The following is a 72,089-nucleotide window of genomic DNA, read 5'->3' as shown; positions in this document are numbered from 1 at the left end:
AAAAATGTTCTATGGTGTTTGTACCAAACCTGCAGTGGAATCGAACATTTTAGACATCAATATTTCCAATGCGCCCCAAAAAAACTTATCCAGTGTTGTGTCCCTATAAGGGGCGAGCATTTGCACTAATTATCAATAAATGGGTAGCAAGTACACTAATTTCCTAGGACTAATTGATCACTAATTGGTACCCACTGAATAATTAGCACCAAAATTGTACCGTAGCAATAGAACGACATGTCTGACGGGAGTTGTGCGCGAGATCTATCATAATCGGTGAGATTCTTTGAGATGTGAATGAAAAACGTTATTGAGTAGAGGTACAGTGCCTGCTCCTTGAAAAGAGAGCCATGGCTAGCCTTGACCGCCTAGTAAAGAGCAGAGACATCAGAATGCCAACCAAGATCCGTATAACTCGTGCTATGGTTTTTCCAGTTGTGATCTATGGATGCGAGAGTTGAACTGTTAAGAAAGCTGACCACTGAAGAATAGACGCGTTTGAATCGTGGTGCTGGCGGAGACTTTTGAGAGTTCCTTGGGTTGCCAGAGGATCACATCAGTCGATATTGTCGACAATAAACCCTGACTGCTCATTCATACTTTGGTCATCTGATGAGAAAAGAGGAGTCGCTGGAGAAAGCTTTGATGCTTGGAAAGGTTGAGGGTTACCGTAGAAGGGGTAGGCAGTAAGCGCGATGGTTAGATGGCATCCTCGAGGTGCTGCAGATGAAGTTGTGTGATGTTAGACAGATAGTGAGAGACCGGAAAGCGTGGCGTGATATGGTCCATAGGGTCACGAAGGGTCGGACACGACAGAACGGCTGAACTGAACTGAAGAGTGGCTAGAGCTCTCTAATAGAGATAAGGGAGGGGGATGTGTAGGTGGGGTCCCTAGCCCGGGACTCCAGCGGTTGCCCCTGCTATCCGCGCGTGTCACCAGGGTTCGTTGGGCCCCTAGTTCAGAGCTGGATAGGGCAGTCTCCTTCTTCAAACATTGGCACTGCATTTGGGTAATTTATTTATTTATTTATTTAACAATACTGCCGCTCTCAATCGAGAGCCTAGCAGACGGGCAAAACACATGTTATGTTACAAGCATACAATATAAAAGAAATGAAAGAATTCTAAACAGTTCCAATAAATGCGGACAACAAAGTATACAATTTTTGGGAAAAACAACCGAACAATACTCGCAACAGTATGGCAGCATTTCATAAAAAACAAACAAACAAAATAAAAAGATAACAATAGTCGGTGTACCCCATATTATACCTATGAATTGTTAGTAACGTGTAAAGGCAACCGGGAATAAAAGTAAGAAGCATTAATGGTCTCTTGTGATTAACTCTAGTTGGGTTACGAACTGCGACAATGAATTTGTGTTTTTTAGAGATGAGCTTAGCTGATTCCATTCTCTTATCGCGCGAGGAAAGAAAGAGTACCTGAATGCGTCGTTAGAAAAAGAGTATTCCATTACCGCATGCTCGTGGTGGTGCCGTGTTATTCTAGACAGTGAATGCGATATGTACGTAGTTGTATCAATTTTGTACTGGCCGTGTAGTAGTTGATAAAGAAATTTTAGTCGGGCTTGTTTTGCTCTAGTCGATAATGTGTTTAAATCTGAACGAGCTAAGAGAAGGGAGGGGGAGTCTGTACGCCTGTATTTGCTGTGAATAAACCTTGCTGCTTTTCTTTGCACGCGTTCGAGTTTAGCTACGTTAGTTGCTGTATAAGGAAACCAAATTGTGTTAGCGTATTCTAAAATTGGTCTGACAAAGGTTTTATAGGCAAGAAGCTTAATATTCATTGGTGTGGTCTTAAGGCGTCTTATTAAATAAAATAATTTTTGTAGTGCTGTAGTCGTAATATTATTTATGTGTGCCTCCCAATTCATATTTGATGTCAGTGTTATTCCCAAGTATTTATATTCATCAACCTTTAAAAGTGGTGTACCATTAACGCTGTAGGTGAAGAGAGAGGCTTGCTTTTTTCTTGTAATTGTCATGGCTACTGATTTTTTAACATTAATAGACATTTGCCAGAGGGAGCACCACTCGGATACCCTGCTGAGGGATTCGGAAAGGATGAGATGGTCATTGTGGCTTTTAATTTCTTTGTATATAACGCAATCATCCGCGAAGAGTTTAATTTTGCACCCTATATTATTCGTTATGTCATTGATATAGATCAAAAATAGAAGTGGGCCGAGAACTGAGCCTTGTGGAACCCCAGATGTGACAGAGACGGTGTCAGATGGCGTATGATCGACTATAACGAACTGTGAACGATTTGTTAAAAAATTTGTTATCCAAGCAGAAACTTCTCCCTTTCCAATAATGTTCTCTAATTTTGCAGTTAACTTGTTATGACTCACGCAGTCAAAAGCTTTAGATAAATCAAGTAGAATCATGTGAACTTGTGAACGGTTGTTAATGCAAAGGGTAAGGTCATGAACTACTTCTGTTAGTTGTGTGATGGTTGATAACCCAGCCCGAAAACCATGTTGGTGAGGAGATAGTATGTTTTCACGTTCTAGAAATGTGGTTATATGTTTGAAAATGATACGCTCTAGTATTTTACATGAAGTGCTTGTCAATGATATTGGTCTGAAGTTAGCAACATTCATTTTGTCTCCTGTCTTTTGAATCGGTATTATTTTAGCACAATCTGGAGGATTGTGCGGGCATTTCCACATCATGTGGTGCAGACCTGCCTTTTTCCTGCAATATATAAAATTGAGGTCGCAGAACCCGGGTTATTGTGTTTTACCGGATGTGTTCTTATCTAGCGTTCCTGTCATCTAAAATCCCACACTTAAATTCGCAACAGGGAACACCAGGTGAAAGGAGCGATAGTGTACCATCCTAAATTACACTTGCCGGGGAAAGTGTGAAAGATACGACGTCCTTCCTTTCCTGTACACTAATTATAACTAGATGTAGCACTAAAACAAACGCCGATAAGCGGCTATGAGAGGCAAATGATAGGAGAGGAAGGTTAGGGTTTCGCAATTCTCCGCTTACGAGACATCTGAGAGACCCGTGGTGGTGCAGAGGTAAGACGTCCGATAACCGTGCCGGAGTGCTCGAGTTGGATCCCGACCGCAGCGGCTTCGTTTCGATGTTGGCGAAAAGAAGATGCGTCCTATTTTGTGCGATATCAGTGCACGTTATTGATCCACAGATGATGACTATTTAAAGCATCTATTTTCTTTATGTTTACAGGGAGGGTAAAGGTATGGTCCTTAATGGGCTGCACCTTATAATTACTAGGTGGCCTCCCTCTTACGAGAGCCCGTTGGCGTCAGGCACAACCCGAGCCCGCTCAACCGAAGCTCGTTGCGTCGTAAGGTCAGAGCAGCCGAGCCGGCCCGTCTCCCAGTCCTCCCGGAAATTGTTGAGTAGCGGGGAGGGGGTGGATTGGGTTTTTTGTTGCGAAAGCAATACAATAGTCAAAGTAGCTAGCCGAGGTATTCTATACAAATCTCTACAGTAGCCAAAGTAGACAGGACCGTAACGAGATTAGCGGCAGGGAAAAACAGTCAGACGTTCGACCAGTCATGAAGGACGAGGTCAAGAAAACATTAGAAACTATGAAAAGGGGGTAATCGGCTGAAGAGGATCAGATAACTACACATTTGCTAAATGACGGGGGGGGGGGGATATCGTACTAGAAAAACTGGCCACCTTGTATACGCAGCGCCTGGTGTCATCCACGGTGCCGGAACCATAGAAGAATGCAAACATTATCCTCATTCATAAGAAAGGGGAATCTAAGGACCTTAAAAATTACAGAACAATCAGCCTACTGTCTGTTACGCGTAAGGCATTTACTAAGGTAATCGCTAATAGAATCAGGGCAACCTTAGACTGCAATCTAGCAAAGGACAAAGCAGGTTTTCGGAAACGGTACTCTACTATCGATCATATCCATACCATCAATCAGGTGATCGAAAAATGCTCGGAATATAACCAGCCCTTATACACAGCATTCATTGATTACGAAAAAGCATTTGACTCGGTTGAAACATCGGCGGTGATGCAGGCATTGCGAAATCAGGGGGTAGACGAGCCGTACGTGAAAGCGCTGGAAGATATATATAGTAGCTGCACAGCAACCGTAGTTCTGCATAAAGAAAGTAACAAAATTCCCATAACGAAAGGTGTTAGGCAAGGCGACACAATCTCCCCAGTACTATTCACAGCTTGCTTAGAGGAAGTATTGAGACTTGGAATGGGAGCAGTTAGTAGCAGAGGTAGATGGAGAATACCTCAGTAATGTGAGATTCGCTAATGACATTGCCTTGCTAATCAACTCGGGGGATGAACTGCAAATAATGATTGATGACCTAGAGAGAAGATATGTAGGCTTGAAAATCAATATGCAGAAGACTAAGGTAATGTTCAACAGCCTCGGGAAGGAACAGCAGTTTATATTAGGTAGCGAAGTGCTGGAAGTAGTAGGCGAATAAGTCTACTTAGGACAGGTAGTAACCGAAGATCCGGACCATGAAAAGGAAACAGCAAGAAGAATAAGATTAGGATGGAGCGCATTTGGCAAGCCCTCGCAGATTACTACTAGCAGCTTACCGATATCGCTCAAGAGGAAAGTATACAACAGTTGCATCTTACCTGTACTCATCTATGGGGCTGAAATGTGGAGGCTAACCAAGAGAGTTCTACTTAAAGGCCCACTGTCCGCCCTCCGGTCGAAAATATTTTGTTCCCCGGTGACTGGGAGACTTCGCCCCTAGAACGCAAGGCCGCAAAATGTTTTTGAAAAGAGTAACTAATAACGCAGTACAGCCACCGCAATCACCCGATTCTGTCGTGCGTCTCTCCTTCCGTTCCCTCGCAAAGGTTTTTCACTCTCCTGCCCGAAGTCGTCTAGCCTCCGCAAGGCAAATTCCCCTTCCTCCTCCGTGTTTGGCGGGAGGTGGGGCGTGCCACTCCGCGAGCGCGAAAAGAAAAAAACGAACGGCCGAGGGAGCGCGCGCCGCTGGATTCAGTCTGGCCGTGGCGAGGGAAAAGCGCGCAGCGAGCGGTAGACACCCATCCTTCTCTCGTCAGTCAGCGAGACGGACCAATGGACGTCGTTCGTGGTACGTACGTCATTATTGTGGCCCATCGGGCCAGAGCAGGAAACGGGGAAGCTGGCTTCCCAAAGGAGAGCCTGAAAGAGCTTTGAATTGTATTTTCGATGCTCTGCGGCGCGCGTGTCTCTAGCATTTTGCACAGACTATCTCCGGTACCTGATCGAAACACTAGGCTCCTTTGCTTAAAAGGGCCTTCCCTGGACAGTGGCCCTTTAAGTTGAGGACAACGCAGAGGGCTATGGAACGAAAAATGGTAGCGATAACATTAAGAGAAAGGAAGCGTGCAGTGTGGGTCAGAGAAATAACTCAAGTTACCGACATTCTAGTGGAAATTAATAAGAAGAAATGGGCATGCGCAGGACATGTAGGGCGAAAAGAGGATAATCGATGGTCTCTTAGGGTAACAAACTGGATTCCAAGGGAAGGAAAGCGTAGCAGGGGGTGGCAGAAAGTTAGGTGGGCAGATGAGGTTAAGAAGTTCGCAGGGGTTAAGTGGATGCAGCTAGCACAGAACCGGGTTAAGTGGAGAATTATGGGAGAGGCCTTCGTCCTGCAGTGGGTATAATCAGGCTGATGGTGATGATGATGATGAATGATATAGGTTTTTAGCCTTTAGCGTGGCGCGGCCGCACCCACGCGACGCTATAATGTCACACCCCACGCGACACAAGGGTGATAGAGGGGCAACCAACTCAAGCGGTCGGCGAAGCGCGGTCGCTACCACGAGGCTGCACCTGGCGTCACGTCCCTCGTGACAAAAAAGTGAGATGGGCTGGCAGGAGCTACCAACTTGGGTCTCTCGTTTTACATGGGACGGTTATGTCAGAACCAGCCTGCTAGGACACCGGAATTAACGTTACCCCTATAGGCAACTAAGGCACGTTCATATGGCTTGGTTAAATCGGGGCTTTATATGTGAGCTGAGGAAAAAGAAAAAGAGAAGAACGCTAAGTCACCGGCAGCTAATGCTTTCGCTCAATATTTGGTTCCCTTTCTTATGAATAAGGATAATGTTTGCATTCTTCTATGGTTCCGGCACCGTGGATGACACCAGGCGCTGCGTATACAAGGTGGCCAGTTTTTCTAGTACGATATCCCCCCCCCCCCCCCCCCCCCCCCGTCATTTAGCAAATGTGTAGATATCTGATCCTATTTAGCCGATTTCCCCCTTTTCATAGTTTCTAATGTTTTCTTGACCTCGTCCTTCATGACTGATGGAACGTCTGACTGTTTTTCCCTGCCGCTAATCTCGTTACGGTCCTGTCTACTTTGGCTACTGTAGAGATTTGTATAGAATACCTCGGCTAGCTACTTTGACTATTGTATTGCGTTCGCAACAAAAAACCCAATCCACCCCCTCCCCGCTACTCAACAATTTCCGGGAGGACTGGGAGGCGGGCCGGCTCGGCTGCTCTGACCTTACGACGCAACGAGCTTCGGTTGAGCGGGCTCGGGTTGTGCCTGACGCCAACGGGCTCTCGTGAGAGGGAGGCCACCTAGTAAGGAGCTTCAAGGTTAGGAGCTTCCACATGAGGGACTTGTCAGGCGCAGTTTTTTATGTGGAGGTAACTTCTTCGGACTAGAGGGGAGTGCTAAGTATGCTTGACACTCCACTTCACTTTTCTCGACGCAAATGGAAAAATCTGCGCCGGCTCGGTTTCCATTACGGTAAATTATTTCACATTGCTTTCCTAAACATGCGGTTAAAAAAGACGATTTCGAGTTATTGGATGCATGAAGAAGTTTATTTCGTAGACAAAATTGACAACAAACAAAATGATTAGAGTGGAATCATTCGTTCGATATTACTTTCCAACGAAAGTCACAATCTATTTTCTTGATCATTTCTTGTGGTATATCAGAACGATATTTCCTGCTGACTTAGGTGGTCGCGGGTGGCAATTTATGTAAACGTTCTTGAAGCATTTTTGGTTAAATTTCTTGTCATGCACTATTTGCAGCCATGATTTTAAATATAGTAAAGAGTACCCTGTCATGGTAGCATTGTTTTCAGATACGCTGGAAAAAGTAGCAGAGGAAGATTCTGTTTTTCAAAAAGAAAAAAAAAAAGAGACTACGAAAACCTGGAGCCTGATTTTTATTTGGGACTTATGGCATGATTACATACACTTTATGCCATTTTCAAGAAAGCCACCCTGCTTAATACATAAAACTTGTTGAAAAATCATACCTAACATACTAATCAGTGTACAAAATGCGCCACTTTGACTATAATGTATGTTTATGCATTTACTGACCTTTGCGGTTCCACGGGAAAGGCGATGATTTAGCTTAGTACTTGAAACAGTATATTGGCAGATTTTGGTCGGGCTTGTTTTCCTCTTTCAGTCCGATGTTCGCAGTCAGCGTAAGTAGTCATATATTTTAAGCCTAATGGCACATTTTCGGCAAACACTGTCATTTCTGTTTCGCTAAATCTGCAAAGGTGTTTTCGTACTGTCGAGTAGTAGCCCCGTGCTAGGTAATACACTCTGATGAATTACCCTTGATTCTGCAAGTTAATTCTAGGGATTATTCCATCAGGCGCATGTCCATGCCTACGTATTCAATATTGGTAACGAGAACTGCTCTGTTTAGGTCTTATTCCATTATTTCCCACAGTTTTCATGCAAATAAGCAACAAACAGGAAATGTGGTACTCTATTTGTTCATATTTGTTGGCATGATATTGATATTTCCAGAAGTAACCACAGCTGCGAGGTGGACGAATTGAGGGAGTACACTTTAATCGGCTGTAGAGTGTAATAGGTCAATGTTTGAGATGATACCTGGATTACAGTGTATATTATCTGATTACCAAGTAAAGGCTAATTGATTGCTCATTTTGCTTTCAACCATATTTGCAACCGCTGCTTTCAAGAGTTTCAGCAACTTCCACATCCTATGCACAGAGCACAGACACAAGTTATTAACGTTGTATGCAGCAGACAGGCAAAAGGGAAGTTGAACAAAATTGCAGATCACGTATAAAAAACCAACTCTGTAGTAAACATTGGTCTTAACTGGGCTCCAACAGCTCTAATATTGAGAACGAAAGGATCTAGAATATAGGCTCTAAAAAGCTAGTTGTATTGTAGCTTTTACAAAAACGCGTACTCTAGTGGTGGAAGCATTCAGTAGGCAAACTATATTTAGGCCAAATTACTTATTAGGCCTATCTGAATGGCATAAAAAAGAGGGTGAGGAAGCAAGGTGATCAAATAGGCCTAATTAAAGGACCCGCTGAAAAGCAGAATCGTCAGTCTATTGCGAATAATAACTGGTCATAAACAAAATACCTTTACGAATTCAAGTGGAAGGCATAACAGTCTGGACTGAAAACTACTTCTATTCTTTTCCTTCTAGATGGAAGGCACCATTGCCTTCACACCGGTATCCACATACATTCCTAAGGCCTAAATGAATGACCATCCTTCCTTCGCCATAAGCAGCAACTACCGTTTTTTACTGCAACTGTTCTCAGACAGAAGCCTCCTCGAGGTGCTATTTCGCAAGAAATATGGTCTCTATCCCGGAGCGACAAATTGCAGCCGACACTAAGGAAGGCCCTGCAAACTGGCATCTGTCGTGCAGTTCACACAGCTGGCACTAGGTTGGAAAATTTATTCTCCCCGGCGCTGTTCTGGAGCCACTAACTTTACTTGATCCAATTACGTTTTGTTCGGGCGACAGGTATATATGGCGAAGCCGAAACTATGGAGATGGAATCTAAAATTGGCGAGAAAGACCTATTTGTCTCCCACTGGGGATTAGAAATAGTTTTCTTGGAAATGCCTTTCTTTCTTCGAACTTCAAACCACTGCTTAACCGATATTTTAAATAAAAAGATCCAAAGAATTCTACGTTTTCTCTGAATCTAGGAAATTCTGAAAATGCCCGGGAATTGAAACCTATACCAGTGATTTTAACCCAGCTGGAATGAAACCAAACTTCATATTAGTGTCAAAATTATGACACCCCACGCTCATTTCTACAATGCGGCTGTGAAATGCCTGGTGCTAATTCTTGTGGTGCGTTGTTTTGCGTTTAGCCGGCCATTAGTGTCAAAATACAATCACATTGGTGGACGACTTCACGCAAAGCTTGTGAGCTATCATAACTGCAAAACAGCAGAAAACACGCGATGGATAGGAACGGGAGAAGTAAAAAACAATGAAGAATCAGTGCTTGCCCATGTGAGCTGCCATCTGCCACCCGGCAAGTCGATGCTCTTGTTGTTTTATTCACAGCGCCGCTGGCGACAACCCCACCAACACTAAATAACCTGCGTAACGTGTCCGCTAACGTACGTAATAAAATTAGGCAGTGCCTCTTTCGTGCTGCATACTGTGGCAGCGGGAGGCGCTTATTCACCGCACATTAAGAATCGCGGTTGCACCGGTGTTAACGCTTTATTGTATATTTATACTTACTGCAGCCGTCGGGTCTGACATTTTGGGCAAAATACAGGCGTTCTGAAATAACAAACTTTTTAATATTTTTTTTCTAACCAGCTTACAAATATACGCATATGCATGATTGCCTGCATGCAATGTGCAATGTGTCGTTTTAAGGCGAGGACTACAATGCTTTCCTCCTTCAGGAGACGTGGTTAGGCATTGAGAAACACTGGCAAATATCTAAGTATCTCATGATACTTATCTGCCCTATAAAAAGCAAGATTTTCTCTGCAACTGCGATAATGGGCAAGGTTCACAACGAAGAAGCATTCATTGCGAAATTCGACCACTTCCTGTTTGAGCGTTCATTTCGTACAGCGCGTCCGCGGAATGCAGTTTAGATAAGCAAGTGGATATGCGCTAGCAATGCATCATAAGCAAGAATTTCATGCTCCTGCAATTATAGGCGTAGCGAATTACGAAGAGGCATACATGCCAAAACTAATTTTATAAGCGTGAACGCGGCACGCAGGTTGGATACGGCAGTGTATATGCAATAACGATGCACAATAAGCAAGCAATGATACATGCTATTTGCGCAGTAACAGTAGGTGGTAACGATGCACATTATTTCCAGAGAAAAAACTTCTGGTGGGGGGGGGGGGTGAGGGGGGGGGGGGGGGGGCTTAAGCCTGGCTTAAACATAGTCATAGAGCGAAATTTGTGAGTGTTGCAGCGAATGTTTCTCCGGACACTTGGACTAGTTGGGCCGCCGTCACAACGTTTGAACGAACCTTCTGTTCTAGCACCTCGCTGTTGTCGTTCGCCTCTACCAACACCGAGTTATCTGTCTTCTTATTCTTCCTATTTTTCTTGTTTCCTTTTTGCTTCTCTTCTTCTTTCTCTTCTTCTATTTCTTCTTTTCCGAACGCCTGGCCCAGCTCTCAGTTTATACCACGTGACAGTTGCTAGGAAACGGCACGACGGGCCGCGGAGCATACGGCATACGGTGTCACGCCGACGGCTTGAAAACCTAGTGCAGTATAGCTGTCGCTACAAAATTGAAACGGACATTTGTTTCTTGAGATTATGCTTGCAACACCTGTCGACCCCTATATCCGACTGGCTGCAGACTACAATTTTAGGGAACGCACCTTAGATGTTTTACACAGCCAACCACAAAAACCTCTTAGCATTTAACGTAACCGCAACGACCACAGAAAAGGGGCTAACCGGAACCATTTCGGATCATACTTAGAGGGTATTAAGACAATAAACACGTGATAGTCGCAAGTATCCACGCTCTTAGATGAGCAGTTCGTTTGCTGGTTTTAACAGAAGGTAGCGTAGAATGAAAAGAACTTCATAGTGGTGGTTGTGGTGATGTTGGAACATTTCACAGAGGGGAGGTATGTGACAGCTTAACGTTTGCTTTTGCAAATCGTTAAACGTTTACGCTAATCACAGAGGCCATATCGTAGTCGCTATATAAGCGCGTGCGCGAAATCAAAAGTCTATTCTGCAATCTGTACCTGTTTTCTAAGTCGTCGCGTAGCCACTTCCGCACTGAGAAGCCTACTGCTACAATATGCGCACGTTCCGAAATGCACAAACATGTCGCTTTTATATAGGATATCCATTATAGTGGAAAAGGCAGCTGAAGCTGACAACATCGTTCTGGCTTGCTCGACATGCGGACTGACTTCATTTCGTGCTTTTATTTCTTGGTCTCAACAAGTGGCGCCGCTGATGTCTCGCAAAGATATCCATCGGATATTTTACCAAACAACATGCTTCATAAAATGCCCGTGTCCATTTATATTATAGTCTTCCCTATAGAGCAGGCTAATAGGAAAGCCACTACGCTTGTTCGCTTTTTAGTTATCTATTTTTCTTATTTATGAGCAAACTGTCTTCGAGGGTCATCGCCTGTCGTTGACCGTTTCCTGAAAAACGCCCTTATATTGACGACGTGCACCCTTCCAGGGTGTCATTGCCCTTTCGATATCTCGCTCATCTATCATCGAAATGCCCCTCGGAAACTTGCCAACGTCCCTTCTTTCAGACTGCAGTGTCCTCAAATGTTTGCATGTATTTCTTTTTGACCTGTTAAATGATCCGTTTGCACATCAACCCTGATACGTTTGCCTTATGTGTTTGTAGTTTTTTTTATATTGACCATCTGCGCAGTACTCGTATTTCTATTGACCGTGTCTCTTTAATAAATGGGCATAATGTGACCTGATGCCTCTTCAGCCCTTCAGTTGATATCGCTTCTTCATGTTTTCAAACTGGGCGGGAGATGGACAGCCTTGTAAGTGTGCCACAAAGGTTTTTGGAATTCCTGAATAAACGCTAATATTGCAACAAAAATGGCAGTAAATGACATTTTTCCTGTTCTCCAAAATTATAGCAAGTAATAAAAAGCATGCTTGGAACCTTTACGCTAATAAATGGAAGCACGCTTGGACATTAAACATTTTCCACACCTCGTAATATTAGCAAATAAAAAGGAGTAGAACACTGTGCTATAGAAATACACTGCATATTTGCGCGCCAAAATGCGCGCGCACCTAACATATTCCTTTGCGTGCATTTCATGCTTATAATTTAGCTCCAAACAATTATTACCATGATCAACAATTTTCTCACATCTTTCTCAGAACGGCCGTGCTCAAAATACAAGACCGCACTGTTATCCGTTAAAGCTTACCAAGGCACTCCTTTATTTTATCTACCGTAACACCGGTCATCGCACCTTTGCTGCCACAGGTATTATTGCATTGGATTTTGTGAACTTCTTTTTATCAGTAGCCAGAGGACAACATGGGTTCTATGCATTACTTCCTTTAAAAATTTATGTTATGTCCTGAAAAATGTTCATAAAATTATAGTGTCCTTCAATGAACTTACCGATTTCGATTTTTATAGAACCTATAATTTAAGAGTTCCCCTAATCAGGTGGGGCTACTTTAAAATCAGGGAACACTTCAATCTACCTTTTCGTGAGGAGCATTTACCAGAATTCGTTCCTCTAGTTATTTATGCGCATCATACATTCCTGCCCGTAGTATGTTTTCATGTCTAGGGTCAAGTCTGAAGGCGTTCTTTATTAGATAAACAAATAATGACACAACACTGAATAAGTGACCTATTATAGGCCACTCTTGTGAAAAATTAAAGGATTCTTATCATGCCTTGAAATTCCCAGCTTGTTTCTAATTCTGGCAGCTGAGAAACACAGCGAAAAGCTTAACATTCTAGAATTGTTCTGCTGGGCGAATGTCAACATTCATAAATGGCTTAAACATCCTATCATTATAACGCATTTAGGGCAGTGGCTTGCAGTTCGCTTGAATGCCGCAAAAAGAAAAAACTCCGATGTTTAAAGGTGGTGTGACGTTATCTTGCAAAAATCAGAATGCCTGAGATCGACAGGAGTTTACTGTACAGAAGCATCTTCCGAGGTTAATCAAAGCATGGCATTTCGTACAGCAGACAAAAAGTTATAGTTATCAAACCTGCGTCATTCGATGAATGTGTCGCTAAATCTGAACATAACGCAGTCTAGATCGACATTCAGAAAAGGGAAAGGTTGAAGAACAGGAAGTGCAGTCGCTTCCTAGTTTTTCTGCTGGTAAGAAATGATCGGAGTAGCAGTTTCCCGCAAAACGTGTTTGGAGCGCATTGAACTTCGGCCGTTTCTAGAGCCTTTATCTTTTCCAAAATGGAGGGCGACAAAAACAAAGCCTTTTTAGACATCGCAATGTCTTTGCCGCTATATGGTACGGAAGACGGCTAAAAATAGATATAAATGAGAAAATACACATGGTTGTTTCGAACGAGCAGTTACAGGAACCTTGCCCCTCGTTTTAGGCTAAAGGCCGCTCAACGTCGATACACTTTCTGGAGTTGTTCCTTCTTTGTTTTAATGGCACTGCGGAGGCACGAAAGGGGAACATTTCAACGTGTGTAGAGAATGAAAACTACCCTTTGTTTTAACTACCTTCTTAGCTTATGCTGCTATATGCGGGACACTAGGGAAAAACAACTCCTGTTTGCATGATTTAAAATTCGTATTTATGTGTCACATTCAGTGGGATTTGCTCGGTAAGTCGATAGATTTAGAAGAAAGATGTATACATCTGCGTTGCATAAACAAGGTTTCTCACTTTCCAACCCTCCTCCCTTAACGTGGCGGGCTTGTTTAGCCTCTGAACGGCTGGAAGAGCAGTTGACGTTGGTTACCCTGGCCGAGGACAACCTTGACGCTTCACAGTACGTCACATTAAAGCTGTTTCCTCCTCATCCGCTTCTTGCACTTTAGAAATTAGGTAAAGTGTTTTCCGAGAAGCATTAGTTGCTCACGATACTGCAGTTAGTAAAGCCAGTTTCAAGCCGGTGTCGAGAAACCAGATATATATGAATAAGAAGGCAATGTCACTGTCCTGCAATTTATTTACACTCGACGGGTGCTTGAAAGGGAAATGTAACCTCTTGAGAATATCTTAATCTTGGTGGACTGAAGTAGCAGCTCAGTGTGGAGTAGCAGCTTGCGCTCTACTTGGGATTGGAGGGATAATGGTTTGATTCCCTGTGAAGGCAGAAGCTTTTTTTTTTGCTTTAGGTTTCAGCTCGAGCGAGCATGGACATTTGATGCGAAAGCATTGTGCGAATATTTAAGCAGTCGAATAAACAATAAAGACATTCGCATTAAGAACACAAGAGGGAGAAAATCACAAAGAAGAAATTTTCCCGCGTCTAGTAACTTCACTGTCGCATTAATGAACCACTTAGCGTCTGCTGTTAAGGAGGCAATTTTACTTTCCATTAGGCCACATTTTCAGAAAAGAAGTTTTACAGTTTTTCTATATGATTAGGGCTTATTTGATGGTGCTGGAACTGGGAAGGTCAGCGGCGAACACAGCGTGTAGACAGTCAGGTCGAACTCGTGCAGCCATAACGATGCCACTGAACGAAATGTTCCCCACGTACTTCTTCCTCTTCACCATTACCCAGAGGAGCCATCCTGGCGACGTACGGCGTGTGCAAGACGACATGGTGGTATTAGGGCTTGAGGCGCTTGGAGTGAATAATCTCGCGCCCGCGCCGGGGTAGATCATGACACGGCGTAAAATATTCCACGGCATCATTAACCGGAGGTGCGCTCCAGAACACGGTATGGGCCGTGGTATTTGGCAAGAAATGTCGAATACTGCCCAGTAACATTGGAAGGTATCCACAGCCACACAAGAGCGCCAGACGTGAAGTCCGGTGTCGAGTGTTGGTTGTCATGGTTGGATTTATGACTGTGCTGGGGGTTAGTCGTGAACACGCTGGCAATTTTTCGACAGTCTTCCGCATGTTCGGCGGCTTCGGAAGCAGGAGTATACTCGGATATTTCAGGCTGATACGGCAGTATGCGTTCGATTGTAACGGAGGGATGACGGCTGTAGATAATAAAAAAAGGAGAGAAACCAGTAGCAGACTGTGTTGCGGTATTGTAAGCGTAAGTGACATACGGAAGGCCGAGGTCCCAATTTCAGTGGTTGCAGGTGACGTACAGCATACCGCCAAGGGTACTATTAAAACGCTCAGCGAAGCCATTAGTCAGGGGATGATAGGCGGAGGTGACTTTATGAATAATGTTGCGCTTGCTGAGCAAGGCTTTCGCAACATCAATCAAGAAAATGCGTCCTCTGTCGCTGAGCAGCTCTAGAGGTGCGCCGTGGTAAAGAACAAATCGCTACAAAATGAAGGAAGATACTTCTTACGCTCTGGCAGATAGACATTATTTCCATATATCGTCAGATGATGAACGACTACGATAGCCAAGCGGCCATGTTTAGGGAAGCGGCCTGTATAAATCAATGCCGACGAGGTCGAAAGAGCGTGGTGGGCAGGGTAACAGCAGCAATTCCCCAGCAGAACTTTAATGATATAGCTTGCGACGTTGACAGGTGAGGCATGAGCGAACGTACTTGAGTACAAAGGTGCACATGCCCCGCCAGTAGTAACGCAGCCGGACAGAAGTGTATGTCTTGAAGACGCCCGCGTAACCGGATTGTGGGTCAGCGTGGAAACAGTCACAGATTTGCGAACGTAGCTGCCGGGGAATAACTAGCAACTACTTGCGGCCACCAGCGGAGTAGTTGCGGCGGTAATAGAGGTTATCACGAATGGCGAAGTAGGAATCATGGCGACAGAGAGCACGCAATGGAGAAGCAGCCATAAGATTGGAGATGCAATTGAGGAGAGAAGTTATCTAAGGACCTTTCTGCTGCGCTGACGGCATGTCGTCTATGTGAAGTGATGGGGGGGGGGGGGGGGATCAGCGGAAGAGTTAAGGCTCGCGACCTCAGCTTTAAGAGAGTAGCGGGAAAGGGCATATGCGTTGTCATGCTTGTGGCCGGAACGGTAAACAACGCGGACATCATATTCCCGAAGGCGAAAAACCCATCTTGCCAGTCTGCCAGGCGGATCTTTCACTGAGGAATGCCAGCAAAGCGCATGGTGGTACGTTACTACCTGAAAAGGGCGGCCATGGAGGTAAGGGTGGAATTTAGTAAGACCCCAAATAATAGCTAAGCACTCTGTTTCAATGAGAAAGTAATTTTATTCAGCCTTCGTGAGCATACGGCTAGGAAAGGCGACCACGTATTCAGAATAACCTGATTTGTGCTGATCTAGCACAGCGCTGAGAATAGCGCCACGGGCGTCCGTGTGGACCTCGGTAGGCACTGTGAGGTCGGAGTGACGCAGGACAGGCGGTGCCGTGAGGATCCGGCGCAAAGTATTGAAGGCATCGGTGCAACGTTGGCGACAACAGCGAAAGGCCGGAACTTCCGGACAGAAGTTCTGTCAAGGCAGCAGCGATTAAAGTAAAAGTTTTAATAAAGCGATAAAAGCAACAGCACAGCCCGAGGAAGCTACGTAGAGCTTTCATAGAAGTCGGTTTGGGAAAGGCTGCTACGGCACGACATTTGGTATGGTCTGGTGATAAACCTTCTTTGGAAACAGCGTGACAGACAACGGTTAACTGGCGGGCGGCAAAATGGCATTTTTTTCAAATTTATTTGCAGTCCGGCAAGTCAAAATGTGCTTCAGAGGGTAGAGGTGGGTGTAAAAACCAGGAAAAAAGACGACGTTGTTGTCGAGGTTGCACAGTCATGTCTTTCACTTTAGGCCTCGTAAAAGGGTGTCCATCATCCGCTCAAATCTTGCAGAAGTATTACAAAGGCCAAACGACATAGTGGACTGGTGGGCGCTGAATAACACAAGGACAGAGAGAAGAAAACATGGGATAGCGCCCACCAATTCCCCATGAACAACCTTCAACTCGACCAAGTTACCCTTCTGCCAAACGACAAAACTGTAAATTTGTACAAACCGTCTGGAGTTGCAAAGGCGGTTTTTGCCGATTAACCGCTTTCAGGGGAGGCTGCCTCTACCCGGAACGTAAATCTAGGGAAGAAAAGAGCTCGGCTCTTTGCAAATAATCGAGGGCGTCGTCGACGCGCGGGGAGGGCAGACGCCCTAGCAAGTAATCTTATTAGGGCGACGATGATCGACACAGAAGTAGATAGAGCCATCTTTCATTTTTACGAGGACAACAGGTGGCGCCAAAGGACTGCTGGGATCAGGACTGAGGGCTGAATCACGCCGTTTTGGGGCATTCGGCCGACTTTCTCTTCAATAGCTTGGCGTTCGGTCGCAGGCACAGGATAGATTACTGTCACAATAGTACATGGGGGCCGTAGTCGATGCGATGAGTCACTGTAGAAGTGTGACCCAAAGAAATTTGATAAGATTCAAAGGCGGAGCGAAAGCGTTGTAGTAGGTTCAAAACTTGTATGCGCTGCCCTGGGGGAAGATTGGCATCAATGGAATGGCGGAACAAGTCTGTAGAGAAGGGAGAGGGCGCAGCTGAATGGAGCTGAGCACAGTCACGTTAGGTTGCGGCGCGTCGTCGGGCTCCTAAGAGATTAGAAGAGATGTGATTGGCTGGATACTATTGAAACACTCACCATGGCGCAAGCATTTGGGGAGTTAAATGGGTTCAAGACACATAACATGGAACGCCCAGCGGAAATAGCGAGCACAGCACAGGTCAACGGAAGGCACCTGCGGCGCACAGGAAAGTATGGGCTGTTGCGAAGAGAGCAGCGTCATTGCTAACAGAGTTACAAGCGACACGAACATGCACAGAAGAGCAGGTAGGAAGGTGGATATCTTCGGTAACGAAGGCTTTAGCGCAGGGATTCGACAGAGCAGTGTCTGGCAAAGTATAGAGTAAAGTCAAGAACCCGACTTCAGCGCGAGCACAATCGATGACAGCAGCGTGACGCGACAGGAAATCCCAGCCTACGATGAGCGCATGACAGCATGAGGGCAGCACGACAAACACGATTGTAGACAATGAGCCCTGGATCGTGACTTGAGCGACTCATGCTGCTAACAGCGTAATGTGTTCAGTAGTGGCTGTGTGCAGAGAGAGTCCTGCAACTGGCGTCTTCACTTCCTTTAACGAGCGAAAAAGATTAGCGTCAAAAAAATGACATCGCGACACTGGTGTCAAAAAAGCCATGACTGAAATGCCCTGAACCAAAACTTCTATAAGGTAGGGAGGTTAACTACGCGGTCTTGGAAAGTTCGATGGGGACTCAGCTTTTGCCTCAAGAACTGCGGCACCTAGGTTTCCTCTTGATTATTCAGGCTTCCGGACGGTCAAACACCTCTCAGAGCGTCATTTTAAGGTGGCATAAATTCGGATATCCCCCTCCTGTGTCCGGTACCACAGGTTAGCCACGCCGGTAAGATAAAATATCACGTTGTTATGCTCTGTGTCGTCGTCCCACTTGTAAAGGTTTACCCGTTCTTAGGAGCTGAGCCAATCTTCTACGTTATGGTCGTCGGTCCCGCTAAAAATATGTGAGTCCCGCTGGCGAAGAGAGCCGGTACAGATGACAGCCGGGCTCACCTGCACAGCTTCGTGTCTAACGCCCACAGGAGTTGTGGTTGTCAGAAGAGTGCGGCTGCAGAGCTCCAGGATCGATGTTTTAACCCAGCACCTCCAGCAAATGTAGGATGAGGGTTTATTTGACTGTACGGGGACTGGGAAATCAGCGGCGAACACAGCCCGTAGACAGTCAGGCCGAACACACACAGCGGTAACAACGCCACTAACTGATATGTTCTCCTTGAACTTTTTCCTCTTCTAAATATTTAAGTATTGCATACCACTTGAGCGATCAACACTTCTTCTGTGTACGTTGAACCCGTGAGCTCTCAAGAGGAATAATATAGCATAGAAGCTCTGCCTTCTTGCGGGCCGTGAAAATAAGACAAATATATCTTGCGACCTTGTTACCTATGCCCACAGCGAGTAATCCTAAATGTTTAATTGCTTCAAGCCTGGTTTCAAAGGTTAAACTATGCCTTTATATAATGACGCCTCATGTTGCAGAGAGGCTCAGTTTGGGATCTGGCCTCTGCATCATATTTTTATTGAGCAGACACAGAATATTTCTGCTCTATCCTATGTGAACATGAAATGTTAGGGCGCATAATAGTGTCCCGACACCTTTTGTATTAGATCACAGCAATCACCCACTTTACCGGAAAATGCTACAAGTCATGCTTACATCAGCACATTTATTATGACGCAGGTCCATTTCAATCTGGATCATTTTAAGGTCCATTTTAAGTGTGGACGGGACCTTACGCGCACAACTACTGCCTGAACTCTTTCAGTCATACTAATTGTGCGTAACAAATGATTGCCAGAATTTTAGATGCACAGAACGAAGCAGCTAGAGGATGTTCTAAGAACCAGCTCTTTAACATTGCACCATCGGTAAATATTAGTTTTCGATATAACACTTAATTATACTTTCACGTTACGGCGGAACCAGGCACGGCAACTTTTTTTCTTTTTTTTTAAATGAAAGTTTATAAGCTTGAACTTTTAAAGCTTATAAGCTTAAAGCACTTTTTTAAGCACTTAAAGCACTTTATAAGCTTAAAGCACTTTTAAGCTTATAAGCACTTTTTAAGCTTATAAGCTTAAAAAGTGCATAAAAATACAGACGAGGGTCCCATAGTCAGAAGACTGCACCGGGAACCTTTATTCTTTATCCTGTTATCCCAATAAATGTGTGTATATTTCAGCTTTGATGTGGTAGTGGTGGGAGCCGAAAATGCCCAAAGCCGAAAACATCCTTTCTGGGAGAGTTCAAGATGAGCATTTCAATTTTTTACTTCTCTCAGGCACTTGTTGTTGAGCGCCATTGTGCAGCATCATCTGCCACTAGCTATATTTAGGTCTTCGCCCTAGTATGAGGTTAATTAACAGCAAAAAGTGGTTATTTGGTCTTACGTCAAAGCGTAACTGTAGGTAAGGCCTGCTACTAGAACGTACACAACAAACTGAAGCAATTAAGGAGAGTGCTAAATCGGAGTATGCGGAAAAAAGTGTTAGTTGCCAACCTTCGCATGCCTTTGTGATGTATCCACAAGCAACGTGGGCGCTCTTTCGTTCCATGCTACACCGCATTTTTCAGCTATAATTTTGCCAGAGAAATGCCCACATATATCTGACGTTTCATGAGAATAAACCAAATTGACGTGGTCGATGAACGACCTTGAATATTGTTAAAATCGCGAATGGCGCGTGGTATGATCCAGCAGCCAATATTGTTGAACATCGTGTAATTTCTAGAAAGGTAGGTGCGCTGGGAACAACTGACGCAGAAATGTGAAATGTGCGCACACAATGACAAAGTTATATATAGATTTGCATATCATGCTTTAAACCCTACCACCCAGAATGAGCGCCTGAATGTTCACCCAATATATATTTCATTGCGTGAAATGACAGTATGAAATTTGTTGGCATTGCCAGTAGTCGAAAGACTCAGCATTTCGTAATAATCTTTACAACCTAAGAATGCGACTGATAATATTGTGTATATGCATAATGTGTCTGGACGTCAGTCACATATACCATTTGCGGGAGAAAATCTAAACAAAAACGAATTCAATCCTTCGTGGGAAAGAGGGCAAGAAAACCAAATTTGGGACTTATTTTTATCAAACTTTTATTTAGGACCAGGAATAAAAAGTGTAAAAATGCGGAATCATATCCTCACCGCGGTGGCCGCTTTTTGGAGGAGGTGAAAACCAAGTCGGCCATGTACTGTGCGCCCTCAGTGCAATCTAAATTGGTGGTCAAAATATTCTGAGTCCTCCGCTATGGCGTTTTTAATAACCAAAGTTATTTTAGGCTATCAAGACCCATAAACTAACAAAAAAAATGAATACTCTTGGTTAGTTGAAGCTTAAGCAGAAAACCCGGCTCCTTCATCGAGTGGGAAAAAGCACTATCAATTTATTATTCGGTGGCATTAACAACAAAGCACTTAAGTCCACAAAACACTATCAAAGTGTAATAGTGATTTGAAGTATTCGATTAAAAGCATTTGTTAGGAAGAGTGCTGACAAGTATTATAGCCATACGTATTTTAGTCATTGCCGCTGTTTGTAATCTCTTTTCAAAGTGTCTATACGGGTTTATGTGCAGGAATATAAAAAACAAGCAAAAAGCCCCAATAACAGACACAGTACTTACGGCCCTATACTTTCTTCGTTGTACCGAACGGTTACAACTGCACATCCTCCTAAGGCAACTATAACAAGGTTAAATATATTCGTGCTTGGCTTTTGCAAACTCTAATAAATAATATCCAAGAGAGAAATCAGTGGCCTATATCTTGCCGGTACTACACTTTTTCTTAACTGGCGTGCCTCAAGATACTACATGATAGTTGCAAAATTGTCGCCTAAACTACGAGAAGAGAGATAGTGGCGAAAATTCGATTAGTTAAGGAGTTTAGGCAGGGTCTTCACGCGATAAGGTGTTTGTATTTTTTCATCTATTGATGTGATATTTTGAGCAATAATTACGCGAAGAACCTACGGCCTGCTTCGTAGGAACGATGTTTAACGGAAGTATCTTCTATGCAGTTTTTATATGTATATTCTTACCTTAAACTGAAAGCCTGAAAACAGGAAGCGAAGTCTACTGTGATTGCGATGACAGTACTGAAAGGGTAATTTATGGTATTCTGCTGGGAAGGACTGATTAAGGGTGGGCTATCCCATGCTGATTCATATCCTCATATAATACATTTAGAGCACTTAAGAAATTTTCCCTCTACACAGAGGTGTCTCAATAAAGTGGCTATTTGCATACTCTACCTGTGGCATAGTATTGTGAATATAAAATCACTTTTTTTTCTCTCTCGTTTCGTAATTTTTGTCATGTAATCGATTTTTAGTTTGTATCATGTTGTTTTGTATTATAGTTGTTTCATTTCGTACCGGTAAATATGTATTTTGTTTTCTTCCTGAGTCGTCAGTACACATACTTGTATCGATTTCGGGATCCACGACTAGCCTCTGGCTAAAGATCCTTCAGTGTCTGATGTAATCCCTTTTCAAATTTGGAATAAAGAAAAAAAAAAGAAGAAAAAAAGTATCATTCCGCTAAAATGTACACCACCCTAGACAATGTATTTGCCGCTGTGTATATAATGACAACTTATGTTCATTTTCAAGAGTGTGTACATAGTTGCAAATTTTTTACATTCTAATATGGCGGTTAGCCTGTTTTTGCAGAGCTTCCTAAGACTCCTTTATAACGATACGGATAAGGAATAAGCAGTGTTTATAAAGTTATTGTGCGCCAAGGTTTCTGCGATTAGTTAAATTTACTTAGAAAGATGCGGCGTTGACAAGAGAATGTTATTGATGAAATATCCACAAAACGATCGTTTACCGATTGCCATATTTTTCATTTCATTGAATACTGCCAATATTTACCAGGAGCACAGCAGAAAGCTAGAATTTCTTCCGCTAAAAACGCAGCTTCTTAGCTGATATTTGAAGTTTTCTAAAACATTTTTCAGTGAAAGAAAATTGATTTTACGTTTATATGTACAAATAAATACATTTGCATGAATAGGGACCTCCAGCTATCGCCTCATATTTCTACAGTGGATAGAATAACATCTTAAAAGGCGGCAACAAATTTTCTCAATAATCGACACCGCGCCGGATATTGTTGTTATGGCTATTGGACACAAAAACCTGTGCACTACGAAAACTCCCAATACACCGTTTTGACCTTTAACATACTACAAATGTTCAAGAACTATGGCACAACTTAATGTTTCTTGAAGTGTTGAGATTATATATACATATATATATATATATATATATATATATATATATATATATATATATATATATATATATATATATATATACTGCAGCACAGGCCAATTTATTGGATCTATCTGTTGGAAGCTGTCTAGTTTAAGGTGCCCTCATATTTTGACTACAGTAACTAACGTCTTCTTCAATGAAAGAGATGCTTCCTTATTTGTTCTCCTCTGGCCAATAAGAAAACTCTCTTTGGCATTCTCGCTGTTTGTGTCACTCTTTACGCATATACCCCAGCTCGGTAATGCTAGTCTTTTGCAGTGGGCTTCCACGGTGACATATTGTCTTGCCCTCTGCCCGGCTGACCAATACATCCATGTGCAGGGCGCTAATCGATGAGCTGCCGCCTTGGCCACCAGCCATAACGGAATCTGTGCGGGCAGGCGCCGCCAGGATACACATTTGGCTCTCCACTGTGTGCTCTGCCTGCCCCATCGACGCCTGCCTATAAATCCTTAGGCGGCGTTTCTGCGCCCCTTGTGGCCTCGTGCTCCGTATATGCCTTCCTAATGTCTCTCAGGATACTAGCATATCACCCCACTGTACTTTTTCTCTCCCACTGTAGCTCCTAATTCCAGTTCCCCGGCGTTAACACCACCTACACCTTCTTTACCTCGCACCCTTTGTAGTTTCTATCTGTGACTGGGATGGGGCCTCCTCGCAGAGTTCGTAGTCACGCCTGGGTAGTGTGGCTTTCCTTTTCTTTTAGGGTTATTTGGGCAAAGCTTAGCACTTTAGGCAAACTATGCTCTTCTGTTTTGCGTTTTACTAGTTCGCACCTAAATTTTTGTAAGAACACTTGTTTCATCAGAGGTTCTATATTCGAGTAGAAGATAGAAGCCGTCATTTTTCTCGCCATCTTCAAAAGAACGAAATAACGTATGAAATTTGTAGTTAAATTAACCGAATAGCCTAGAAATGTTAGGTCATACGTCCCGTTAGGCCGATGTTGGCTGACAACGACAGTAGGTTTCTTGCCGGCCTTGTTGGTATGAACTGCTATTTCATGTGCTGTGCTTAATTTTTATATCACGAAAAACGTTTCCTTTCTCTTTTCTACCTCATGATACTAGTAAGAATCCTGCTGCGCTGCAATCACCACTGTTTTGTCTGTTTTGCAGTATTTATTGTAACGTTTTAAAACCTCCATGATGACTATTGGCAAATGTTTCACCGTAAGATAGTTTTTTTCATTATCCTATCCCTTTCTATTTTCATTCGATTTGATTTGCTTGCATTAAAGAAACGAAACAGGTGAATGAAATAGAATGATACTTTATAGTTTAAAAAATGCGATGAGCAGCATTTCTATGGTCAGCATCTCTCTAAAAGCTATGCTTCTGAACTTATTATACCGCTTACTCGAAACAGTTTTTAAACCTAACGACTCATGGCGCACGCATAGCGCGCGACAAGCTGCGATGGGGGTCAACTTGTCTAAGGCCGCTACATTTTGTATCCTTCCTTCTCGCTTGCGAACTTTAGAATCGCCCGCGAGGACGTTCTTCTCTGCAAGAGGACGTTGCCATGACAATGATAACACGTTTCAATTTGCTTTTCTCCGGCAATTATGAAACGATTTGGCACCTCAAATGTGGCAGAAAGGATTCTTTGGAAGTTTTATACCCACTGCAATGGCCACACACTGAGCCAAAAAGTACTCACAAACCCTCCAATCTGAACACAAATCAAAGCAAGCAAACCTACCGTGCAACCATCGGAACTGTTCATAAAATTGGCCCTGCCGGGGCGGCGCAGTGTCTAGGGCTCTCGACAACTGTGCCCAAGGGTGAGGGACCGAATCCCGGCCTCGACGACCGCTTTACCCTGGAGGCAAAAAACAAGGCGCTCGTGTGCTGTGCGATGTCAGTGCACGTTAAAGAACCCCTGGTGGTCGTTATTTCCGGAGCCTTCCACTACAGCGTTCCAGATAACCTGAGTTACTTGGGGATGTTAAACCCCCTAAAATATAAATCATAATACGAAAAAGTTGATAACATTTCTTCAAGGCAAGAAATTGTACTTCTGAGTATATCTAGTGAATAGTGAAGCGTCGCTATTGAATTTTATGCTTATTTTTATTATCACGAAGGCCTCAAAATATCAGATGTTACTTGCTCTCACATAGAAGTAATAAACAATGTACTAAAGGTGATAAACAATGGATCATTCTTGCATCCTCGGCAATTTGGATGCAAATTCGAACCCTTTCAATTTTCTTGGGTTTTCTCATATTCCTTTTGCCTTTTTATTAGTGAACTCGCCGGTCCCTCGCATAAACACCTTTCCCCACTTTCAGCGGAATTTCTTGAACGATGCCAATCCTGATGGCGACGTTTGTCTTCTTTCACTGTGATTTACTTCTTTTGCCGATTTGGGCATGCAATACGCTCAACATTAACACATGTTTGGCCCAGAGAACAGCACTGGGACACATCACCTACCTGCTACCTTCTCCATGTATGCGCCACTCGGGGCAGGTAGAGTACCGATTGTGGCCGTTGTTTTTCGATTACGCTGCGGATTTTATTTTGCCTTCTAATTTTTGAAGAAGGGTCTCTGCCCTACGATAAAAAGAAAACCTTTCATTGCTGATTAGCTTCAAGCGCCAGTGATAGAAAGTTCTTGTGAGATTGCGGTACGTATTGTTGCTAGGTATAAAGACTTCTGGCATTTGATTTCACAATAACGGTTGGTCGTGTGCATTTTTTTTTGTCGTCGCGCCACGCATCCTTTGTATCATGCACAAAATAGATATAAAACCTGTTAATCTTTCTCATCTTACGAACGCATGGTAATGGTCATGCTTATACGAGTGAGAAGAGAGTGCAAAAACCTATCACACGAAGTTTATTTCTCCATATAAAGTGCTGATGTTCGATAATTCTAGCCTGATTGCCAATAAAGAAAAAAACATTAAAGAGGGGACTCACAGTTAATGATGAAGCCCTTGAATTCCGCGAAATACAGTAGTTCCTTAAACAGTTTTCCGGGAAAATTGATTTTTTATGTGATTCGCTAATTATCTCATCAGTGATATTATTACTGTTCTTCCGCACAATCTGCATGCACACACCGAAATGACGTGTCGGGCCCAGGATATGAGAAAATAATCTGCAAGCGCTGATACAGCGTACGCGGTATCTGATGTAATTAGGATAGTTATTTCAACCCATCGTTTTGCCTCCTAATTGTGATTTTAATAATGAGGTCCTCCAGAATGTGGCACATTAGGAGAGGCGCTGCAATAAAGACGGTACTGATTGAGGAGTTGGAAAAGAGGTTGGTTGCGATGAGATAGCCATCATAAGGGTTATGAAGACCCAGGACTCCCTTATCTGAAGATAATAGATATAGCAACTCCGTTTAATTATTATCGGCATTTATCTTTCCCACATCTTTTTAGAGTTAAGTAGGAGGAGAAAAGCGCTAAAGTTTGGGAAACTCGCACAGCTACCACGAAGAGTGTCTTTCAATAATTGTAATTTATTTTCCAGCTAACAATTTTCAAAGGAGACTCTACAAATCTCACACCCATATTTACAGGCCTTATAAACCCGATCAATAAAGCCGTGGTGCCTTCAGGTAAGCGCTATAGTATAGCCCGATCTCTTGCTTATTTGGGGGTATTTGAACACAAACCTGGCTTCACGGAAACGCTCTGAAGAAGTTCGCACAACATGATCAAAAGATGAACTATTTTTACTCTCAAGGCAATCGGGAACTGCAACAGCTGTAATTGAATTCCGTCAATGTCGCTGCTCTTCTGAAAGTGCCAATCACAATCACGTCAGGGTAATCCTTGGATTCGAGAAAGGCGTCCCGCTCTTACGTTCCTATTTAAGGTAGCAGGAAATGAATGGTTTCGCCGCAAAAAAGGCTACATCGACGTACATGTTGAAAGACCTCATGTCTTGGGATTGAAAGCACTGTCAAGATGTCGGGGCTATGTAAATAGCCCTTTGATGTCACTTGCGTCGATCTATTCACAGCCTTGGTGCAAGGCGCTTCTTATAGAGATGCGCTTTGCTCGCGAATAAAGTAGTGCTTGTATCGCCTTAATTCAAGCATAATTCGCAGAGAATTAACGTCAAGATTATTACATTGTGGAACAAGGTCGAGCACAAAAAAACTTAAACAATTAACACTTACTCAGTCCTCAGCTGGAAGAAGCGGGCTCTCACTGTCTGCACGTCTTCAGCTGCATTTCATACTAGCGGTACGTTCAACGCACTACTTTTTTGTTATCAATGCCACAACTCCAGAAATGTGCTGCTATTGAGACGACCATTGAATGTGCATCAATCTCGAGTAGATTACATTTTTTGTTCATAATCGATGCATTTATCAGCTCACACCTCCCATCAACGAAGTAACGTTGCGTTTTTATTGCCGGGATTGTTATATTTTTGAAAATGCTTTCGATATACATATCCTTATTGTCATTTGAATAGTGAGTTTACGCCGCTCTAGCAGGTGTCTGCGGATAACTTATTATGATGGTTTTTTATAATGGGTCATGTTGTGATTGCATTGTTTGGCTTACTAAAATGAAAATAAAGAGTGAATTGATCCTGGTTGATGCCATTTGTGAGTGTCCAGCCGTTAAAAATCTAAATGATTGGTACCATTTTGAGTGCGCATCACCGTAAATTTACGAAAATGCTACCACAGCATATTGGTGCTAAAATTTTTAAAACATAATCATTTCTCTTAAAAATGAGAGCATGTTTGGGTGTTTATATAAATGAATCTATGGCATGCACAGAAACAATGAGAAATATAATTTTGACACAATATTGCTGACTTTATTGCTCATGGGGTACAACAGTTATTATGTTTCAAATTCTTTTAACCCTCAGTTAATGTTATTAGAGAGTTTTAGCTTACCGTGATCCGCGATCCGCTACTGGGATCCGCCACCGCGCGTTCCTCTGCGCTTGCCCAGACCTCCCTTGACGCCGACAGATGGCACCACATACTGGATGTCGGAACACAGACCTGCCGCGTCGGGACCAATCAGCTTGACCGCCCCGCCCACACGCGGTAGAGAGCCACGGTGGCGGATCGCGAATCACGGTAAGCTAAATCTCTCTATTAAAGTCGCACAAGTTCTGTGCGTGTGGTCGCTCTAATGACAGCAAACCTTGGTAAATATTGGTGCAATATATAAAGGAAGAAAATAACCTAGAAACAATGGCCTAAAAATGTCTGCGAAAACTGGGCTGCCAAGTTTTGAATTTCGAAAGCATAATATGAAGAGTCGCTATGCAGTGTGTCTATGTTTCACCTCAAGTAACGAAGACCCCGCCGGGGTGGCGCAGTGGTTACGGCGCTCGACTACTGTTCCCAAAGACGCGGGATCGCATCCCGGCCTCGGCGGCCGCTTTTCGATGGAGGCGAAAAGCAAGGCGCCCGAGTGCTGTGCGATGTCAGTGCACTTTAAAGAACCCCAGGTGGTGAAAATTTCCGGAGTCCTCCACTACGGCGTCTCTCATAGCCTGAGTCGCTTTGGGACGTTAAACGCCACAAACCAAACCAAACCATCAAGTAACGAAGTGCACGTCCACCTACGTTTTGCCTCTCTTACCTCCTAACTGATACGACTAAGTAGCGGCATGCGGATCCTTAAAGAGTCCCGTTTACCTTATATTGACCTACCTTACCTCCTTCAAGCAGAAAGAAATCTAACTCTGTGCAGCGTTGTCCTGTACACAATAAATATTTCAACAGCTCTAACATTAGGGCTTGATTCCTAGGTTCGCAGTATAAGCAACCTGTTCAGTCAGTCGATATTGTCACGTGGTGATGACAACGTCGATTACACAAATGAGGAGTCGGTGATTGCACTGAAGAAACACTTTATTCGGCTGACTAGCGCCCGCAAAAGAACTAAGCAACTTGGTGGCGGCGATAGCAACTAGCTTGTCGACCGTCGAACTAAGAACACCCGTCGCAGTAGTCAATGCTCCATTTAAAGGCTGCTCAGAGTAATCTAGATAACGCTGCAAACTGCTACTAGCACAACCTGGAACATTGTAGAAACATACGCAAGTGATCGGAATCTTCTAGACAGATCTCGGCGCATTGTTCGCGACAAAGAAAATGATATCGGGTCGTATCGCGACAACAAGCATGAACAAACACGGGATACAGGAATAATAAGCGCGCCAGAATCACAATAATAAGGCCGCATGCCAGCGGCTGTCGAACAGGAAAAAATAAAGATTTAAACAATTTTCTGCAATATGTGCAATGGGCAGGGCAAGCTTAATACTACCTTATTACTTCTCTGCCAATGCATACGGAGGAACGCAAATATATGTTTGTTATGAGATGACGTACGAAGTACCTCCTTTCACGAGCCCTGAAAAACTGCACGAATCAAGGTGCTGACTGCAAAGAAAATGTTTATCCCGAATAAGGCAATCATATGATGAAATGTGCTGCGTTTGTGGATTACCAAAATGCGGAAGAATGTCGGTGCAAGTAGTGCACTCCAAATATTTGTTCATGCTCGACTTCAAAGCAGTGCCTACGGCGCTGTATTTTCATGGCATATGCGCATGTATTTGGTCGCTGAAGAATATTTTTTACTGGAATATTTCTTCACGCTTCGACAAGGTGGACGGTGTCGTTGGTATTCTTTTTCATCAACTATTGCATTGAGGAGTGAAAAATTGACTTCAGTCGCTGCGCCTAAACTCAATGTTTCACTGCTCTATGCAGTAGATGATTTCTTCAGACCTTCCTCGGAGGCCTTGAGAACAAGGCCGTTAATTTCTTCGAAGTGACAAAATTGAGGTCATAAGAATACAATGTCTCCGCCGCATGTTTGTCGCTTGCAAACTTCTGGTTTATGAACTACGAAAGATGCTCCAAAGCAGAGTGTGGAGCCATGTCTTTCAGAGATTTAGGCAGCAAGTTCGTGATAAAGCCTAGATATTGGACGAATTACCTAGATACACACTACACACTTTCAGTTTTGATATCAGGAACAGGGTGATACAGCGTAATTGAGAGCCATAAAAATCAAAGGCAAATTTCGTTTTCCTTTAATTTCGTGTGAGTTCCACTACTTCCCATTAAAATATGCATTTGAAGGCTTGTTCACTTGGGTTTCCAAAGATTGCACCTTTACCTAGTGGTGTAGTTACGCTTAGCAACGTCGCCTGAACTAATTCTAGATGGTTGTTGGGTCAACAGGTATGCATTATTTCTGAACGCTTGTCTAGGTATAGCATGAATTGCTGCCTTACATTCTGCATCCGTTTCCGCTTGGATTAGAAACCGAACTTGTCGTTCGTCAGTAAATTGGCCAAAGTACATCCAAAGAACTTGCACAAAAATATTATCAACGCTCTTAAGGCGGAAGCTGTCAGGGTTTCACTGTAAGAATGGTACCGCCGCCTTTACCACGCAGGTTGCTTATAAGAGAACGCGCCATAAATCTTCAGATTCAAATATGCTATTTATTTGTATGATTAATGCAGTAACAGGCTCATGGAATCGTTTATAACCCAAACTTAGCTAACCACCATGTACCATCAGTCACCCTGTGGAACTATCACGTGACGCAGAATATACTCCAGCCACGGGCGGCACTAAGTATTGAAGGATAAAAAGCCTACACCTAAGGGCCAAGAAGGGTCGATCAGTGCTCTAAGCTTCGGAAAATGGATGTTTTCGTGGTGTTAAGGCACACCTGAATTTTATGTTTCATTATTTGTACTGCCAAGCAAATGCGGCTAACACCAGCTGCAGCTCGCGCCATCGGGCAGCTACTAAGAATGATTGATTGATTGATTGATTTATAGAAGGGGAAAGACGCGGTAACTGTCTCACTTGTTTTCTGTGGACACCTCAACCGCACCGTAAGGGAAGGGAGGAAGGTGGGAGTGAAAGTGGAAAGAGTGAAAGTGGAGCCGTAGTGGAGGGCTACGGATAATTTCGACCACCTGGGGTCGAAATTACTCCGTTTTTATATGTTTCGTTATTTGTACTGCCAAGCAAATGCGCGGCTAACACCAGCTGCAGCTCACGCCATGGGGCAGCTACTAAGAATGGCGTGACGAATTGATGACTTTTCTATTTGATGAATCAACCAGACGCTGAAACCAGATGACACCAGAGATGAAACAGAAAATGAACTGGCATATCTAGACCACACATGAAACTAATCTCTCCCGTCGCTTCCTCCATCTTTTTTTGGTAACTCTTGTTTACTTTCGTGACTATGAGGCTCTTTTGCTGTTGTTTTTACAACTTATCTTAGTAAGCACCCCCACAAGCTGTACCATGCCCTACACGTTTCCTGTACTTGATGCTGTCACGTTTGTTTTTCGTGTGTTTTGTTTGGTGAGATGGGTTTTTATTCCGTGTTTTTAAATAAAAAGTTTATTTGTGAGAAAGCGCTCGTGTTGTGTCCTTCTACACTTGGTCCTCGTTTTTCGCGCTACCTACAAAATGAACAGACTCTATCGATTACCTTATCCCCAATCTGTGCCATGTTCTTATTTTTGCCTCCCGAATCAGGAGAAAGGGCTTTGATCTTGTTGCCTACTGCGACGTCGTTTGGGTTGGCTGTAGGTACAGCGCATGGAACCAATGTTCTCGAGTCGCGGCGCCGACGACGACGACGACGAAACGCAGGAACGGGCGCCAAAGAGCTGCACTATAATATCTGTACTATAAAAAGAAAAAATAGCCTTTTTTTCAGTAGAAATACGTAGCCCATGCGACGGGCTCACCGCGGGTCGCGCCGCTGCCTGTGACGTCAGGTGACGACATTTTGAGGACTGGGGCAGCTGCCAATGCAGCGCCTTCGCTGCGCTGTGTGCTGATCGCAGCTCTCTGTGGCTTTGTTAATGTCATTATGGCGCGCCATATCCGCGCGAATGACCATCGGGATTTTTATTGCATGCATCCGTACCAGATGCGCCCACAAACGATGCAGCACTTCCGTTGTGGGGAGCGTATATTTTACATGAAATCTTGCTTTGGTTACATTAAATCATTTCGAAGAGCAGTGTAAAAGGGAAGGAAAGGCCACAACCAATAAACTAGCCGACTACCTCCACCTCAAACCTCCCGCCTCACTCAAAAATTCATTGATGTGAAAAAAGGTGGTGGTGAAAACTTTTATTGTCCGGAAGAGGTGACACCGGAGTTCCGGTACCGCTCGCAGGCGTCCAGGGAGCCCGATGTCACCCTAAGGGGCAGGGGTTAGTACACGAAGCGATTCGCCGCTTCAGTTGCCAGACGGATAATGTTGGCATGCGTCGCCCGGTCTTCACTATGAAGCGCGGTTTGCCATGCTTCTGAGTCCTTGAATAAATTGTAGCCCGGGGAGTGGCTGCACTCTCAGAGGATATGTTTTCGAGTTCCTATATCGTTACAGAATGTGCAGAATTGGGCCTCCGGATTTCCAGTTTGCGTGAGGTATCTCCATCTGGGAGAGATGTGGTTCTTGGCTTGCAGGCGGCGCCAGGTGACTGCCACTGAGGACGCGTGGGGCCTATCTGGGGTGATATGTCCGCCGTCCTAACTTGCACTGCTCAATGACTTCGTTGTAGGTCGCGAGCATCTCGACTTTAAAGTTAGATTGAGGCCGGCGTACCCCCCGGATAATGAACGCTCGGGCAAGGGCGTTGGCCGCTTCATTTCCTGGTATGTTGATGTGAGCGGGGGCCCAGGTTAGGGTGATCCCTCTTTCTACGTTGCTTTGCGATAATATGTTCAACGCGTAGTATGATATTTTTTATTTGCACAAATTCTTTATGTGCCGATTTTCTATTACTGATGATCACCTTCGCGTCCGTACTAACGCCCGCTAGGGCGATCGCCGCTTCCTCCGCTGCCGTGGCGTCTACTCCGCTTGTATATATATATTGCCTTGCTCTATTCCGGATCTGTCGACTACCACCGAGACGTAGTTCCCGTCATCGTCAAACGCGGCGTCTGTGTAGGCAACCGTCTCGGGTGGCATTCTGCTTAGTTTTGTTACCAAGTGTTTGGCTCTGTGCTGGCGTCTTTCCTGATCGTGTTGTGGGTGCATGTTCTTGGGTATCGGTGAGATCGTGAGGGCTTTCCTGATTTTGGACTCAATGTGGAACGTCTGGTACTCAGTGCCTCTGTTCCCTTGTAGTCCTACACAGCTTAGAATCTGCTGTCCTGTCTCACTTAGACTAAGGCGTTCGAGTTGCGCCGTTCTCGTTGCTTCCGCTAACTCCTCCCAAGTGTTATGCACGCCCATCCCCTCTAATGCCTCGGTTGAGGTCGAGATTGGGTGTCCCAGTGCTCGTTTCGTGCATTTCATTATTATGGCGTCTAACTTGTTTTTGTCAGCTTTTTTGATGTTAAGGAATGAGGTTAAGTAGCAGATCCGACTCAAGATGAAGGTCTGGACCAGCTTCAACTTGTCCTTCTCCTTTAGCCCTCGACCTCTGACCGAGATTCTTCTGCTGATGCCTATCACTTGGTTTTCGTGCGCGTCTAGCTTAGCTATAGTCGTGAGGTTGTTTCCTGCTTTGCTAATGAGCATGCCCAGAATTCGGATCTCATCTAATTGCGCAATTTCTTTCATGTTCAATTCGATCAAGATTCTGGGAGGAGATGCTTAGTTGGTTATCCGAGGCCGAGGCCTGATGATTAGGAGTTCCGACTTCGTCGGGGAGCAGCTCAGCACTTTACTTTTGGCATGGAGGTCTACGATGTCGGCTGCCCGCTGGAGCCTTTCCTCGATAGACCCATCGCTGCCCTCATTGAGCCGAAGGTTCACGTCGCCTGCGTAGTGAAAAAAGGCCCCAGGACGCGGTTAACAAATCCTGCTATGAGTGGCAGACGTAATACCTTGTGGAAACGGTGAATTTTAGAGCAAGTTAGAAGTGCTGTTTCCTAGCTCTGCGATGCATGCGATGCATGCTAGGCACTGGTGGAGCCATTAAGCTGGTAACCAAGTCAAACGCGCCGCTGCTTGAGTCATGGGGCATTTAGCAGACCTAAAGAACCTTTTCCTTTTGTCGTACGCTCAAAATACACGTTCAATGAATTGACGGCTGACCAATTGTTTCGGCAGCGTGCCGGTATGGCTCAAGAGGAAAGTATACAACAGTTGCATCTTTCTTGTACTTACCTATGGGGCTGAAACGTGGAAGCTAACAAAGAGGGTACTTAAGTTGAGGACAAGGCACATGGCTATGGAAAGAAAAATTGTAGGGATAACGATAAGAGGTAGGAAGCGTGCACAGTGGGTAAGAGAAATATCTCACGTCACTGACATTCTTATGGAAATCAAGAAGAAGAAATGGGTATGGGTAGGACATGTAGCGCGAAGAAAGAATAACCGATGGTCGCTTAGGGCAACAAACTGGATTCCAAGGGAAGGAAAGAGTAGCTGGGGCGGCAGAAAATTAGGTGGGCAGATGATATTAAGAAATTCGCAGTGGTCAGGTGGATGCAGCTCGCACAGGACCGGGTTAATTGCAGAAATATGGGAGAGGCCTTTGCCCGGCAGTGGGTGTAGTCAGGCTGATGATGATGATGATGGTGATGATGTATGTTGTAAACCGAGCTGCAGGTCCGCTGCATCCATACCTTCATGAGAACACCATGTTATTTATGTGTTTGCTTAAAAACGGCTCTCCTCGTCGTTTTCATTTCCGACCTTGCATCCTCAAACAAGACAGGAATTTGTAAAATGAAGAGGCAGCAACGGGTGCAAAATAACAAGGCTATTATAAACAACTTCGATGATTGCTTGCTTGGACGCATCGAAAAAAGCCTCGCTTTGTGCGCCCTGTACCTGAATGCTCCCATACTCAGCAGAGCGGTACACGAATTATCTTCTAATAACGCTCCCCTAGAGGATCCACAAACATATTAGACACGTGCCGTACCAGAGAGAATCTCACACAGTCATCACATCCTAGCTGTGACACATCAGTTCGCTTTTCTTAATCATATGCTCGCTCGCAGTGATCATCAGCTCGTGCTGATGATGAGTTGTTTGATGTTTAGCACAGAAGACTTTGCGCGGAGCTTTGCGCAAAAAAAAGAATAAAAATAAAAGCTAGACGCGCGAATGCGTCGATGCTTTCTGCCCGTCCCTTCGCGAGATCGCACTCATGAAACGATTGTAATCAACGCTAAACGTAAGGGCTCACATATAAACCAGACCTGAATAGTTGGAGTAATGGATCTACAAAATACAAGCCTTGCCTCTGTTTTCTTCTTTTAATAAAAGCAGTTTAGGAAATGATGACTGGCACACCTCTTTTGTGCGAGGAAATAGAAGGAACGGAATGAGCCCTGTAGAAATCGCATTAGGAACAGACTGGATGTACACTCATGAAAATGCTTCGGCTATAATGTTTCCTCTGGTCGGCTTGAATTTGTATCTTCTCAGGAGCGAGCGTCGCATTGCGCCGCGAGCTTTTGACACAAGAGAACACGACATCGTGGTGTCCACAGCCGTTGGTGCATCCGAACACATGCATGCAAAGCTGTGTTGTATCAGGTGAACAACTCTAAGTAGACGTGTTTTGTCCGTCCGCAGCACACGCAAGACGGGGAACAGCGCACGCCGAAAGCTTCCTCCGTTAGCTCTGAATGCCTCTGACTCCTCTAAATGACGTCACGACAGGCGGAGAAGCGAGGTTTCTCTTACTGCTGTCCTCCTCTGTAGCAGTCACACGGGGCGAGGGAGATTTGAATTACGCGCTTTCAGCCAACGATTGCGCATGCGTTTTATGCATAATCGATAAAATACCTTCACAGACATGACCAACAAATATTCTACTTCAAAAATCTAGAGTATTGGCGTATTTTAAAACAGCTGCCGTGTCCCTTTAAATGCAAAACCAATATAGGCTAATAGGAAAATTTCAGCGTTCGCGAAAATTGCTCGAGTTGTTTCGCGAAATGTGTCCGCGAAATAACGCATTAGGTTATCGCAGTTTCTCATCGCAGTATCCCCTTTCGGATAGTCAGCCCTTCAATTCTTGTCGAGGAGAGAAGTCCATTGATGCCAATGGCCCCATCGACGAAACCAAAAAGAAAAAAAAAATTAACAAGCACCCAAACACGCAAGACAGAGATAGACGAGAAAAAAAGGCATTCGCCGTTAATTTATTACGCGAAGCTAAGTGCAATGCTGCAATTTTTTTATATTGGCGGGCGAGATCATGCATCTTCCACGTCATGGTTCCGTTTGCCTATAAAGAATATTTGCTTACGTCCAATAACTCCGTCAGCGACGATGCCGACTTATCTGGCGCGGACCCTTTTGCGATCGCATAAAAGTTAGCCTGATCTTTAAGCTACGCCTTAAGGGACTGAAGCGATAGCGGTAGCTGGGCCTCTCGAATTGTGCGCTTACACATGAACGTACACAGTTTATAAGTTTCCACTTGCTTGTAAGCCGCACAGTCATGTCTTACTTGCCCAGGACGATAGCGCGGATGATTCCAAGCACAAAGGTTGTGGTCTTCAGTGCTGCCTCAAGTCTGAAATGCTAGGTTTTTGTGTTGCCAGATCAAATAATTTACGAAGTTAAATATTTTAAATATCTGACGAAATTTATTTGCAATAAATGTGCCATTTTTTTTATGTCCAATTGAACCGTGCCATCACATCTGCCTTGAGCATCGTTGCGTGTTAGAAATTTCCTAACGAGATCACGTAGATGTGGCGGCATAGTCCTCGAGAAATAAGGAGTTTCGTAACACTGCAAAGCTAGCCGCGCTGAAAGTTAGAATTTTTAACAATCGCACACACACGAATGACATAAAACAGGTATCCGCAGTTTGTATGTCTACTCAAGGGTATGTTTACATTCTAAGGCAAGAAATAAATGGGATAGACACACTGAGTTTGCATTTGTAGTTGTTCTTTCGAAATGTGAAGACCGGCCTCATCGCAAATGACTTGCCTAAATGCCCTCTGAGGCGACCTTCATGCATAAAACGAAGATAGGCCAATGGCTGAAATCAAGAGGACAAGGAGAGTGGTAGCCAATAAACTAAAAATTAGTGCTCGGAAAGAGCTTGCGAAAAATGCACGTGGCGATAAACTAGGGAAGAAAAGTTACTTTTTGTTTTTGTTGTTTCTCGAACAAAAATCATTGTGTACTCCCGAGCAGTTTAGGTGACTCTTCTATTTTCAACGCTGAGAAGAATGTGGCAAATTGGGAACTTTATCTCAGTGTCAAAATTGTATAAACTATAGGTAGGAAAGTTCATTTTCACTAAGATGTTACATATACACCACGATGCAGAATATCGGCGCTGTGAACTCCTTCTTCCGGAATTGTTTGTGGAAATTTCACCCACATATATGCATCACTCTTTCACATGTGGCGCTCTCAGGTTTCTACCAAATGACACAACCGTGTTTTGCGAATGTGTTTTCCCCAGGGTAGGCCTGCTTACTATAACGCAATTCAATGGAACAATCCGCACAGTGTGGTCTCAAGAGGATATCGAATAGTTCATAATTTGAATTGGAAAACTACTTTTAAAATGGTGATTCAGATTATAGCGCGGAACATCTTGACTGTTCTTGATTTTGTAATTATTATTGCTAAATGCCGGAGGCAGACCTTCTGTGTGCCCTCCTCTTGCCTGCGCTTTGCCTTTCTTTTTTTTGCAGCAATAAAATATGTGCGTTTGTTCAACAGTTATTTCTTTTTGTGCACAAATCATTGCGTGTTTGCGAATAGTGTAGGTTGTTCTTCTATTTTCAACGTTTTTACGAAAGGGGTAAATTGAGAAATTGAACTGAGTGCCTAGTAATCATTCACCTACTATAGTGCACAACGCACCATTCTTATACTGAAAAAATTGAACTTACAAGATATTTATGTAAGAGCATATCATAGCACTGTAATGAGCAGAACAAATGTACGGCAGATGTCATGACTGCATGGAAGTTATGTCGAGGGTCTTGGAGACATGACATTTCTAAAAAGCACTTTAGTCTTACCTAACTATCACGGATTATAAAGATGCAAAAACAGCACCTCATTAAGGACCTACGCCGCTTCACTTGGAGGATATAGATTGTAATGAGGCGTGGCATTCCATAAAAAAGAAAACTTAAAAAGGAAGTGACGGATGTGACCTAAATATTTCTACAAAACCGCTTTCATTGCTCAATTTATATTGTACACATGCAAATAAAATTCGCTACAGCAGTAAAGCAGTGTCAAATTTTCCAATGCAAAACAAAACTGAGTATAGACAGAAACAGACTAGACAAAAATTTATCTGCGAGAAAAATAAATTAATAAAAATGGGATACAAACTGCCAAACCTGTATATAAATGTACAACAAATGAGGTATATTGTTAGGCCACTGCCCTCTTACTGGTTCTGGGACGCGACTTCTGTTACAGCATCCGTGTCTTCTCGCGGGCATTCTTTGATTTTCACTTGAGCTGGAGAAGGGCTTGAGTCTTTTTTGCAGCAGCGAACACCTGCAGCATCAATTCAGGTGATCGCTTTCTTGCTAGCTGCGGGACGTTGAACCTGTCGCTTTTCTGAGGAGGGATAGAGGAAGGTAGTGGTATTGTTTATTATTAATCAAAAAGAAGGAAAAGAGTGTTACCGGCTGCGGCAACTGCTATCTAAAATCTGAGGCGCCTGAGCGGCAGCCGGCGGGAAAGATGAGGGGATAGCGAGAAGAAAGCGAAGGGAAATACAGACGGGAGAGATAGGAGGAAAGGACAGGAGAGCTTTGTAGATTATTTACAAAATACAAAAAGGACAATGGGTTCGCGTCGCTCGCGCGCAAATTTCGCAGCACTGTCCACAAATGCCTGCGCGCGAGCGGCCACTGTATTTGCTTACAACATATATAGCATATCTCGTCGCAGAAATCCACCACGTGTCCCCTGTGCAGGATGCTAAAACAGAATCCTTTTTTTTTTCACAGTGGCAACCAACAATTTAGACATGATTAAGTCATTGCTCATTTCTAATTGGTGAACGGCGACGCCCGCTTGAGCCGTTAGAGGCAGACAGGTCCCCGCCCCCTTTCTTGTGTTTACAATAGAAAAATGAAACCGACATCCTAAGGCCACAATTTTTTTGCTCGTGTCCGTTTTCCCCTTCTGTTGTTAAGGCCTGGCAGCGAGCATGACGAAACAATTCAGGAATTTGTCGAGACACAGAAATGCGGAGGGGGCAGTGGCGGTCCTTCTGCCAGGAAAGAGTAACAATTCCATTTATTTTCAATGGCTTTTTTGTCAGCAGTGCACTGGGTCCGAGGCTTATCTCAACCCACTGAACAGTGCCCGCCCTAATTGACACATTGGGGCTAATTGACACAATGGGGAGGCCACCGAAAATACTAGCCCTATTAATTGTCTACCAATGGGTTAAACAGTGATGGTGACCGAAGAAAGTCAGTCTTTGTTGAGGCTGCGTGCTTAGCACGTAGGTCTGCAAGTGCTTCCTTTAACTAAAACGTTCAGTCGACAAGTAAGGTCATGTAAGCCGTATCTCAGTAGGAGGTTTTCTTTTTAAGTTAGAAGTTGCATTTGTAGCTTGTAGTTTGCCGTTATATATTTCCGTAAATACTGTTCATACAATTTTCTTTTGAAAATCAGAGTCCGCTTCATCGCTTCCTGCTTCAAGATCGCCGAATCACCACGTTTGTGGAGGTTTGTAACCCCTCTCCATAGAGAATGAACATTCATTGATAATTACTGGCGCAGGACGACAGGATTCTGCACCCTTCTTCAAGCGGCAAGCAACGATTTCTTGTGCAGTGGAAGCATTTGAAGTGTGGCTTTGATTGCTATACCAAATCCTTAAGCAACCCCAAGGGACCTGTATATCTAGCCTAGGCATACCTTGTCTGATTCGCGGTCCAGCCTTTCTAAGGAGTTAAGTTTTCTGCTTACCATTCCATTCAAAGAACTTACCTTCGCTAGCATAATCAACCAATTTGGAAATATACGGGCTCGCGGCATTATGTGACCCGCCATTCAGACAGAGACAGAGACAGAGGGAGCTCATGTCGCCTATAATCTACTGCTTTACAAGAGACGTGCTCCTGAGTTCTCGCTCCATCGAAGTTCACCATCGCTGGCATCAAGGAAACATTCCCCGGGAAAAAGAGCCTTCAAGCTAAAGAAATGAATGATTACCACTGCGTCAGTTTTCTCTATGCCATTGAAATCCACGCGGGCGAACAAGCTTTAAGCGCAGGGTGGGGTAAAATATTTCAAGCCATAGGTTGACATTTTAGGCATAAGACTCATGGTTCATATGGAAAGGGTCTCAGAGGCGAGAACAAGGGTTCTTAGGCATCGTACGTAGCCTCTAAAATTCGTGAGTGCCGAGCACGCCCTGCGACGTTACTCAAGAACAAGCCCTGAACACACAGGTTGCCGCACACACACACGTATACACGCCCGTGCATACATGCTCACAAGGCGAGAAAGAACATGGCAGTTTACAGATGGTGGCTGATATTGAACTTGGCGTGTGAAAGATCCGTGTTCGGAGACATATGGAGAAGTTTGAGCGCAAAAAGCATAAAAGCTAAACGCCTACTCCCCGTGGGTCTTTCCGCTCCTCTGCGTGGTTCTTCACGGCAAACGCAGGCAGGAGCCAAGCAAAGTCAGAGTACAGAGAAGTAAAACTGAAAGTGCGAGAGGATTTCCAAAAAATAGAAGAGCAGACTAAGGCAGGAAAGACGTCTTGGTAAAAGAAACGCCAAGGGAAAAAAACAATTGCACCAAAGCAAGGCAAGGGTATGTATTTGCAGAACGTTTCAAGAGGGCTGTATCACAGTATTCCTATTTTCATTCCAATGGGTATATTTACAGATGATCAGTGGTTGCTAAACTGATTAAAATTCCTACGTGACTCTAGCTTAGCTTCGGAATACCATCTGTAAGAAATATGCAATACAATGACCTGTATTTAACGGTACAAAACCTACGTATAAGCACGAGCTGTTGTATTGAGCAACGCAGATCCGGCAACCTGTTCGAGCAGAAAGATCAACAGCGGACTCGGAGTGAATTGGTACAGCGGTCCTCGTATTGGAGGTCCTCGAGCGGCACATAGAGCACTGATGACGTCTTCATTTCTCATACGCAAGTGCCGTCACGTCAGGTGGCATTGAAGCTGGAAACTTCCGTGCTCTGCTAGGCAGAAAAAAAAAATGGTCACGATATCATTTCTTCTTTCCAGATTACAAACGTTTATTACACTCCAAACCTGAAAAAAATGATGTTCGCTACATAGACATGTAACAGAGAGAGAATACACTTTGGTCGCAACTTTTAGGGCCTCTCACTAGGCAACCGACTTTCAACACGACGGGTAGATGAATAGAAGCTGGTCCGAGATGAGCCAGGCCCCGTATGAAAAATGTGAGGTAGGGATTATGTGGTAATTGTATGGCGGAGGGATATTTAAACACCCAGTAACATGTTCCTTTGATATTTTTTTTATTTATTTAGTACATACTGCAGACCCTTTTCAGGGTGCAAGCAGGACAGGAATATATTGTTAAGAAAACTCAAAAGATACAGAACACAATCAAAAGAAATATGCATAAAAATGAGGAAACATGTTTTGCGAAACTATGACAGTGCCAATACATGGTTTCAATCGGATATTGTCCGCGAAAAAAAAAAACGAATATTTAAAACAGTCAGTTTTCGCCAAATATGGCCTCAATGAGTGAATGTGATGATGTCGAGTATGCCGTGTGGATAGAGGGGATATGTACTGCGAAGGATCTAAACCTAAACTATGGTTAAGTAAAGAATAATGAACCCCAAGGCGATCTTTTCCTCTTAGCGTTTCAAGTGAATCAATATTTTTAGCCGCCATGATCTCAGTGGGGGAGTCGGTGATTTTAAATTTCGAATAGATAAACCTAACAGCTCCTCTTTGAACCCTTGTTAATTTATAGATGTTGAGTTTAGAAAATGGGTCGCATGCAATCGAAGCATACTCAAGCTTTGGCCTATTGTAAGCGTTATACATTAGCAGGTTTACGTGAGAAGGAGAATTTCTTAGTTTATGCCACAGAAAACATGGCTTTGTAAATGCAGAGCAGCGTATGGTATCTATATGTGAGTTCCAGAAAAGATTGCTTGTTATTGTCACACCTAGATATTTGTAGCTATTACCCTGCTTTAGTGTTGATGATCCGAGGGTATACACGTGGTTGATCGAGTTTTTTTATGTGTTATTTGCATCGAAACTGTTTTTTCAGTGTTAAGAAACATGGAAAACTCACTGCACCAGTCAAGAACATTTTCAAGACACCGGTCAAGTTCATTCTGATCGTTAGTACACGTAATTTGACGGAATACGACACAGTCATCAGCAAAGAAGCGAATACGCGTTCCTGGAATAAACACATTAACAATATCATTGATGTAACTCAGAAAACAAAGGCCCCAAGACGCTTCCTTGAGGCACCCCAGAGGTGACTGGGAGACAACTGGAGCTGCACCCACCGACTGAAACAAATTGCACTCTATTGGCGAGGTAATCTACAATCCATGATATCAAAATGTTTGGAAGATTGATGTTTTTTTTTTTGAATGACTATTTTGTCGTGAACTTTATCAAATGCTTTGCTAAAATTCATAAATACGGTGTCTATTTGACCATTAATATCCAGATTTTTAGCAAAAGTATGTACTATAGTAACTAATTGAGTTATTGTATAATAGCCCTTTTTAAACCCATGCTGAAAGTCGCTTAATACGGAGCGCTCTTCAAGAAAGTTGTTAATATTCTAAGCAATAACGTATTCGAGCATTTTACAGCATGCGGAAGTTAAAGAAATAGGACGGTAATTTTCTAATAATGTGCAGTAACCTTTTTAAAAGATGGGAACAATTCTGGCAGTCTTCCATTAAACCGCAAGTTTTGATGATGACAGCATAGATTTTTCAAACCCAAAAGATACTTCGCAAATATTTCGGCATAGCGTCGCAATAATACATTAGGTAAATTATCAGGACCGGAAGAAGTGTTAGGCTTCAATTCTAAAAGCAAAGCGAATACACCAGGGTGGCTAACAAAGCCCACCTCTGATACAGGAAAATATGACGTGCTTTGCACACATTGTATACCTGCATCAGAGAATACGCTGTGAAAAAAATTAAAATTGCGTGCAATGTCGATCGGATCAGTCAGTGTATCTCCCTCCACTGTTATTTTTAATATATGTTTTATGCTATCACTCAGGAAGTTCCAAAATTTACTTGGGTCATTTTTAACAAAACTAGGTAACGTAGTGTTAAAGTACAAGTTCTTTGACTCACGAACTGCACGTTCAAGATTATTTTTAAGCCTTGCAAATTTATTTAACTGGCGTTTTTTTTCTTACATCTTTTTAGCTTTCGCGCATAGTGAGCAGTACAGGAAATGCGCTAGTGTAAAACTATATAAAAAAAAATCAGCGAAAAAGGCAAAAGCGTAAGAATACGAGATGTGTTTTGTTTACCATCAATATATTGTCACGGTGTTGGCGACTGGGGCAAGGTTAACAGAGCAGGTACAGGTAGAATTACACGTCCTGCGAGTTCGGAGCCGATTCACTTCAACGTCGTTTTGCACTCCGAGCGCCCCCTGGGATTCCTCCCTCCTTAAGCGTAACGCCCACAGTTACACGTGCACACAAGCGTACAAAAGCAACCTCCCCCCCTCAAAAACAGGTTTGTAGATGTAGTTTGTAGGCACCGTGCAAAGTACGGCTTCAATCGCAAGGCATGAACTGTCTCTGGACGAGATAGCCGACGGCCTGTGTGCTCTGATCCATCCGGGAGCACCTCGTAATTGACGTTACTGATGCGTCGCACGATTTTATACGGTCCGAAGTAGCGGCAAATTAGCTTGTCTGAAAGGCTGCGGCGTCGAACAGGAGTCCACACCCACACCTGGTCCCCGGTGTTGTAGGAAGCTTGTCTGTGACGGAGGTTGTACCGGCGTGAATCCCTGTCCTGTTGCTGGGTTAAGTGGACGCGTACTAGTTGGCGTGCTTGCTCAGCATCTTGGGCAAACTGCTCGGCGTCAGAACAAAGTTCGGTATCTGTTTGGTAAGGGAGCATTGCGTCCAGCATCGTCCGAACCTCCCTGCCGTAAACGAGGCGAAACGGCGTGAAACGTGTAGTCTCTTGAACTACCGTATTGTATGCGAACGTCACATATGGTACGATCGCATCCCAAGTCTTGTGCTGGGCGTCGACGTACATCGCCAGCATATCCGCGATGGTCTTATTAAGCCTTTCCGTCAGCCCATTGGTCTGCGGATGATAAGCAGTAGCTTTTCAATGCGCCGTACCGCTGAGATGAAAGACTTCGGCCATCATTTTTGAAGTAAAGGCAGTCCCTCTATCAGTAATAATACAGGTAGGAGCACCGTGCCGTAGTATGATCTGGTGTACAAAGAAATGGGCAACTTCAGATGCTGTACCACTAGGTAACACTTTGGTCTCGGCATAGCGAGTCAGATAGTCTGTGGGGATGATTATTCAATGTTTGCCACCAGAGGACCGAGGGAAAGGACCGAGAAGGTCCATGCCGACTTGATCAAATGGTGCTCGTGGTGGTATTATGGGCATGAGGAGGCCCGCAGGCTTTGTTTGCGGAACCTTCCGACACTGACATTGCCGACAGCTCTTGACATAGCGCTTAATAACAGTGGCAAGGTTGGGCCAGTAGAATGTCTGTCGTATCCTAGCAAGTGTGCGAGAATAGCCCAAGTGGCCAGATGTTGGTTCATCGTGGCACGCGGAAAGGATTTCCTCTCTCAGAGCTGTGGGTACCACGAGGAGGTAGGTTCTTGACTCGGATCTAGAGTTCTGTTTATAAAGCACACCACCTCTCAGGCAGAAAGTTGAGAGGCTCCGAGAAAAGCACTCAGGTGTGGTGGCTGGCTGACCTTCTAAGTAATCGATCAGTGCTCGTAAATCTGGATCGGCACGCTGCTGATGTGACATATCTGAAGCATCAACAGCTCCGAGGAAACTGCCAGCGTCATCCGTGGCTGGTGAAGGGACCTCGACAGGCGCGCGGAAGAGCGTGTCTGCATCTTCATGCTTATGTCCGGACTTATATAAACAATAGTGAAATCGAACTCCTGTGGGCTAAGGCTCCATCGCGCCAGGCGGCCGCATGGGTCACGCAGGTTGGCCAGCCAACACAAAGAATGGTGGTCAGTGACCACTTTAAATGGGCGACCATAAAGGTAGGGGCGAAATTTCGCAGCAGCCCAAATAATGGCGAGGCATACCTTTTCAGTAGTTGAATAGTTCGTCTCGGCGCGGGGGAAAGTACGGCTGGCAATGACTTGTTCAACACCCTCTTGACGTTGCACGAGAACCGCCCCAAGGCCAATGTTACTGGCGTCGGTGTGTATTTCTGTCTCCCCCTGCTCATCGAAATGGGCTAGAGCAGGCGGCGATTGGAGACGGAGACGCAGCTCGGCAAAAGCAGCTTCATGTTCGTGAGTCCAAACAAAAGGGGTGTCTCCCCGGGTGAGCTGAGTCAGCGGTTCAGCGAGATCAGCGAAGTTATCGATAAAACGCCGATAGTAACTGCACAAACCGAGAAATCGGCGAACAGCTTTCTTGTCACGTGGAATCGGAAATTCCGCAACAGCAGCAATCTTGTCAGGGTCGGGCTTCATGCTGGCGGCGCTGACGACATGGCCGAGAAATTTAAGCTCTCGGTAGCCAAAGTGGCATTGCTGTGGCTTAAGTGTCAAGTTAGCGGATCGAAGGGCTTCGAGTACTGACCGCAGGCGCTGAAGATGTTGTGCAAATGATTCTGCGAAGACCACCACGTCATCTAGGTAGACTAGACAACACTGCCATTTAAGGCCGGCGAGGACAGTGTCCATCATCCGATGAAATGTGGCCGGCGCGGAACACAGGTCGAAAGGTAGAACTTTAAATTCGTAAAGGCCGTCGGGTGTGACGAAGGTCGTCTTCTCACGATCTCGCTCATCGACCTCAATCTGCCAGTAGCCACTTTTTAGATCGATGGACGAAAAATACTTTGCACGCCGAAAGCGGTCGAGAGAGTCGTCAATCCGCGGCAAGGGGTAGACATCCTTTTTGGTTACGGCGTTCAGTTTGCGGTAATCGACGCAAAAATGTAACGTGCCGTCTTTCTTTTTAACTAGAACGACCGGGGATGCCCACGGGCTATTGGAAGGCTGGATAACATCATCTTCGAGCATTTCCTTAACTTGTGACCTAATAACTTTGCGCTCGGTCGAAGAGACGCGGTAGGGGTGCTGGCGGATTGGGCGCTCATTATCGAACGTCACGATCTGGTGCTTGGAGATGGGAGTTTGATTCACTTTTGACGACGATGCAAAACACTCTTTGAATTCGAGTAACAATGAAAACAGCTGGTCACGCTGGCTGACCGATAGCTCTGAGCTGACATCGAGATTGTCGAGGGATGTGGGCGGTGGCACGGTTTCTGTGGACAAGCACTCGGAGACATCAGAGATGCGTTCGGCGAAAGCTACGGAAGTGTCACGAAAAAGGTGCCGATACTCGTGCGAAAAATTTTAACAAGTACCTTGGACTGACCACGGTGAAGATATATCAAACTGCGGGCCACGCAGACTCCTTGTGTCAACAGTAACGATATGTTAGTTTCGGCTATTGCGTCACCATCATTAAGGGCATTGCATTTGACATTAACGAAGGTGCTGGTTCAGGGTGGTAGAGTGACACTGTCCTCATAAACTCGAAGCACATTGAGTGGTCGCTTTGCACCGCTGAGGGCCACTGCTTTCTCAGTAGAAAACGAGACCTTAGAATTCCGGATGTCAATAATTGCGCCATATTCACGAAGAAAATCTACGCCCAGAATCAGGTCACGCGAACAAGGCAGAACAAGGCAGCTTACAAGGCAGCTTACCACAAATGTTGATTATTGAATTTGAACTCTGGCCGTGCACATGCCCAGAGGAGTAATCATATGACCACCCGCGGTGCGAACGTTTGTGCGAGCCCACGGAGTCAAAACCTTCTTGAAAACTGCGGCAAACTGGCTGCTCAAAATAGAATCATCAGCGCCAGTATCCAACACAGCTCGAATATGGCGACCATCCAGTACTACGGGTATGTCCAACAAAATCTGCTCGCGAATGTCAGGCTTCTGAGTCTTTGAGTGCTCTGCGTCGGTGTACGCGGTCTGCTTCACCTGCAATTCATCGTAGTTGCAGGTGCGTTGTTGCAGCGTTCGTTCCACCGGCAGTTCGTCGTCGTTGCGGGTGCGTTGTTGCGTCATATGTCCCACCGACAATTCGTCGTCGTTGCGGGTGCGTGGTTGCGTCGTTTGTTCCACCGGCAATTCGTCGTCGTTGCGGGTGCGTCGTTTCGTCGTCGGTTCCACCGGCAATTCGTCGTGGTTGCAGGTGCGTCGTGGTGGCCTCGAGGCGGCGTTATGTTCGGTAACCGCGGACTTTTCCAATGTCGATGCGTAGTCTTTCCGTGTCCGCATCAATGGGTGGTCTCCCGCGCCGCGATGTCCATATAGTGGATGTTTCCTCAAAGAATTCTGCAACAGTTTTCGGCGGGCTGCGCACCAGGCCAGCGAAAAGCTGCTCTTTGACGCCACGCATGAGGTAGCGCTGCTTTTTGTCTTCGGACATCGTAGGATCCGCACGCTTAAACAGGCGCGTCATGTCTTCGATATACGCCGCGACGGTTTCGTTAGGCATTTGGATCCGAGTGTGTAGAGCGCGTTCGGCCCGTTCGCGGCGGTATGGGCTTCCGTAAGTTGCCGCAATATGACGTTTGAACTCACTCCAAGACGACAGCTGCTCTTCATGGTTCTCGAAGCACGTCCGAGCGCCATCCTCGAGGCTGAAATATTCATTTCGAAGCCGTGAGGCGTCATCCCAGAGGTTGAATGTAGCTACCCTTTCGTAGTGCTGCAACCAGTCGTCGACGTCTTCATAGGTGTCCCCGTGAAAGGTCTTTGGGACGCCGGGGTTTTGTAACGTCATGTAGGTGGGGGTCACGCCAGGCATTGCGACGACGTCGTGGCTACTGGTAGTCATGCCCGAGGGGGAAAACTCAGGTGGCAGGCCTCGTTGCCTGCGGCTAGTGCGGTGAACGGGCGTTTCCTCGAATATATGACCAGCACTCCTGTTTAGTGTAGGGGTACGGGACATCAGACCTGACCTCCACCAGATTTGTCGCGGTGTTGGCGACTGGGGCTAGGTTAACAGAGCCGGTACAGGTAGAATTACACGTCCTGCGAGTCCGGAGCCGATTCACTTCAACGTCGTTTTTCACCCCGAGCGGCCCCTGGCAATATAGGCACTGCGCAGAGAAAAGTGAAACAAAAATAGAAATGTAATACAGTATGTGTAGAAACCGAACGAATAAATATCAAGAGGTTGGCCTGAAGCACTCGCAAACGAGCACTAACAACTTGTAAGCTTAGAAATAACTCACGTCGTATCAAAGTCGATTGGACGTAAAAAACGTCCACAGTAGCAAAGACTGCTTTAACAGCAGTCACTCCACCCTTTTGCATCGTACTGAACATGAACCGCACTCCTTTAAAATCATACTGATGGCCTCTGCATGGAAAAGAAAATGCCATTCGAGTAGTAATGATGAAAAAGTTCATTTGTTTGCTCTAGCCGGTAACATTTGGTTTGGCCATGCCGTCTCCATTTTACACCTAAACGTTCAATGGCAGCACTACTGGCAGCACTACTGTCTGTATAAAAGAAGCAGGGTATTGCCACTACGTTGTTCGCGGCATTCCGTTGTGAAGCGCTCCAGACGGCCAGCATGCTCATCACCTTAGCGACCTACTCTAAGAGATGATTCCAAGCTATACAAGAAGCCTAATGAATACTGGCGCTGCTGTGACAGCGGCATGCATGAGCCAGGCGCTGGATTCCCTTCAATCAAAATAGAAATTATAGTGATGGCTGAGCTACATTCTAGATTCTTCGTATTCAGACTTAAAGTAAAACCATCAATAGTAACAAAAAATACCGAAATAATTCGATAATCGTGTGTCCAAAATTTACTAGCTATCAGAGTTTAAGATAAGGTGGAATTTATTCTAAATTTCGATGCATTCCTTAATTTCTCCCGCCATAACCCATTCCATAATTTTTCAGGCTTGCGCTGTTACTTCATTAACGAAAATACAGATTTTCAATGCAACTATCTATGCGTTGCATTTCGACACCAAATCATCTAATATTCAAGCATGCTTGTTTCGCCACTGATGGTATCTAATTCTACATTTACGCCATCGCGATTTTTTTTTAAATAAGCATAGTTCAAAAATTTTGAGTACATCAACAGTCTTCTGTAAAATCAGGCACTGCTGATAATCATTATTATGCGCATAGCCTCTTAATGTACCTCGCACCTTTGTCAAACCCTCAGTCCCGGCCGTGGAGGTTGTTTTTGATTAAGGGTAAAAGCAAGGAGCCCGTGTTCTGTGCGATGTCAGTGCACGTAATACCACGTAATACAAAACACAGGAGGTCACAGTTTCCAGAGCCCTTCACTACGGCGTTCTTTATAGCCTGAGCCTCTTTGGACTTTAAATTTCATAAACTGAACACAACTTCTCGCAAGGAACAAAAATTAGGAGCTTGATTCATACATTACATTCGTAAGCAGATAGGACGGTTGAGGAACGACCGCACGGAGTAGTTGACTTCGTTCGATCTTCTTGCGTGGAACTTGCTTCTGATAACACTAAAACTCTTTATTCATATCTTTTGTATTCAATTTACACGAACAAGTTTATCAAGGGGCTGTTAATATAGCAATTAAAGACTAACGTTTATTAGTTGGTTGTCGCGCTTAATTAATGTATGTTAATATCGTCATGAACGAGTGTGTTTATGTATACTTATTTAAAAAAATTCTGAAAAAAATTCTTTTTGCTTGTTCTCAAAAATACAGCACATCTACACTCAATCAGGTATTTGTGCTTGTTTGCACATTACAGTTCCTAATACACGTTTTTGTTCAACTGCACTTACACCGTAGGTACATGGCAAAGCATGGCAGACAAAACAACACAGGTATAGTCGCGGGACAATTTCTTTTTTTTTTTTCATTTCTATAATGAATGACCTTGACCAAAAGATCTGCTAAGGAATTAGGTGAGGCTCGCTTTGAATACGTTATTTTCCTTAGTGTTTGAAGGCTGTAATGAAAAATTGTTATCGAAAACGAGACCACAGACGGTGTTGTCTAAAATGCCTAAAATATGTTCACGTAATTGTGCCCTAACATAATCCGTACGTTAAACCTCTTCAAATCCTAGCACTTTTGCTTGTTGTAACGCCAAAAATAGTTTCGTCAAGTTTCTTTGTTCGCGCGAGTACATACGAAAATGTGAAAGAAAAACGGAGAATAGCCGGGAGAGCAAACAGGCGCCAAACACTAAAGGTAAACAGAGAGGGCTATTGAGGACACGGATCAGCAGGAGTTAGGGAAAAGGTTCCGGATATCTTCGAGCCAAGTAGCGTGCCAATACAGTTAGGTACAAGCTGGAACCCGTCCCTCAATGACATCCAACCAAAGTTTGCCCTCTCAATCAGGTCTCAATGTTCTGCGGCAGTCGTTAAGGCTTTCGCCATCCCTCTTCCCGGAGTTCGTCCGTGGGGCACAACTTCGTAATGCTCGATCGTGTTGTGTGTAGTGGTGCCCCAAGACATGCATACAATTGTACCTTGGAAGCTACGAGCGTCTAGGAAAGATGTAGGTCCTTGCATAGACGGACAACTTTGGGTTGGAAACTTCGTGACGGCTAGGACTAACCCTGAAGGTATTGTAGAGGCGTAAAGCGCGAAAGAGAACCATGGGGTAATATTGGACTTGTGCTCAAAGATGAATAAAATGATCCGATGTTTGGTTAGGCAGTTATAGCCTGCCGTAGGGCTACGCTTATCCAATACGACTGTTCGTACGAGCTTTCGCAGGACTTTCAAGAATTGCGTCAAAGCTTCCCCTTGAAACAAAAAGTAGGAAAGGCAGATGAACTGTGGGTTCAGGGTATGTGTAAGGCTAGATTACGAATAATTGTGCCAGTCAGAGTTGTTCAGCTTTTTGAGGCCAAGCTGGAAGTAAATGGGAGCAATTAAAGTGAGCCTACTTCACAACTGACCATGTCACATCTTTCATTTCATGGGCTCGCTGTTCCCCATCCGTTAAGCTACAGAGTTTACAAGACAACAGTGTAATTGTGCTGATTAATATTATGTGCGCGAAATAATACTGTATTCATAGCGGTTATTTTTACTGCTGAGCAACTAAGGAAGCACGGGGTTTCGCTGAGGAGATAATTATTTTTAACAATGGTTATTGATTCAGGGCATAATGGAATATGCTCTAGGACTTATCTAGAGAAATGCTGTAGGTCTTCTCTCGAAATAAAGTTGTTTTCTTTGTTTCTTTGGTGCCTCCTCATCACTGCTCGTCATCTGAAACCTTGCAAGGGGCAGATAAAGCACACTTATTCTAATACATTTTAACCACGGCGACTTGTATTTCTCCGGCTGAAACGCTCAGTTGTTTATGGTGACACTGGGCACGGAGCTTTGAGATTGCAGTAACTTTTATTCGCTCGTAGTAATTTAGGTAAGGGTGCCTAATTCATTGCTGCTGCGTTCAATGCGAACCCTCAGTGTATGCCGCTTTCAGGGGCCGAGAGCCGCCAACGCCGGCACACGATACCGCGGGATCGTGCTTCGCGCAAGGCCGAGCCAGGTAGCTGCACTTGTCTTAGCTAATTTACTATGAGACAAACTAACTACAAGACAAAATACAATCTCCGGGAGTAGTTTGGTGCACCAAGTCAACAGTTGAGATGGTGGGATTTTAAAAGCCGCCACAGTAATGATGCATCAAAACAATGACTAACGCATTGCACCTGTGAAACCGTCGTTTATCAGTGTGCTATCTTTAGGCTAGCAAACACATTACTTACCAGCGTACGTTGTCGCCTTGGCTCAATCTGAGGTGTGTATTTTGGTTTGGTGGACACGGGAACGGAGCGGTTGCCTCCCAAATTTTGCTGCACTACGTACGGCGCGGTGCCCTGGGGCACATAAATTAAAGCACCGACCTAATGATGGAGTCTAGTATGCTAACTTCGAACTCAATTTCGCATGCGAGACACAAGAAACGAGAACATAAACAGGCGGAAAGCGCCCCGCACGAAACTGAAACTAGCTCGCCGCGCGCGACCGCGCCGTGGTTGCCGTGGTGACCACGCGAAGGGCAAATGTGCTCGTGCGTATCCGGAAGTGCAAGGAAAAAAAACTTTATAAAATGTTTCTTTCTCAAACAAGTATCCTTATTTTCTTTCCTGATAACTAAAAATTAAGTATATTTCAATTATTTTGGTATAAGTGGTAGTTAATTGGATGCATGACGTCGCAAAGCAGCAGACCAATAGTCATTCGAAAATGCTAATACTTAGATGCGTTGCACAAAGGAGGAAAAAGTTGGCAAAAGCCGAAGGAAAGAGAGCGCCACCTTTCGACTAGGATTTTTGGGCCTGCACTGCACGTAGTTGTGTGTTATTACGTTCAAATGTGTATCGCAGCAAACTCTAGCGCCTAAGATAGTTTGTGAGGAATGCTCGGGAGAAAATGAAGGGCACCTTGAAGGTGTAGTGGCGGCATCTATCCAAGAACTTTTAAAAGCTACGCGCAACAGCCGCATCATCTCAGGAGGAGTTCCTTACCGACAATCACGATCTCCCTTTTCGAATTATTTAGGCACACATATATAAAGGCCCCTCTAGAGTTATCTCGCAAAAGCATTTAGCCATACAATTACTTAAGTTTATCGCCACTAATTTTGAACTCCTAATGAAGTCAGCAAGGTGTACTAATTATGATTTTTTACAAAACGCTAAAGTGGCTGCGAAAATTGCATTGCAAGAATGAAAATTATTAGCGCTGCCACGGCGTCTTTTTTAGTTTTTAGTTTTTATTCTTTGTTATTATTATTTTTTTTAAGTTACTTTATTTTATTTCGTTTGTCCATTTGCAGACATTGAGTTTCTATTTTTCACTGATATTACTATCATAATCAATATTTATTATTACTATATAAATATATATTTTCTAAACTGGCATCATCGGTGACTATAATATTTTTTGCCGCCTCTTTTCGATGGATGAGAGAAGATAAGCGGTCTTGTGCTATGCGATGTCAGTGCACGTAAATAATTCCATGTGGTCGAAATTTCTGGAGTCCTCTACAACGACGTCTCTTATAGCCTGAGTCGCTTTGGGACGTTAAACGACATAAACAAAACCACATCAAGCAATATTTATTTTTCCCAGTCGACTAATGCTGTCGCATTAGTAATTGGTCTACAGGAAATACTGGAAAAGAAAGGCGAAGTATCCCTCGTACTTTTCTCTGGAAAACTGAGCCGCACCGTAAGGGAAAATCATACTAATATACACAGCTAAGCTTGCTGGCTTCACATTAGAGTTTTAGTTTAACGTTAGCGAGATGGCGGAAATAAGGGAAATAGCATGTCGTATGCAAAATGTCCCTAAACAGAGTTTTGATATACTGGTCCGAAACTATTACATGTGATTAACTTTGCACGGGGGGAAGAGCCCTTTATGAGTGGTTACTGCTGGTGCTGAGTTGCAAAGGTTTTGTATATCAAAATATTTTGGAGCAGCTTATTACAGCAGCACGTATGCAGCAATGCGTCGGTAAATAAATTTGTGTGCGTAAACCTTATGGCACCATCTATCCTTGTGGTGAAACGCAGTACTGAAAGTGCTTTCGTCAAATTTGTCCTCTGTGCATCTACAAGATTAGGCTCAATGACAGCCTCAACTTGGTCGTCGAAGCAAGGACAGTTATAGCAAAAGGCTGAAACACCGCTGGGTTTTGACAAACTTTTCGGACGGAAACAACAGAGACAAGACAGAAACAACTTTTATTTCAGCTTACGCGAGCGGCTTTCTGCAAGGACACTACCATGTTATCCCTCTAAGTACGCAAAACTCACAACGCTAACTTGTAGAAGTTGCGGGCATACGCTAACGCAATGTCTACGTTATCATTGTACGCATAATTTATTTCACGCGCGCAAATACATAAGGCGGAATATAAGAAAATTTTCTAATGCACGTTTTACGTTCCCGTTTTGGTATCACCAATGTGTCCTGATAAGCTTTCGTTTAAAACAGATAATAGTATCTTTAGTCGATTGACTAGATGTTCATTGGTCGGATACTCAAACCCCCCAACCTGTTTTTCCACTAGTATTGTGTATTTAATAAATGAAAAATTTCCTGGAACTGCATTATACTACCTGTGTAGAGGATGGTTTGTCAAAACCTCTTTGGGATTGCGGACAGCAAGACATTTACCTTTTGAACAGATCAATTCCCCGCTAAACAATATATCTTATTCTAAGACAAAATTACATTAGATTGCGAAAAATACATTCGAATTTTAAATAAGAATAATTTAGATCACAACCAACTGTTTTTATTTATATTTGCCATTTTCCTCTAGAAACGAATTACGGAGAAACTTCATGTGTTTTCGGTGAAACATAATAAGTATAAATCCCGGAGTAGATGGGTGCCTCTTCCTGATACAACATTAAATCTTTATGATAAATGACCTGAGCTGTCTTCTAGCTTTTATTCTTGCAATAACGTACGTACCTGAGGGACAAAACCTACAATCCTGAATGGCACCGAAGTGTGTTGCACTGCAGTGTTCTAACTAGCATGTAGTTGTGTTGCTCTTAAAATATGAGTTCAGCTATCCTATAAATCGCCGCGCCGGGGTGGCGAAGTAGTTACGGCGCTCGACTACTGTTCTCAAGGACGCGGGATCGAGTCCCGGCCTCGGCGTCCGCTTTTCGATGCAGGCCAAAAGCAAGGCGCCCGTGTGCTGTGCGCTGTCAGTGCACGTTAAAGAACCCCAGGTGGTCGAACTTTCCGGAGTCCTCCACTACGGCGTCTCTCATAGCCTTAGTTGCTTTGCGACGTTAAACACCACAAACCAACCAAACCAATCCTATAGATCGTTTTGCTATTTGCCTTCACGTTTGTTTATTATCGGAGGCAGAAAATAATCATGGATAAGTGTGTCTGCCAAAAAAGTAGACGAGTAGCTTTTATCTAAATGAACTTTATGCACAGCGTTCCGCTTTTCGAGAACGCCACCAATAAATGGCCACCCAGGCTTGCCTTTAGCAGCAGCAACATCAAAAAATACAAACAGTGAAAGCGGCTCCCCTGAGTGCCGCAAAAGACACAGGCTACCTTTCAGGCACAGCTTCTTACAACTACATTGAGTGTGGTATGCTCCAAATCAATTCAACAAGAGAGGAAGGCCACCGGGAGAGAGGCAAATGGGTGATTTGCAAGGAAGCAACTTTAGCAGAAGTTGTTTCCATAAGTTATATCATTCAACAAGAGAGGAAGGCCACCGGGAGAGAGGCCAATGGGTGGCTTGCAAGGAAGCAACTTTAGCAGAAGTTGTTTCCATAAGTTATATCATTCAACAAGAGAGGAAGGCCCCCGGGAGAGAGGCAAATGGGTGGTTTGCAAGGAAGCAACTTTAGCAGAAGTTGTTTCCATAAGTTATATCATTCAACAAGAGAGGAAGGCCACCGGAAGAGAGGCCAATGGGTGGTTTGCAAGGAAGCAACTTTAGCAGAAGTTGTTTCCATAAGTTATATCATTCAACAAGAGAGGAAGGCCACCGGGAGAGAGGCCAATGGGTGGTTTGCAAGGAAGCAACTTTAGCAGAAGTTGTTTCCATAAGTTATATCATTCAACAAGAGAGGAAGGCCACCGGGAGAGAGGCAAATGGGTGGTTTGCAAGGAAGCAACTTTAGCAGAAGTTGTTTCCATAAGTTATATCATTCAACAAGAGAGGAAGGCCACCGGGAGAGAGGCCAATGGGTGGCTTGCAAGGAAGCAACTTTAGCAGAAGTTGTTTCCATAAGTTATATCATTCAACAAGAGAGGAAGGCCACCGGGAGAGAGGCCAATGGGTGGCTTGCAAGGAAGCAACTTTAGCAGAAGTTGTTTCCATAAGTTATATCATTCAACAAGAGAAGAAGGCCACCGAGAGAGATGCAAATGGGTGGCTTGCAAGGAAGCAACTTTAGCAGAAATTGTTTCCATAAGGTATATCACGTCGACTCTGCTAAACTCGCCAGCGTGTGGTTATTTACCTAACCCGTTCGAGCCAAACAAAGGTAGAAGAATTAAGAGCTTAGAACGGTAATTCACTTTGAGCTTGTTAGCGATGGCAGACATTTTTACTGCAGAAGATATGCTTGGTAGGATTTTCTAGCTGCTGTTCGGCTGTGAAACGGTCAGACATGCTTAAATAATCTCAATGTTTTTTTCCTAATACTCTGCATTCCTTTAATACTCTGGATAGCCGGACATATACAAATACTTTTGAAACATTATTGGTTTCGAGGGACGTGATAAAATGCCTCTACAGACCACATATATAAGGCACCACATATATAACCACATTATAAATCTTTTTTTATCAGTGAAAGAAGATAAAAATAAAGTCTTCTCATTTTAGTGGTATCTTGCTGTACATTTGAATAACTAATTTCTCGTTTATAAGATTGTCCGCGTTAGGTATTCTGCTGCCAGCGGTAGTTCAGATATAAACATAGCTTCCGAACTATTCGCTGGTTGAGGGGTATTGAGCATTTCATTGCACATCTGTGCGCTGACGGAAAATATTGCATGCAACATAGAGAGTGGTGCGTGCAGAAATATTATTCGCACATCCATCGCGTTCAGATCTGCTAGAGCGTTTTCCTGTGCCGTACAACTCGCTGAATTGAAAGACATTCATTTCTTGTAAAGAAAGCGTTAGGGTAATGACAATTGTGTCCGCAGGCTATCACCTCTCTTTCAAACAAATAGTGTACAAACCTTCTCTGAATAACAAACAATACCTTCGATTTGAAAATATCAGACACCATAACCCTGTAACATGGTTTGCGCAGCAAGAAGGGAAATTTTAAGCGCATCACTGCGTTTGGAAACGAGTCGATCAAACATTCTACCGCGAGTGTTTGTAGTATATTGGGCGCGTGTATGTTCAACGAAAAGGCATTGTCAGCATTTAGCAAGAAGTACATATTCGTGAGGCCTCGTCTCAAAGCCATTAACCGAAAACGCTACCGGCGCCGTGAATTAGCATGTAAAATAATATTGAGGATTAGGGGAAACGAGGTGAAATATCGCACAGGCACCCCTGTCTGGCGTCCGAAAGTCCGCCACTTTGTTGACGACGAAAATGTGTGCAGAATACGACCCTTAACCTGATTACAAACATGTATATTGGACTCAGATAAAAAAAAGGATGCACAGAGCCAGCAGACCTGCAAAAGCTCTGGACCAGGAAACTAAGCGACCGCTGTTGAAAATCCGACGGAAGAAATGGTAAGATATGGCAGCTTCGCTGGGAACACGTGCACTTTGGCTGCGGCTGGCCGAAATTGGTGTTTGTTGCTTCATATTCCACATCTGTTTTTTAACTCCCATTTTTTTCGGGCTGGGCTGAAATAATGGAAACTTATGTCACTGAGGGAGCTCTTTCTTTTCTTGGCTAAACCATGTTTCACCAGTAGGGCGAACGTATCGTACAAGTAACAAGGAAATGTAGTTTTAAAGGATAGTGATTATCTGAGCGCACGGTGGACATTAGTTTTGCAAAAGTTTAGACCATTGTAAATGTGCTTATAAGATGTGTACGGGCTTTCCTTAAGCGTTAGTAGAAATATTTTTCTTTGGAAACTGTAATGTAGGACAAAAGTCTTAAATTCAGAAACTTTGGAGCATAGGGGACACATTTCGAGCCGCACCTCGTGGGTCAGAATCAAGCCCAGGGCTCTAAATTTTTTACATTTGACAAAAGATTGTTCGTGTTGTGAGCCGCGTTCTTCTTGGTGCCTGCGCCCTACAGTTTGTGTGCGAAAGCAATGCTTTAGGGTATATAGCAGAAAGAAGCGTCGCTCTGAAATTAAAATATGCTACCCGAAAAATGACTGACTGTATTGTAACCTTGTTACACTTGATGACGACTTGAGCTTTTGCGTGAGCAACTCATGATTAAATAAAAACCATGAACCAACTAGCCCAAAAAGAGATTCCACTAAGAGCCTGTGATACTTGAGCATTAAAGAAGCATTGCAAAACTATAAATTGCCAAAAAATTTAAATCTCTACAATTGCATGTCTTAACGGGAAAAGATAAATCCCTCCATATGCAACACAATTTTGCATCTATTGGATTAACTCTCGTGCGAAAGGCATGTACGAGTTGAAAACAACTGATTTCGTAATATATTTTCATATGTGTTGCGTCTTCATTACGTTATTTGCCGAAAAAGAATCATAGTGATTATTGGCGTCTTTTTTCATTATCGCTGTACGCTGAATGAATTTTTTTCTTTCCTGTTTTCCACGCATGCTAGTGCCGCTGGTATTCGCAACCGCGGCTAAAAGATCTTTAATCGATTTATTTTTTTTTTGTACGTGGTCTTCTCTTAACGGTGCATACTGTTTGGGTATAAAAGAAAGAAAAAAGCGCAATTTTTCAGTGCCCTCCCAACACATGGGCTGGAAATTATTACAAAAAAAAGAAAGAAGTGGAATTATGCAACGCAAGCTTGAAATCCCTAAAAAGAAAACTTCATCGATACACTTAAGATAGCCAGAGATTAGCGCTTTCTTAATAATGCTTTTTTATATAGCGTCTTTGCTGATGTTAATTTTTCTTTTTACTTTTAATGCTTGTTATAAACGCTCATTCAGGCTCCCTGTGGTGTTTCCAGCAATCATTAGTTGTTTCGTGATAGTAGATGTGCCTGGACTGGCTCGTTAGACTTCCACGCTTCGGAATAACGCCTGAAGGACGGACCCTACAACTTGTAAAGGAACATTTTTTCTAAACGAGAATCATTCTTAGGACTCTAACTCCTCTTTCCAGTCCACTAAGGCAGAATGATGTAGCACTTGGTTGGAACGAGGCGCTCTAATCTCGCACCGCTTCCTTTCCACGTTGCTTCCTTATTGGGGATGCTCTGACTTCGAGTCAGATAAATCAGTACTCTTTCAGCTCTAGAAAAAAGCCTTTATTTGTAAAGAAGAATTCAGTTGTTCCGTGCAGAAATTGCTTATGTTTTTTGAGGACGCCTCAAGTCAGACATGGTCTAACAGCGCGAGCAAACACGGAAAGGCAGGGTAGAAGTGAGAAAACACAGCTCTGACTAGCAACAGAACATTTATTCAGGAAGTACTGCTTTTTATACATAAAAACTTAACATTCATGCCGGAAAAAAGCGATACCATGATTAACGAAAGTTTTCTTAGCCACAGCAATCTACATCTTGTGAGCAAAAAAATTAAAACAATCAATTTCGACGAGTGAAAACTGATTGCAACCACGCAATCTAATTCTAGTGAAGGCTTCTAACCGATGGCTTTGGTACACATGTCTCCACGTCTTGCTAGATAAAAATGCTTCAGCAACTTCGCACGATACTTGATTAGAATTTCGGTACAATATGCGCGTGCCCGTAAAGTCTGGTTTGCACGCTCTGCAGTTTTGGCAGTGAAGAGTCAGGTTCTAACTAGGTACTTTGTTGAGGGAATCACGGTGCTCTATTAAGCGTGCATTCAGACATTGCCCGGTCTGCCCAATGTAGGTCTTGCGACTGAACAGGGAAATTTGTTACACTACAACCGCCCTGCATGACAAAACACCTCATCATGGCGGACACTGCATATTTTCGGTTGTTGCTCCCATTTCTCAAGCGCGTGCAGACGGCTGAGTACACATTATTTTGAACATCTGGTCTCCCACAGTCACACTACGCCCGTGAAGCCCTTGTCCATGCAGGCAATGCTCGCCAAGTCGCCCGTTCTCGCTTGCAAGCTTCCCAAGCTTCTCAACAAGAACACTACAACCGCCGCCACCTGGAAAGTTTCTTCTCACCTGGGTCCCTTGTTTTGCTCTGGGTGCCTTCTCGGCATATTGGGCACTCAGAAAAACTTCTTTCCCGCTATGTGGGTTCGTATCGTGTGCTGCCCCAAGTAACAGCCGTCCCCTGCGACATTAAACTTGCCTGCTCCGAGAGCGCTCCTCGTACCATACACTTCGATACTTTTCACCTCTACGCCTTAAGCCCTACAACATACCTTGTTTCAACACTCAATAAGCTGCACCTCGATGATGCCCAGCGCCCGGAGGCCATGCTATGTGTCGATTCATCGAAGATGAGACTGACAAAGTGTGTCTGCGCTTGGCGCATGCTCGGGGCCCAAATCTCTGGAAGTGGTCTCTATGGTTTTGGGTGTCTGATACGCCTTGTACGTGTGTCCAGTTCGATGTGAGTGTATCAGTGTTTACGTAGTGTGAACGCCTGCTGCCAGTTAACATTATATATATATATATAAGTTGAAGACAGTAGACACTTCTTAGAAACACATTTATTTGTTGTCGACGTCTCAGAACCGACGTCGGGCTCTGACCGAAACGTCGAGAACAAATAAATGTGTCTCTAAGAAGTGTCTACTCTCGAACTTCAAACATTTAACATTTACCATCTAATTTCGCTTAAGTGTATATCTCTCAACAAGCTCCTAAAAAATAGGCCATGTTCTGCTATTCCAAAACCTGCCCAATCGGTCCTAAGCCATTGGGGCCATAAGAAATTTGTAGCTGAATTTGGAAATCTGAACCACAAGGCAAGAGGGTCACGAAATAATCTACCAGTGTACAGCAGGCTATGGCGGAATTGTTGGCAACAACTTAGCTGACGATGCTGATCGATCGGCTTACGATACTACCAACATTGTCGAGATACCATTGACAAAAGCCGACGCAGCAAGGCGCCTTCGACTGATCGCCCGAAACGTGAACATTCGGCCTCCCGCGCTGTGATGCTACAATATTTAGTCACCTGCTTCTAAAAGTGGCGTTTAGAAACGGATATTCTCATCTCATTCGCATGGGAGACTCTCCAACGTGTGAGCAGTGCGGCTGTTTTGAAACTATTGCGCATATATTTTGTGACTGCTTTCAGTTTGAGCGTAAACGTGCTTTCCTGGCTGAAACACTCAGCCACTTGTACTCTCGAACTCTTACTTTGGAAAAGAATCTGAACCTTTGGATGACTCTTTCAACACAAAGGAAGTTAATGAAGGCACTGTTTCAGTTTTTGAAGGACTCGAACTTCAGTTGAGACTTTACCAGTACGCGCTTTGCCCCCTTTCACTATCGATGTCTAGACATGTTACAGACTCCTTCTCTTGGGGCCCTTTCTTGCCTTTTTTTTTTCTTTTTCCCTGCTTATGTGTAGGGTAGCCTACTGGCCATCGCTTGTTAACCTCCCAGCCTTTCTATTCTATTTTCTCTCTTTCTTAAGCAATGTTGACACAGAAAGAATACCGACAATTCCAAACAATAATGAAGTGCTTATTTTTTGAAGCGTCTCAACAGCGTATATTATAGCCTAAATCTAAACGGTTTTCAGCATTTTAGTTTGGGATGGGAAGAAGAGACAGTTGTCAAGCGCCATAGAGTAGACAAGCTGTTCAGCGAAGCCTATATCATGCATTCGCATGACGCCTTTTTTGAGCTAACATTTGGCAATCAAGCGCGAAATATGAAAATAGCCCTCCCTCCAATATGGCATACCTATTTTATAATGACAAACAAGTGCTGTTCTTCTATGTTAACGAAAATCAGAACGTCGAGTAGAAGAAGGTATATCCTCTGTAAGACCAAACAAAACGGTTCTCGGATACCAAGCATAGCACAACAGAAGAACACATTTCGGATTCTACAAGGGAAGGAACCATATTTTGGCCTTCACAGAAATCGATAATTCTGACTAAGATGCAAATATAAAAACTAACTAAACTCCGAGGTTTTCAAGCCCGGAACAGCCATCTAGAGATCTAACGATATCGTTTTTATGTCTGCTTACTCTCCATCCGCATGCTCATTTTGAAACAAAAGATATATATTTTGTTACTTATGTTGACATCACGAAAGTGTTTTCTGCCACTACGAGACACATGAGGAGGGTAGATATATAGTGACCAAATGCGAAATAATTTCACCCTTGTAAAAACTAACTTCGCTTGTAATCAGAAGGTAATATTGATAACTGTTTGTAAACGACAAAAAATGTCGATTTTAAAACAAAGCAAGAGAAACAGGGTGGTCGAGTCAGAATTTGGACGAAATTTGGTATAATAATGTGGCAGATATCAGCAAGACAGGCATATCGAAGTCAACAGGAAAGACCTTCATCCTACAGTGAAGATATAGAGTAGAGATTGCAATGATGATCACGCTTTGTTCAAGATTTAGCCCCATATGCTTAAATATGTTCTATCGCTAACAGCCCTACGCAACGTGTACTGATAGTGCGTTCATTTGCCGCCGTTTCTGTAGGAGCATGATGGTAGTAGGCGCTGTGGATAAATAAGAAAATAAAGTTCTTTCAATTATGGACACTGAGGGATTACGGTGGTAAAAGGGCTCGGGAATATTTCACCGGCTTAATGGGCTCCAAAACGTTAGACCTACCTGGGTTCCTTCGTTGTACAACAACAAAGCATGCACGTGAATATTTTGCTTTACATATTTCAATACGTGGCTACGACGTCAGGTAGCTAACCCGTAACCTTGCGAATGATAAAAGAGGCGTAGAAAATATTTTCTTTAATGATGCATTAACATAGCTTTTATTAGTTGTTGGTATTCCGACAGTTCCTTCTTTAGAGCCATGGCTGTCACAGCGGCATACTTTCACCTACGAATGTAATTATGACCTTTGCAGAAACTGAGCTGCAATCAAATATTATGTAGTTTTTTTTTCCCTCTTCTTCAACGCGAGAGAAGGGGATACGAACCCGCATAGTGATTTTCAAAATATGTCGTTAACCAAACTGAATACCAGCGCGCGTTTTTACAAAATGAAATCTTGCTATCTCTGAACAATGACTGCGTTTGGGCGTGATGATTCATTACATTGACTGCGCAATCACCGCAAACTAAAAGTAACACAAAATAAAACCGACGCATGATGCGCAATCTGTACGTTTTATTCCAGGGTCGTTGTCGTTTCAAGCGCTTTGACAATTACCCCTCATATCGCTCTATATATGTGCGTTTCATTTTTTAGTACACCCATTAATATGTTAAAAGAAGAGTACTCATTATAGAATCTTCTTTTAGAATAGCTGCCCATTCTAGCTTCTGTACTGATGTATTTTTGCTTTACATATGCGCGCTATTTTGTTTTCGTAGAATTAGTGAGTGGAGAAAATGAATGTGGTAAATTAAGTTACAAGAGTTTTAAATAATGTAAAACAAGGAATGTTACCGCAATGGATTTTACTCAACACTGTCGCTCTTGTTAACGAGCAGAAGAATGTTCAAGCTTTTTGAATCATATACATAAAATTTGGCCTTTGTTTTACGTGCGCGAATATTTTTTAAAGTGCTTTGTGCCACTTTGTGTATTTACCAATGAACGAACTCACGCTTAGACTTATATACTTAACAAGTGATCTGTACAAAACAAATATCATTCAATGTGTTCCTGTTGCTCAGTTTTCACTTTTCATAATCAATCTAATTATCTGTTTTGGTGCAATTATCAATGTGCTTTGTGCCAGTTTGTGCATATGGCAATAAATGCACTCGCGCTTATCCTTATAGACTTAACATGTGACCTGTATAGAAGAAATATTATCTAATGGGTCCATGTTAAGTTTATCTATTTAATTATCTGTTTTGGAGCAACTGTTCATGGGACCTTGTCTGCTCGTAGATGCTTATCGTTTTTCCTGATCTGGATGTGCACGTGCCTGTCAATGTTACATTTTGAAACTTGGTATTGCTTGCAGCTTTCTATCCGAATAGGTACACGAGCTTCACCTTATAATAATTTGTGTTGTGACGTCAAGATTTCTCGCCATGACCATATTTTGATTATAGCTTCTCTAATCTCTTTTCAAGAAGATGGCCCGAAAACAATTGGGATGCATAGTTTGGCTCAAACTTTCCCTCTTTATCTCTCGCACTCAAAATTAAGTAGTTATTCTTTCTTATATTTGTAGCAGCTCTGTGGATAACACTGTTGTGTTTCATGCTTGTTCTATAGGCGTCTACATTTATTTCCCTGAAGGGTAAGCAGCCGTTTCTTCTCGCTTTAAGAGTGAGGTTTCTTTTACGAAGCTGGAAGAAGGAACCATTATATTCTTTAGGAAGTAATGGCCATGGAGGAAGGCGCTCTTAAGAACAAGGGGAGAAAAAATAATACATTTAGTGTCAGTCCTCAAAGCGATGCTAATATGCTGCTATTCAGCAAAGAAAGGCAGTTAGCAGAATGGTGCAACAGCCTTAACCTTCAGAACAGACCGAAATGCTATCTTTTCTCTTCCATGCTCCTTGTCATGCACATGTAGCATTGGATCTTAATTCAAAAAGCGCCAAACTATAAAGAATGATACTCAAGACCATTGCAACTAGTCCATCTCCATATCGCTTTCACTTGTGATTAGAACCCCCTTCTTAGAAAGCTGCTCGTCGCAGACACCAATGTTTAACAGCACTGTCACTCGGTAATGAAGCGCAGCTTTAGTGTAAAATCCGTGTGCTGCGAACGTGAGTTGTACGTGCGCTTAAAAATGAAACTGCCTACACCATCGCTTTTACCGCGAGTGCAAAGCCGATAGAAACAGGATGAGGACGACACCTAAAAAAGTGCTCTACATGAAAACAGTAATGACTTGAAGGCTTGCGAGCCTTTAATGGTAAATCTGTGGGCCGAACAAACAAAATGAATATCATCACTTGAGCGCTCGGTTTTTGAAGGCTCTGCGTGCATTTTTGAATGCTCTGCGTGCTGTTCATTTTTTTTTTTTCGGCACGGTGACTCTCATTTTCCACCGCGACGTTTGTTTCCACTTCTTCCACCTCCTTCCTCCTTTCCTTTAGGTCGTTCCTTGTTTACCCATTCTCAAGGGGAAAACTGTCAGGCGAGCGTAGCCACATTCTTTCAAGAGCGCGTAGTGCCCCCAATCAAAGGAGGGAGAAAATAGAGGGCGCCACGCCTGTCGCCGAGTGTTTTAAGCCTCGTTTAGCCTGTCTGATTAAAATAAGCGGGGAAAAGTTTAGTTCAACTCAACTTGGATATAAACGTCCGAAACGGTCCGAAGTATTCTTCATTAGAAATGTCAGAAGAAGGTGGAAGACTACAGATCCAGCAATAGTTTTCTGAAACTTCCATTCGTTCATAATGAGTTTCCACCAACCATTTGACATCTCCTGACAGATCACTAGAATAATGAGTTCTGATATGAGCCAGTTGGCAAACGGTGACCACGTTTTTGAAACGGTTCGACCTACACCTCCGCCTTCCTTTTTTACTGTGTGATGTGCTGTGGGAAGGAATCTTATTCTGTTCAGGAAATGTTTTGCGCTTGACAGCTGCGAACCTTTGGAAATTGCGTCGGCATCGACACAAAGAGCTGCACAGTCGCGACAAGTACAAGTGACAGGGAGGAACTTCTCTTGCGATCTGCTTAGAACTTGTATTCAAAAGACGGCATCGCGATGGCAACGCAATCTAAGAAATCTCTAGTGTCACCTCCGCCCATGTCTTGTCAGCCACCTTTAAATTTCTGATTGGCCATTTCCTAATCTCATCGTGAAAGACAGATCGGCGCTAGTCCTATTTACAGCCAGAAGTTAAAGGACGTGAATGAATGTCTTAGTACACTGTTAACTTGCGAATAAAAAGGCTGAAAACATTTCACCCGCCAAAAAGGTGATGTTTCAAGGGATTTACGAGTTTCATCCAGGGCCTAACGTACGTTATTTCACAAATTTCACTAACCGTGAAGCTTCACAATAAAATATGGCATATATGGAGTGTTGATGGTGTGGGAAAAGATTTATCTGAAAAGAAAACGATGTGCATAAAAGCTGTGGTGTTCCAACCAAGCTCTTGCAATCATTGAAGCGCCAAATAGTGTTCAATTAAAATTAACTATCAATATATCTGTATATCCTCCTTCGGCACGGTTCTAATAATTCACATAGCGTTCAAATAAAACATATAAATATATCTGTATATCCTCTTTTGGCACACTTCTATTCATAGGCAAGTAATGCTCGAAACTCACCCTGTTATTTTGCTTATGGCTGTTTACCTTAATTGCAAGATCGGCAAAGTTTTCATAGACACATTTTTGTGTGCATCATAAGCGTGGGCTTTGCTGTCAGTGTACACCCGAATGTTGTTAAAATGTTAAACAGTTACCCTACGAATATTTATAAGCGCACCCCAATGGATTTCCAAGGTAGGTCTCCATTTGATTATTGTGAGCGCCACACAAATTTAGAGAGCAAACTTTACGGAACTATCCACATCTTAGATCACGTATACCAATATCGCCATGACAATTATCGTGCAAGGTTCGACAGTTGACTACCTGTGATTTTCAAGAAATACAGATGATTAGTTTCTATTGAAGTTGTATACATTTCGTCGAGTGCAGGAAATATTGCAGAAAAACATTCTCACCCCCAGCGCAAACTTCTCTGTGCGCATAACAGTAACGTTTATATCCTAGATTTGCTTTACAAATAAAACGTCTCAAAAACGCCTTGGCTCCTTCCGTTCTTGACTCAATGAGTAAAATTATTGAAATATTTTGACAGAATGGTAAATATAGTGCATGACGCACAAGCCTGCACGTTACTCACAGGCGTTATAATAAATCTTTAACATTAGTTAGAATGCACTTGGGTGCATCGCTGCATGAGACGATTATGCTTATGACAAGGCGTCAATCCGCACTTCGCTCAGATTTTATTTCAATTTTAAAGGACGTTTTCAATAATTACATGCTTGGCTGGTGAAGATGGTCACGAAGTTTCAGTTTAGATTTTATCGTGTTTACCCGAATGGCATCATTGCAGAATTTCGGAGACGCAATATGCATTGGCAACATGGTAAGGAAAAAAATGGTAAGGGCAAAAAAGAAAAGATGAACACGATGATGTTTGCTGCGTAGCGCGGGAGCAAACAGCATGCGGCGCACGATTACGTGTCGCCATCTGCGCAACGCACATGATACTACATACAGATATAACCAGGAAAAATGTGAAACTCGACATTTAAGCACAGGGGAGCTAACGGTCTTAACCAGGAGCAAACAGAAGGAGCAGCAACGACAGCTACACGGAAACTGGAGCAAGCGCATCTCCGTAGTTGCGCACGGAGCGTCGTGGGAAGGGAACCCTGTGTGTCGGAGAGAAACGTGAGGTGGACATTTGTGAACATTTGTTTCGGACTGTTATTTCTCGTTATATAATACACAGCCATTGCCACTAATGGCACCCCGCCGGGACGGTGGTTTGTTTAGTGCGCTTGACAGCTATGATTAAGAATGCGGGATCGAATCCCGGCCACGCAGGCCGCTTTTCGATAGGGGCGAAAGCCAAGGCGTTAGTGTGATTCAACGATAAAATTTATAAACTAAAAATTGAAGGTTACGGGAAGTGCGCAAGATTAGGGTTGGTGAGATAACAATGGCCGGCAGTCATTGGTCCAGGATTCTGCTGGCCTCAGCTGCGATTGTGGCTCATTGCACCAGCATGAGCTGATGCTGCGCGGCCAAATCGGCTAGATGGTCCTCACACTGCTCAGGACTAGTGCTGCCTATTTTATGCAATATTGGGCAGCCCTACATCATCATGTGTCTTGTATAATGTAACAGTGTCGCACAAAACTCATTCGCTTTTGTATCGCGTGTGGGCCATGTCTTGTGACACATGGCTCCGTTTGGAAACGTGTTGGTTAGCAGGCGCTAAGTGTAGTGGCTTGCTAGTGGTGTAGTGTGTCATGTGGAAGTGCCTACTTTCTACGCCTGGCCCTGAACATACGCATTGTTTCTCCATATGTCACTAGTGTTCTGCAAGGTTCTGCCGATGGCTCAGACAGCCAGCTAGTGAAAGCTCGCAAGACTGCATCTACCCTGTGTTACACTTCACCTCCACATCGGAGATCCAGGAGATCATGGTTGACTATCCAGGCTTCCTTCCAGCCGGCCTACCGGCCATACATGAATATGTTTACTGTGCGACTAATCCTGCTGTTTTGGAAGACTCTAAATGCGAAAGAATAGACAATAAATATGTTCTCTTCTGTTTGCTTCCGATATTGCTAGGGGCTTATCGCCACTTCTTCCGCCACCCGGATGCATTTGGTTCGTATGGTTGTTCTGTGAGTTGCCGTGGCGGCGATCGCCTCCCTGCCTTTGTACCTGACCACGTCGACGTACATCGTAGAACGTTTTCTCTTAAAATGTCAGTCAAGGGTATCAGCTCTGTCATATCTTCCGGCGTCATGGCTGGCTCGGTTCATATTCCTGGGCAGCTGCCTGACCATGAAAGTGTCTTTGATTTCTTGTGCAATGTTTGGAAATTGTACACTGCTGTCTTCTATAATGGGATATCCTGTGTGCTGCGCGATTTCAGTGCACGTTAAGAACCACAAGTGACCGAAATTTACGGAGACCTCCACGATGGCGTCTCTCATAGCCCGAACCGCTTTAGGTTGTTAAACCCCTTTATATGAAACCAAACTTGACGTGGCTTTGCCGAGCACAAGGCGCATTGCTTGTCTACACTACCCAAAGATGCTTTTGCTACATCCCATGCTGGGCTCTGTTCAATACACGTAAAGCAGTTGCACAGCGATGCCGTTTTGGCCGCTTTCATTGCTTCCCACTTCTGTGACGCGGATTATCGTTGTAAACATTAGTTGAATCTTGCGGCATTAAGGGTATGGGCAAGCGAGATTACTAGCGCAAAGTGTCACATGTCAGGTACATTGAACGTGTTTGTCAGTCGATAGCAACTATAAACATTTATTTATTTGCTATTCATTTTATTTTCTCATTAATTTTTTGCAGATGGTAATGAAGAGTATACACGGTGCATACCCTTGCAGATAACAATTTTTGAATGCTAGTAACATCTTAAAACTCCTTGATAAGGACTTCATGCTGTATGAAAATTAGTGCTTGTTTTTTACTTATGAATCAGCACTCGATAATAATTCCCTACTGAAGAATTCTATATAAACTTCGTACAGGAAATCGTATACAGGTTTACTGTACAGGATCTGGGATCACGATTGTGGGCTATTTCAGGAAATTCCTGTACTGCCTGAAAGTCCGGAATGAAACCGCGGGGAGCTCTGATACCGGAATGGACTGTATGGTTGATAGCCCTCGTTTCCGGAAAGAAACGCGTCGCCAGGCTGGAAAAAGCATGCAACAATATAAAATAACCCAACATTAAAACAAAACAAAACATAAACAATAAAATAAAACTTTTTCCAAAGTGTGGAATCGAACTCCGGAATTCCTAGTCTGGAAATGGGCACCTTAACCACTACTCCACTTTTTCTTTTTTCTTTATTGCATGAATTGGTACAAATACATCAGTAAAAGGCCGTGGTTGCGATGCCCCTTGGCTGGCAACCGTGTCTAATGGACTTTCATTACCACAAGTTCGCCCATCAGACTCAAGACCTCTTCCGCAGCGTCTTGCTGCTTCAAAATTCCTTTTAGTTTATACACTTGTTCAACAAAATAATCACATACAGATCGTGCATCGACATCACAGTGTCTATAAGCCATCCTACTCCTCCAAATACTGTGAAGGCCCAATAGCATGATGAGGTCATACTGAAAATCATCATTAATAGTTGTAAAGTACCGAATTCCACGTGGCGTCAATTCTTTCTTTCTTGCCTTTCTTTGTTGCCTGACTTTTGCAAGACAACACAAACACACACAAGACATTGATAAAATAAGCCTGCCAGGGGGGCTTTTCTAAAATTCCTTAAAATCTATCAAAGGTTCTACCTTTGACAACCACACAGGATTATCATCTTCAAACTTGACAATCTCGATAAACCAATGGAGGGTTAATTATCGCGAAAAAAAAATTCGTGCAGGACGCATATCAGGATCACAGTGATATCGTGCCATACGTGAACGCCATATATTGTGGAGGCCCATTAGCGTGATTGAATCATATGGAACCCCTCCTCGTTTTGCGTGGGTAAGTACCGTATTCCGTTAGGATTAATAGGTAAATCTTTCTTTATGGTTCTTTGGTCCCAAAAATAAATTCCTTCCCAACAGTGAAGAAATACATGATCTATCGTTTCTGGCTGTTTACAAATTAAGCAATGTGCATCCCACGGAAGAAATAATCCTTTTTCTTGCAAAAACACCTTTACTGCCAAAGTTTCAGTGTGCAACTTAAAAAAGAAAGTTTTAGCCGCTGCCGGCACTTACATTCTTTTTACCTTCTTCAGTACATTCCTGCAAGGGCCTCCCCTTTATATGGCCCTATAGATGGGCTCCGGAAGAACGACGTCGCACAAATCTTTGTACAACTTTTTCTCTTTCACAGTTGATAAATATTCTTTTCAAAACCTTACAGATAGAAATCGCACACTTTGAACAACTTCTCTAAAGTAACCAAAACTACCTCCCGTGTAACATTCGGTTGGGACAACCAAATGTGGCAATGCACATTCACGCCTAATTTGGCAGACAGTGAACAAAAATGGATCGTGAACGTCACGCAGGAACAGAAATCTGCTGAAAATCTGCCGCTAAAAAAGATGCCCTAAGTCCACGCCGCCATACTTTACACTTCTGAATAAATTCGTGCATCTGCATCTTTCCCATTTTGAAGTCCCACACAAAAACCGCGAATATCCTACTCCACGGCGGGTTACGGTTACACTGGTTATTATTCGGTATATGTAGATAATTGTGCTCTTTCGTACTTTGTATATTTTTCTTGGCTGTAGAATCTGTGGTCGTAATTCACCGATCGCCCTTTAAACACGCTGAATATCTTTGCAGGCTATCACGAGGGTTCACAAATGTGCCGTATCTTTAAATGCGTCACTTTATTGAAGGCAAACCTTAAGATATCATAATTTACTAGTGCTGATGTGTTTTTCATCGTCAACGAACGCTTGTAAATTTTCCTACATACAGAGATATCCGGTGCACTAATACTTGTAATACTGGGCGTTTTAGCTTCACGTGCTACCAGCGGAGCAGCAACGTCAATCAATACGCTTCCGACGGCGCGGTCTTAATATGTAAACATTCCAGAACGCGTCGCCGGGTGTGCGGCTATCAGCGCATCTTTCGATGGTCAGCGATGTTTGTTTATTTTTCTCGAGCAGTTTTTTGTCATCGCTAGCGAAACGATACGTTCGTGCTTCCATTTTCGCGTTGAAGGCGGCAGATCTTCAGTCGCAGATATAAAGACGCATCGCAAAATCGTTCGAGCTGCAGCGACTGTTGTACGCGCAAAAGCGACGCAATGCGCGTATATACTTGCTAGAGCATACTTCGACGGCTTCGTATTTTCGAGGTATTTGGGAAACGAAGCGTGCTCTTTATATACAGAATAGTTGTATAATATATTTGGTATCATGCTATTTAGTGCGCTGTCTTGGTCATTCTGGTTGAGTTACAACGCTCGGCAAGGCTTCTATTCATAAGCGGAAATACTCTGCCTGGTATTAGTTCCAGAAATGACGCGTTCGTCCGGTTTCTAGTTAATTGATATAGGCTGAACCGAAATGAAACCGCGCGGAGCTCTCATTCCGAAAATTCCTGTTGGTCCGTGGCCCTTGCTTCAGAAAATAAAGTGGACGCCAGGCTGGAAAAAGCATGCAGAGCTATAATATATCACGAGTACATTTCAAAAAGAACAAAAAATACAAAATAAAAATTTGCATGTTGTGATTCGAACTTCAGTCTTCTCAGCCAGCAAACACACACTTTAAAGACGGGATACGGTAGCGGTGGTTATATTTCTGCTTATGTAGTCAACAACGCTCTTTCGTACTTTTTGTATCTTTGTAGGGTGTAACATAATTGTGGTCGTAATTGAACGATCGCCCTTTAAACACGCTGCATCTTTTTCCTGCCTATCACGAATGGCTATCCATGTCCCGCATCTCTACAATGTATCCCTTTCTTGCAGAAAAACCTCAGAATGTCACAATTTACTAGTGCTGATGTGTTTTGTCATTCTCTTCGAACGCATGCAATTTTTGCTACATATAGATACATGTGGTGTCCCAACAATTGTAATACTGCTTGTTTTAGCTTCACCTGCTGCCAGCAGAGCA

Source organism: Amblyomma maculatum, chromosome 10 (assembly GCF_055883805.1).
Source record: "Amblyomma maculatum isolate TAMU_Amacu chromosome 10, ASM5588380v1, whole genome shotgun sequence".
Lineage (NCBI taxonomy): Eukaryota > Metazoa > Arthropoda > Arachnida > Ixodida > Ixodidae > Amblyomma > Amblyomma maculatum.
This window is presented reverse-complemented; position numbering follows the sequence as displayed.